The following is a 71,358-nucleotide window of genomic DNA, read 5'->3' as shown; positions in this document are numbered from 1 at the left end:
GTTCTTTGTGTTAAGACTATCCCAAGTGCAGGGAGCAGAGTTCCTCAAAATTCTGATCCCAGAGGCAACTCTGGATTTCTGCAAGGCTCTGTCAGAGCTGAGCTGATGTTTAGCTCTAAGCTGCGTCTCCAGCAGAAGCGATTCTTCTGCAGCTGGGGCTGATGGCGATGCACAGCCCGGCGGGTGGTTCTTGTTGCTTGCCATCCATCATCACCTACTCTGCAGCTCATGTTTAAAATTTAATTTTTCTTCCCCGGCAACAGGCTATTTGGCCGAGACAGAATGTCATTTTGAATGGTGTGGAGGGAATTCTGAAATGCCGCTGAGACCCTCTGAACCTCTCTGGGATTTGTGTTTTTCCCTCTGAAAAGTTGCACAGTGAGTTGTGTTGGACCCCTGCAGAGCTGGCCATTCTGAATGGAGAGGCATGGCGGGGCGGCGGGAGGGCACAGGGCTTTGTGCCGGGCTCAGCATTGTAAGAGCTCCAGGCAGGCAGGAGTGTGGGTTGGAAACCTGGGCTTTCGTCCTGTCCACAGCTTCCCTGGGTAGCAGGAGCATGGAAGCAGGTCTTTCCTGCAGCAGGAAGAGGCTCTACCTGCCTGCTTGCTTGGTTGACTGAAAGTGAGACCCTGCATTCAATGAGCCTGAGCTGCCAGCTCTTGCCTGGAGTGCCGTGCAGGAATGAGTCTGGGCTGGAAAGCATGACCCCAGGATTTCTGCTTCCTGGTGTACATACCCTGTGAAATCCCCTTTTGTTGTGTGTGGGAGGACTTATGAATAGGAGGAAATTGGACTCTTGTGATTAGGTTATGGCTTTTTTTTTCCCAAAGGAGGAATTTTTCAGATGTGATTAAAGTTGCTAATCAGTTGATTTTGAGTTAATCAAAATAGACATGACCCTGTGTGTTCTTGATCTAATCAGTGAGCTCCTTGGAAGTGTCCAGCTCACTCCTGGAACTGAGCCTCCAGGCTGGGGGCAAATGCAGGCCCCCAAAGAGGCTGCAGGTAGGTGTCCCAGCTACCAGCCCCAGTGATGGTTGTCACAAAGGGAAAATGAAGGTCTAGACCTTCTCCAAGGAAGAGATCAGAAGCCACGGTCTCTCCCCATTACTGGGTATGAAGAAGGAAGCTGCTGTAAGGAAGTGAATTCTGCCACCAGCGCAGCATCCGGGGAGGCTTGTCTATGGGTGCTTATAGCCGAGCCTTCAGATGAGAATGAGGCCAGACAGCACCTGGACTTCAGCCTCGTAAGACATGGAACAGAAGACTGGGTTAGCTGGGACAGGACTCAGACCTGACTGAAAATGTGTTGTGTTATACTGCTAAGTTTGTGATGACTTATATACAACACAGATCCCTAACATAGGCTCTGGGGCCATGTAGAAACACTGGAATACCTGACCTTGCCCCCAAGGGTGTGTAAAGATGCTGGAGTACCTGCTGGGCTTCAAGGTCCTGTGGAAATACTGAAGTACCTGACCTGGGCCCTGAGGTCCTGTGGAAGTGCTGGAGTACCTGACCCGGGCCCCGAGGTCCTGTGGAAATGCTGGAGTACCTGACCCGGGCCCCGAGGTCCTGTGGAAATGCTGGAGTACCTGACCCGGGCCCCGAGGTCCTGTGGAAATGCTGGAGTACCTGACCCGGGCCCCGAGGTCCTGTGGAAATGCTGGAGTACCTGACCCGGGCCCCGAGGTCCTGTGGAAATGCTGGAGTACCTGACCTGGGGCCCCGAGGTCCTGTGGAAATGCTGGAGTACCTGACCTAGGCCCTGAGGCCTTATAGAAACACTGGAGTACCTGACCTGGGCCTCAAGATCCTGTGGAAATGCTGGAGTACCTGACCCGGGCCCCGAGGTCCTGTGAAAATGCTGGAGTACCTGACCCGTGCCCCAAGGTCCTGTGGAAATGCTGGAGTACCTGACCCGGGCCCCGAGGCCTTATAGAAACACTGGAGTACCTGACCTGGGCCTCAAGATTCTGTGGAAATGCTGGAGTACCCAACCTGGACCCTGAGGGGGCCACTTCCACCTAGATTTCAGAGGATGCATGGAAACATCTGGATGTCTGGGCAGAAGTTGACTGCAGGGGTGGGGACTTCATGGAGAACCTCTGCTAGGGCAGTGTGGAAGGGAAATGTGGGCTTGGAGCCCCCACATAGAGTTCCCACTGGGGCACTGCCTAGTGGAGCTGTGAGAGGAGGACCACTGTCCTCAAGACCCCAGAATGGTAGATCTACTGACAGCTTGCACCGTGAACCTGACACTCAATGCTAGCCTCTGCAAGCAGCCAGGAGGGGGACTGCTGTAAAGCCACAGGGGCAGAGCTGTCCAAGGCTGTGGGAACCCACCTCTTGCATCAGCATGTCCTGGATGTGAGACATGGAGTTAAAGGAGATCATTTCGGAGTGTTACGATTTGACTGACGTGGGGCCTTTAGCCCCTTTGTTTTGCCCAATTTCTCCCATTTATCCAATGCCTGTACCCCATTGTATCTAGGAAGTAACTACCTTGCTTTTGATTTTACAGGCTCATAGGTCTCAGATGAGACTTTGGATTGTGGACTTTTGAGTTAATACTGAAACTTCAGGGGACTGTTGGAAAGGCATGATTGGTTTTGATATGTGAGGACATGAGATTTGGGAGGGACTGGGCTGACTGATATGGTTTGGCTGTGTCCCCACCCAAATCTCACCTTGAATGGTAATAATCCCCATGTGTCAAGGGTGGGGCCAGGTGGAGAGAATTGAATCATGGGGCAGTTTCTCCTGTGCTGTTCTCATGGTCGTGAATGAGCCTCATGAGATCAGATGGCTTTACCAAGGGCAGTTCCCTGCACACTCTCTTGCCTGCTGCCTTGAGATCAGATGGCTTTACAAAGGGCATTTCCCTGCACACACTCTCTTGCCTGCTGCCGTGGAAGACATGGCTTTACAAAGGGCAGTTCCCTGCACACACTCTTGCCTGCCACCATGGAAGACATGGCTTTGAAAAGGGCAGTTCCCTGCACACTCTCTTGCCTGCCTCCATGAGATCAGATGGCTTTACAAAGGGCAGTTCCCTGCACACATTCTCTTGCCTGCTGCCGTGGAAGACATGGCTTTACAAAGAGCAGTTCCCTGCACACACTCTTGCCTGCCACCATGGAAGACATGGCTTTACAAAGGGCAGTCCCCTGCACACACTCTCTTGCCTGCCGCCATGGAAGACATGGCTTTACAAAGGGCAGTCCCCTGCACACTTTCTTGCCTGCTGCCGTGGAAGACATGGCTTTACAAAGGGCAGTCCCCTGCACACACTCTCTTGCCTGCCACCATGGAAGACATGGCTTTGCTCTTCCTTTGCCTTCTGCCATGGTTGCAAGGCCTCCCTAGCCAGGTGGAACTCTTCCTTTATAAATGACCCAGTTAAACCTCTTTCCTTTATAAATGACCCAGTCTTGGGTAGATCTGTATTAGCAGCGTGAGAAATGACTAATACACAGATCTAGGCCCCAAGGCCCTGTGGAAATGCTGGAGTACCTGACCCAGGCCATGCTGAAGTACTTTTATGACACATGGATTACTCCATCTCCCACGACCACCACAAGCCCTGGGGGTGCCCATGGGGTCCTCCCTTCACTGCAGCCCTGCCACGTCCCTGATGACATAAACAGTGTGTTTTCTGTGCAGCAGCTGTGGGAGTGGGGGATGGTGCTGACTTCAGGGGGAGGAGGGGATGGGGGCCACACTGCAGCAGCACCAACCCCACAGGCATGATGGTTGCGGTGAGCATCGGGGGGCAACACATCATCCACTGGCGTTGTCTCCCACCCCCACTGGCACGTGGACCTCCCTGCACAGGCCCCTCATCTGCTCTGCTGGCAGCCACCTTCCCAGCTCTCAGTAGGAGCTCAAAACGCATTCGTTGAATGAGTGAATAATTAGGACCCAAATGGGAGCAAACACGCAGTGGCTTCACGTGTATCTATTTTCCTTTTCTCAGAAGTACCTCATAACGACCTGCTCACTTAAAATAAACTGAGTGAGATGAAGTGTGACTCATCTGAAGTGATATAATTTACTGCATTTACCCTTAACTGCAATCACGGATTTGCTCTGAGCCTTGGCGCCGGGAGTCTGCAGGTGGGGAGCCTGTTAGCTAATTAGGAAAATGGGCATTTTATTTCCTGCTGACAATGCCTTGTGCATGGATCCGGGAAAGGCTGAATTTGGCACCAGGCCTTCCTTAGGATCTCAGGCCAAAGGAAGAGTGAAGGTGAGGACAGGAGATGCCTGGGGAGGATTCTCTCTGCTTTCTGCAGTGAACTCTGCGGCTGGGAAGGATTGTCTCCGCTCTTTCTGCAGTGAACTCCAGCCGGGACCGCTCTGCTCTGGGCGGTGCTGCCGGGCTGGGCACCTGCCCCTGCAGAGGTTAGTGTCTCTCTGGAGTGAAACAGCCATAATATGGCCCCTGCAGTGCAGTGTGATGGATGCCATGATGGACACGGGATGGAGGCACTTGACCATCCTGGGGGTGGGGCCCAGTGCAGTCTCGAAGAGGTGACATCAGGGGAGACCACATGGACACAGAGGAGTCAGCCCTGGAGAGGGAAGGAGGGAAGGACACTCTGAGTAGGACAACAGCAGAGGCACTTTCTGAGGGAGGAGGGCATGTGCTGAGTACACGCCAGGGGCTCTGGAGCGGAGACGGCCGTGACCCAGTGTGCACGCCAGAAGGGCCCTTGGGATGCCGCGTGTGTTTGTGTGGGCACCCGCACATGTGCGTGCATGTGTGTGTGCATCCGTACATGTGTACAGGCATGTGTTTATGTACATGTATGTGGGTGTGTACATGTGTGTGCATGCGCGTGCACGTGTCTGTGTGTGCATATGTGTGTGTGCACATGCTCACAGGGGTGGGCCATGCTCCAGGCGAGGAGATGGGTCAGAACCTCACTGCTCCACAGGCATCTCTGGACCACTGCCACTGCCACACCAAGGGGGTTACACGTGCCAGACCCAGAAGTGCTGGGTCAGAACCCAGCTCAAGCTCCCTGTGGCTCAGAGCACGTGGCTGTTGCAGAAGCACAGGGTGGAGGCCATGCAGTGACTGAGATTAGGGGCGGTGCTGACTCACACCCAGGGGGAGCTCCAGCGAGGAAGAGAAGGCAACGACAGAGTGAGAAATGCAGTCAGGGCCCCGCAGGGCTCGGTGTCAGATGGAAGGAGAGAATAGTTTCCCTTTAGTTATGCACAGGAGTTGACGAGCTTGATCCTGGAACTGTTGGATCGACGTGCCTGTGGGGAATCCAGTCAGACAGGACTGGAACTACTCTGTATGGGGGTCAAGCGATCTGAGTGGGAGACTTTAAAGGTGCAGGGAGGAGGCTGAGGCTCAGTAGGAGGGGCCCGCCGGGAGGGGAGTGGAGGGCTGGGGCTCAGGTGCCTGAGGAGGACTGGTGGCCGTGGAGGCAGACACGGTGATGGACACGGAGGAGGTGAGGAGGGCGGGGCTGGGGTGAGGAGGGTGGAGCTTTTCCTGCCGGGCTCTCTTCTCTCCATGGAGTTGGGGGCCAGGTCACCTGCAGGGCTGAGGTCAGAGGTTGGGGCAGGAGGCCTGAAGCTGTGGGGCAGCAGGGAGGTGACTGGGCATGCAGGTGCCAGGAAGGCTCTGGACGAGGGAGACCCTGTCACACCTGAAGCCAAGACAGGAGGCCTCTGGGGATCTGAGAGGCGCCTCCAGCAGAAGTGTCAGCCCGGAGGGGGCCTTCTCCAGCCCGCGCCGGGAGGTGGCATTGCCGAGAGGTTGTCCAACACAGAGTTCATTGACTGGGTCTCGTTTGGTCTGCTCTCTGCTCCTGAGGCCAGAGACAATCTGTCTCCCTGTCCCCAGAGCATTTGTGCCTTGTCTGTGGCTTTTAGGTGACTCTGGGATGCAGCCACACCCCATTTCCAGCACCTGACAGGTTCCTAGAACATATTTTGGGGTGAACTCTGCTAAGCTCTTGCTGAATTTTTCAGCCGGAAGTTGGGAGCATGGGAAACAGTGCTACTTGGCGGTGCTTTCTTACCATACACTGGAGGGGTCCTTGCTGGTCCTGCTTCCAGAATCACGGGCAATTCTACCTGGACCTACTTAGGGTCCAAGCTGTCTAGAAAGTTCCACATTCCTGAGTAAGACTCCCAGTATAATTGGTGGGTGAGTTAAGGTGACTGGCAGGCCAGTCCATGGTGTGTGCCTTCCAAAAAGTTTCCCTGTTCCTTCCAGCAGTGAGCCCATGATAAGGCTTGCACACAAAAGCTCACAAAACCACACAAAACCCAGGGATCCTTCATGATGGAAGCTGCCGTGGAAGTCGGATGGACGTTCATTCCTCTGCTGTGAGCACAGTGCTCTGGGTGACAGAGGAGTAACAACCAGGCTTGCTGACGGGGAATACCCCTCCACGTAAGGGTAATGGCACATACACCACGCAGCGCAGGGCTGGCTCGGAGATGGGTTTCGCTTTCCCGCATGGCTTCGGCCTGGGCCCTGCCTTTTTGTACATTTGAATTAGTGGTGAACACCACAAACTAGAAGATTGCACATAAGAATCAGAATGTTTCGGCTTCTCTTGGGAATAGAAGCACTTGGTGTGCAGGGTTTACTTTTCCCTGATGATGGCAGCTGGCTGAACTCTGGCGGCCCCCACATCCGTCACGTGCTCTTCAGCATCCCTGTCACCATAGAAACCCCATCCTGCCGTTCACTTCTGCCTCCTCCCTGCGTTCCAGGTTCCAGGCATTGGAGCACAGATGTGTCGACTGCAACCTGCCTGGTCAGTACCTGTGCCTGCCAGTTCTCAGATATTTAGATCGTCACCGTCACTTATCGGTGTGTGAGTTTGTGCCTCCGTGTTAAAATAGCCAGGACTGTTTGAACTGCTTCTGAGACTGTGGGAGGTGGGCAAAGGGCAACTTCTCTCCTGTAACCAAAGGATGGAGAAAAGTCTGTCCTGTAACGTGACCTACATTAGGACTCACCAAGGTCAACCAGGACCCATCCTCTTCAGAAAGGGGAACTTACTTAAACGCCAGAAACACCAGTGTCCGTGGGCTCATTCCCACAGCACTCAGAATGGTGATCTTCATGATTCCCCAGGCACCTACTGGATATACTGGATATATGCACAGTTCATGTGGTCATCCAAGGTCTGAGAGTCTCTGCCAGTGGGACCCTGAGCACCTGTGACATGAGAGGGAAAGTGCCTCCTGCTTATGAGGACCCTGACATCAATCTCAGGCTGGGATCTGGGCAGGACCGGACCTAGCATTATGAGAACAGAGCTTTGGATGAGTTCAGCATCTGGGAGTGACCCTAAGTCTGGACGAGATCACCATGTACTTCACAGCTACCGCTGGCCAGTGAGGGGTGAAGGGCTGGGGCAGGTCTGGTGGCTACATTCCTGGGGGGCACTCTGGTATCTGTCCCCCTTTCCCAGCATTTCCCATCTCCCCACTTGCCTGTCACAGCCTCAGGACTGCAGGCAAGAGGTATGTTTGATACACTTCATTAAACAGTCCTTTTTCTGGAACACCTGTTCCCTGAGGGAGGAACTGACAACCTACCTGAGATGCACTAGGATGCATATCCTCCTGGGGTGGCGGGGTCTCAGGGTGCATGCCGCGGATGCTGGTGGAAGGCGCGTGGCGGATGCTTGTGGAGGGCGCGTGCAGATGCTGATGGAAGGTGCGTGGCGGATGCTGGTGGAAGGCGCGTGGCGGGTGCGGGTGGAAGGCGCGTGGCGGGTGCGGGTGGAAGGCGCGTGGCGGGTGCGGGTGGAAGGCGTGCGAGTGGAAGGCGCGCGACGGATGCGGGTGGAAGGCGCGTGGCGGGTGCGGGTGGAAGGCGCGTGACGGATGCGGGTGGAAGGCGTGTGGTGGATGTGGGTGGAAGGTGTGTGGTGGATGTGGGTGGAAGGCGCGTGGCGGGTGCGGGTGGAAGGCGCGTGACGGGTGCGGGTGGAAGGCGCGTGGCGGGTGCGGGTGGAAGGCGCGTGACGGGTGCGGGTGGAAGGCGCGTGGCGGATGCGGGTGGAAGGCGCGTGGCGGGTGCGGGTGGAAGGCGCGTGGCGGGTGCTGATGGAAGGCGCGTGACGGATGCTGGTGGAAGGCGTGCGGCGGATGCGGGTGGAAGGCGCGTGGCGGATGCAGGTGGAAGGCGCGCGGCGGATGCGGGTGGAAGGCGCGCGGCGGATGCGGGTGGAAGGCGCGCGGCGGATGCGGGTGGAAGGCGCGTGACGGATGCGGGTGGAAGGCGCGTGGTGGGTGCGGGTGGAAGGCGCGTGGCGGGTGCGGGTGGAAGGCGCGTGGCGGGTGCGGGTGGAAGGCGTGCGAGTGGAAGGCGCGCGACGGATGCGGGTGGAAGGCGCGTGGCGGGTGCGGGTGGAAGGCGCGTGACGGATGCGGGTGGAAGGCGTGTGGTGGATGTGGGTGGAAGGTGTGTGGTGGATGCGGGTGGAAGGCGCGTGGCGGGTGCGGGTGGAAGGCGCGTGGCGGGTGCGGGTGGAAGGCGCGTGGTGGATGTGGGTGGAAGGCGCGTGGTGGATGCGGGTGGAAGGCACGTGACGGATGCGGGTGGAAGGCGCGTGGCGGGTGCGGGTGGAAGGCGCGTGGCGGGTGCGGGTGGAAGGCGCGCGGCGGATGTGGGTGGAAGGCGTGTGGTGGATGTGGGTTGAAGGCGTGTGGTGGATGTGGGTTGAAGGCGCGTGGCAGGTGCTGGTGGAAGGCGTGTGGCGGGTGCTGGTGGAAGGCTCTTGGTTGCAAACATTCTAGGTTTATGACCTCATTTGATCAACAAAGGTTTACCTTGAGCCTCCTGAATTCTAGACTCTCTGATGGGTCCTTGGAGAACCCTCAGGATGCCTCTTCCTGTTCAGACCGATGGCTGTTCCTAGCAGTGGCCTTGGGCAGTGGCCCTGGGTTCAAATCCTCGTCCTGCCAGGAAGAGTGGCAGGACTTGGGAAGTCACTTGTCAGTTCTCCAGGTTTCAGTTGCCCCATTGCTAAGGAGGCTGTCCGACCCTGCATGGGGGCTACAAAAATACGGTGGGAAGATGCACATCAGGCCCCAGCAGAGCCTCAGGGCTCAGTGCATGTGTGGTTCTGTTAACTCAGTCTCTTTGCTCCAACAGTTCCATTTTAATTTTGCCGGCAATAAACACATTAAAAAAAAACCCTGATGCTGCTTATTAATTTCCACATGCACTAACCTGCTAAAGAGCCTGCTGTCCTGACGCCGAGAACAACGGGGATGTTCAGGCCAGGAGGTGAAGGAGGCCCGGGTTGGCCCTCGCTTGTGGGTAACACCGAGGAAGGAGAGCTAAGCAGGCTCCTGGTACAATCAGGGCCTGAAGAATATCAGTGTTACTACTCAGTCATTTCCTTTATAGAATCCTCTATATAATCACATATTAGTTTATAGAATTAGCGCCTGAAGAATATCTTACTACTCAGTCATTTCCTTTATAGAATCCTCTATATAATCATATATTAGTTTATAGAATTAGCGCCTGAAGAATATCTTACTACTCAGTCATTTCCTTTATAGAATCCTCTATATAATCAATATTAGTTTATAGAATTAGCGCCTGAAGAATATCTTACTACTCAGTCATTTCCTTTATATAATCCTCTATATAATCACATATTAGTTTATAGAATTAGCGCCTGAAGAATATCTTACTACTCAGTCATTTCCTTTATAGAATCCTCTATATAATCACATATTAGTTTATAGAATTAGCGCCTGAAGAATATCTTACTACTCAGTCATTTCCTTTATAGAATCCTCTATATAATCATATATTAGTTTATAGAATTAGCGCCTGAATATCTTACTACTCAGTCATTTCCTTTATAGAATCCTCTATATAATCATATATTAGTTTATAGAATTAGCGCCTGAAGAATATCTTACTACTCAGTCATTTCCTTTATAGAATCCTCTATATAATCATATATTAGTTTATAGAATTAGAGCCTGAAGAATATCTTACTACTCAGGTATTTCCTTTATAGAATCCTCTATATAATCACATATTAGTTTATAGAATTAGCGCCTGAAGAATGTCTTACTACTCAGTCATTTCCTTTATAGAATCCTCTATATAATCATATATTAGTTTATAGAATTAGCGCCTGAAGAATGTCTTACTACTCAGTCATTTCCTTTATAGAATCCTCTATATAATCACATGTTAGTTTCTAGAATTAGCACCTGAAGAATGTCTTACTACTCAGTCATTTCCTTTATAGAATCCTCTATATAATCATATATTAGTTTATAGAATTAGCACCTGAAGAATATCTTACTACTCAGTCATTTCCTTTATAGAATCCTCTATATAATCACATATTAGTTTATAGAATTAGCGCCTGAAGAATATCTTACTACTCAGTCATTTCCTTTATAGAATCCTCTATATAATCACATATTAGTTTATAGAATTAGCGCCTGAAGAATGTCTTACTACTCAGTCATTTCCTTTATAGAATCCTCTATATATAATCACATATTAGTTTATAGAATTAGTGCCTGAATATCTTACTACTCAGTCATTTCCTTTATATAATCCTCTATATAATCACATATTAGTTTATAGAATTAGCGCCTGAATATCTTACTACTCAGTCATTTCCTTTATATAATCCTCTATATAATCATATATTATTTTATAGAATTAGAGCCTGAAGAATATCTTACTACTCAGGTATTTCCTTTATAGAATCCTCTATATAATCATATATTAGTTTATAGAATTAGCGCCTGAAGAATATCTTACTACCCAGTCATTTCCTTTATATAATCCTCTATATATAATCACATATTAGTTTATAGAATTAGCGCCTGAAGAATGTCTTACTACTCAGTTATTTCTATATGTATATAATTATATCTGAGTTTATATTTGGAGGAATGTCTAGAGCAGACACGGTGCAGAGCATGAATTAGGGGAAAACAGTTATACCAGGACAGGAATCTATGGCCTAGGCAGTAGTGTCCCTGCCTGAAAGGGCATGCCTACATGGCAGGCTGGCCTAGGTGGCAGCGTTCAGTATTGTAAAGATACCCACTGCGTGGCAGGCTTGGAGCAAGAGGCGCTCCTCCTGTAAGGGAGCTGCAGTGTCTTGCGTCCCGTTCTTGTGGAAAGCTGGCCTCTGGCTGGCAATCCTGCCAGTGTCTGAGGGCTTAAGAGCCCTCTGGTATAATTGCTCCTTGGTGGCTGTATGACCTGTCAGTTCTCTAGCTACTGTGCTGGCTCAAAGCATCCTCCTACAGAATTCCCTAGAAGTAGCCTGCCCATAGATAAGAGATGTTGCACCTGGCACCCTCCTTACTGCACACCACCCACCTCCTCGGTGACCTAATGGGGGTGAGCTCTTTGCTTATCGCTCACTTGAATGTCTCACTGTCCTTAAGACGACCTCACTCACTACCCTGCCCCCTAACCTATACCCAATAAATACAGATGCTGCTGGACGTTCAGGGCCTTGCCTGTCTCTGCCTAAGTGGCACTGACCCCTGGAGCCCAGCTGCACTTTCTTTGTCCTTCCAAGTCCCGTCTCTATTTCTCAGATCCTGCGCCTCAGCACAGTGACAGGGGACACCCATGACCCTGTAGGGCTCGACCCTACATCGCTCGGGTCCTGACCGTGAGTCCCTCTCTTGACTGATTCACAACTCTTGATTTCTAGTGACAGAAAACCCATTTGAAAAACGACTTAGGTAAAAAAGGGGGAGGTTGCTTCTAGTCTGGCTTCAGCTGAGGGCTCAGATGACATGAGCAGGGAATTCTCCTCACTGTAAGCAGCACTGTGGGCTGGTGGGCTCTGTGAAGCTGAGATGCCTGCTGGCTGCACCTGGCTTCCATCCTCACCTCTCAGCAGCCTCAGCAGGACCTAGGGAGTTTCTCCAATCACGGCTAAGATGGGCTGGGCCTGAGCTTTACTGGCAAAAGTGGTCTGTTACCTGGTGTGATGCTGGTGTGATGTAGCTGAGTTTCTACCCTGTCTTAAATCTGCTTAGCTTTAAGAAACAGGACACCATCAATAAAAATTTCCCTCTGTATCCAGACCAGCTGAGACTGATTAGCACCAAGACAGGCCAGCCAAGCAGCTTCAAAAAGACCTCAGGCTTCAGCGTCATCTCATTCGACACTCCATGGCACTCCTGCCAGTACCATGACAGTTGACAATCGCTATGACAGTGACCAGAAGAAACCATAAAAGGACAAAAAGAAGGTGGCACTCTCATTCTGAGAAGTTCCCTGCCCATTTTTGGAAAAGACTTGACTATTCTTCCTCTCTCTCTCTCTTTTTTGAGACGAAGTCTCACTCTCTCACCCAGGCTGGAGCGCAATGGCGTGGTCTCAGCTCAGTGCAACCTCTGCCTCTCAGCTTCAAGTGCTTCTCCCACCTCAGCCTCCTGAGTGGCCAGGACTACAGGTGTGCCACCACACCTGGCTAATTTTTTTTTTTGTATTTTTACTAGAGACAGGGTTTCACTAAGTTGGCCAGGCTGGTCTTGAACGCCTGACCTCGTGATCCACCCACCTTGGCCTCCCAAAGTGCTGGGATTACAGGTGTAAACCACCATGCGCAGCCCACCTCTTGCTTTTAATGGCCCACCCCTTCATTAGAGAGACCCTATATTTTAAGTCCCTCACCCACCACTTGGGAAGAAGCTGACTTGAGTGATGCTCCCGCTTGTTGATTCCACAGCCATTGAGTAACACCTGCCCTACCTGACACTCACTATTGGCTTGGTGACACCCAACACCAAAAGGGAAAAACCCCATCTTTTGGGGGTCCAGAATTGTTCATAACTCTCCACATGTTTTCCATTGGGCCAATCACTGTGACTGGGGAGGAAGGGGTGAGACGAGATGCAGTTGGTGGTTGGTGTGAGCCTGGGTCAAAATCCATCCCTGACATGGCTCTGCGGTCAGGCTCATCCCAAAGATGTGGCGGAAAGGGGACTCCCCAGAGAGGGACCAGAGATACTGGTCTCAAGAGGGAGTGGCCGCTGGCAGGCAAAAGCAGCCTTCGACATGCTCATCTTCCAGCTTCTGCTGAGAAAAACGGGTTTCATTCCCTTTCACAGAGTGACGTATGACAAAATACGGTGTTGTTAAAAGGAAAATGGATATCAATCTGCTGTATTTTATTGCCTAGGATTTGGGGAGTTGTCACTTTGTGACCAAGACATCACTTGTATTTGTGTTACGGAAAGCCTCAAACAAACCCCTCCCTGATAGTTCACTGTTTTAGCAACACTGGGAAGAGGCGCCATTGCTTCTGCTTCTGTGGCGGCCGCAGCACACCCTTGTCATCAGGACTTCACGGCTCAAGGGCACAGCGCCTCAATCCCCTCTCCACAGTGCAGCATTTCAGGAAGCCTCTGCTACTGAATCGTGTGTGCCATTCAGTCCCTGCACTTGGTGAAGGTGACATTCAATTGTTGGGGGGACTCAGGAGAGTGCTCTGTTAACATTTAATCTCCCGGGGAGCATATTCCTGCATCTTTCCTAAACCAGTCTAGATGCATTCACATTGCAAATGTCATCTGGCCATGATGATGATCAAATGGGTCCCCAAGTGTAAAAGGCAAAGATGAGTGTCTGCCACGTAAGTGAGCATGTTTTAAGGGCATTCTCTTCTGTTTTCCTTGCTGAAGATGGATCCAAAGGAACACGTGACAAACCATGTTTTCAATAGGCCCCACGGTGGGAGGCCCCCATAACCCTACCTGCGTGAGGCAAGAGAAGCAAGTTAGAGGCTCAGATTTCATTCACTTATTAAGACATAGAACATGCTAGGTTCTGGGGGTTCAGGATCGCCAAGCACCATTTCATGTTTTCAAGAGGCTCAAGGGGCTGTCAGGGTTGAGGGCAAAGGCAGGCCACAGAGAAATGCTAAAAGAGCTGTGCATGGAGCTGCGGGAGCCCAGTGGTTCTGGAGTCAGAAAGCCTTGGGTTAAATTCCCAGCTCCATCACTACTTTACTCCATCACTCTATCATCACTCCATCATCACTCCATCACTCCATCATCACTCCATCATCACTCCATCACTCCATCACCACTCCATCATCACTCCATCACTCCATCATCACTCCATCACTCCATCATCACTCCATCATCACTCCATCACCACTCCATCATCACTCCATCATCACTCCATCACTCCATCATCACTCCATCATCACTCCATCACCACTCCATCATCACTCCATCATCACTCCATCACTCCATCATCACTCCATCACTCCATCATCAGTCCATCATCAGTCCATCATCACTCCATCACTCCATCATCACTCCATCATCACTCCATCACTCCATCATCACTCCATCACTCCATCATCACTCCATCACTCCATCACCACTCCATCATCACTCCATCACCACTCCATCATCACTCCATCACTCCATCATCACTCCATCACTCCATCATCACTCCATCACTCCATCACCACTCCATCATCACTCCATCATCACTCCATCACTCCATCACCACTCCATCATCACTCCATCACTCCATCATCACTCCATCACTCCATCATCACTCCATCACTCCATCATCACTCCACCACTCCATCATCACTCCATCACTCCATCATCACTCCATCATCACTCCATCACTCCATCATCACTCCATCACTCCATCATCACTCCATCATCACTCCATCACTCCATCATCACTCCATCACTCCATCATCACTCCATCATCACTCCATCACTCCATCATCACTCTATCATCACTCCATCATCACTCCATCATCACTCCATCACTCTGTCATCACTCCATCAGTCCATCATCACTCCATCATCACTCCATCAGTCCATCATCATTCCATCATCACTCCATCATCACTCCATCACTCCATCATCACTCCATCACTCCATCATCACTCCATCATCACTCCATCACTCCATCATCACTCTATCATCACTCCATCATCACTCCATCACTCTGTCATCACTCCATCAGTCCATCATCACTCCATCATCACTCCATCAGTCCATCATCATTCCATCATCACTCCATCATCACTCCATCATCACTCCATCAGTCCATCATCACTCCATCATCACTCCATCAGTCCATCATCATTCCATCACTCCATCACTCCCAGTGCTGTATCCTTGGGCAAGTTATTTATCTTTTCAAACCTCTTTACCACCTGTGACAAGGGAATCATTAGATCATAAGGTCATATGGTATTAGATGCTTTTGGCTGGAAGTAATAGTACAATATCCTTAAAATAGGATTAGTCCTTGAGGTCATTTGCTCCCTCTGCCTAACAAGAAGCCCAGAGGGAGGCCTGGATCCCAACCTTAGTGGAGCAGGGTCTCACTGGCTTACCAGGCTCTGTTGTGCCCACCGCCCACCTGCAGGTCTGAAATTATGGTTTTTGACCTGGAAGTACTAAAATGTCTGTCCCCAGAAAAGCCACACTGTTTCCACTCAGCTGCAGGCCGCCAGCACCTGCCTCAACGTCCAACAGCAAGCAGAAGAAAAACGGGTTGGCCCTGCCTTCTTCCTTATCAGGGGGAAATGTTCTCATGGTTCCCCTTGCAGATAGCCCCTCACATCTCATTGGGCATAGCTGAGTCATATGACCATCCCTGAACCAATCACTAACCAAGAGGTGTGGGACTGGCTGGATGGCTCAGCCAATCATAAAGGAGTGCCTCTTTCCTCCGAACACTTCCGGGCTCCAACCGGAAGGGAGGCGCAGTGTAGGCTGGGAAGGAGTCTTCCGGAAGTACTGTGCAAACCGCAGGCCCCTGAGCTGTGCGTGGTGGGAGATGGGTGTGGGCTGGAAAACCCCGGGGGTGAGGCAGGGATAGAGTCCCTGGGAGTCCGGAGGGGACAGTGCCGGGCAAGCGGGACTTGGGCCCAAGGCAGGACGGGCAAGTGCCGCAGCCACAGCCCAGGCCTGGGCCCCGTGTGGGTTTGGAGGTGTCTGGCCGGTGTGGTGTGTGTGCGGGAAGCGGGTGGAGACAGAATTCGTGCAAGGGATGTCCGCATGGAAGCGGAGGCGTCAGTGCAGAAAACGCTTCTCCCTGGTGTTGGCGGCTCCAGCCCCGGGCCGCTGCGGGAGCAATGAGACCGGCTCCTCAGCGGCACCGCGCAGTGGACACCGAGTCCCAGCGGGGTGTCCTGCAGTGACCCAGGGCCCTGGCTCTGTCTTTCCTCTGATGCTCCCTTCCCAACCCTTGGCTTCCAAGGTTGGACTGGAGCTGGGATCAGGTCTGATTGAACCCCTCGGTCCTCAGTGCCCAAGCAGAGATAGAAGCCGTGGTGACTGGGGCCAGTGCTCCCACGGGGCTGCGTGACCCCTCTGTGGCCACCTCCTGGCCTGAGAAAGTGGTGGAAACATCTCCGGCTCATCTGGTCGTTGGGCGCACAGAGCCTGACCCACCATAACCACCACATGCATAACAAACGTCGCCCGTTCTTTCTTTTTGTTCGCTTCAGTGGGATGCGGTCAAAACCTTTAACTTTGTTTTCAGGCATTGAATGCATCCAGCTGCTGTGATTCTGAAGCAGTGTGATTTGCAGTCTTTTGTGGTTGCTATTCAGGACAGTCCTGTTGTGCTGGGCTTGACTGAAGTAGCCAACACGGTCATGTGTGGTCTCCAGGCAGCAACCTGCAGTGAGCCCAAGAGCCTCGTCTGGGGCTTCTCCTCCTGGAGCAAGGAACTGTCCTCTGTGTCCTCTGATCCCCAAATGTGCAGGCTGCGGGGTCGTGTAGAGAGATGGGAGGAAGTTAACCGAGGAAAAGTGGCTCTTGGTCAGATTTCCCTACCCCAACCCTGACACAAGCTCCTCACACACCATTGGTGGGGATCAGTCTCTCCATTTTCATGATCGGGACTTCATGCAAAGCAATATTTGGAGAAAACGCATGGTTAGAATCACGGCGCAAATGTTTGGTCATGATGTGCACTCAAGATCCAGTAAGCGTTTCCCGGTGACTTGGGAGCCACGTTCATGTGGTGTGACTATCACGGTGGGAACTGAGAATCTCTGGAATCAGTGGGGCAGAATCGGGTTCCTAGTGTCATCTGGTATCAGCTTGGTCTAAATCTGCTTTTCCAAGTATGGTGGGACAGTCTGGTACTTCGCGGCCCCTCTCTTCTAAGTGTTTACATAGCAAGTGTCAGTGCCCACATCTGCAGGGGCCCACTGGGGAACAGAAGCTGGCTTGGTCCACCTGAGTCGGTTTTGGTGGCCGCTCATCTCCCCAGGAGAGGCCAGTCCTCCCTCTCTTATCCCCTCCCCAGGGTCCTCCCTGTGACCCACCCACTATGACACCTCAGCACTCACTTTCCGGCCCTCAGGAACCAGGTGACGCATGCAGATGTGACCACAGGTTGTCCTCCCTATTCCTGCAGGAGCGGCTCTGGGCTAGTGTTTCTCAAAGTATGTCCTCAGGATTCTGTCATCAGAGGCACCTGGGAAAACAGTTTAGAGTCCAGCCCCCCTCCAGACCTACAGAAGGTGAATGTGGGGGCCTGGGAATGTGCATTTTAAGCATGTGAATCTGTCCTGGGGGTGGCGGGTAACAACACCTTCCTGAATCCAGACGACTCATCAGCTTACTTTATGTTGGATTGGGTAACTCCAAAGGATGATTTGACAATATTGAATCATTAGGAATGTTTGCTAAACAGCCTGGCCATGGGCTGGATGAGGAAGCTGTCTGTTTAGGGGCTCTGGATTCTACTGCCCTGGAGGAGTCCAGTCCCCCAGTGAACCGGTGCCCAGGGGGCTCCAGTGTTCTCTGTGGGGTGTCCCCGCGTGCTTCCTGGAAGCCTGCTCCTTTGCTTGGGTTGTGTCCCATTGCTTTGACCCTTTCTGTTCCTTGACAGCTGCCTGTACCTTTCTGCTGGGCCTCAACTGGAGTGTCTGTTATTTGTGGTCAAGGATTCTATTTCAGCTCTCTTGGGATCCCCTACAGGTGCCATAATAGAGGCTTAAGTAGGGTAGGTATTTAATAACAGCGTGGAAAGTTTCACCCCAAAGAGAGCACTCTCTCAATAATTTGAACTTTAATATTAAATTCCAAACCCAGTTTCTAGCTGAGTGCCCTCCGTTGCCATCTTGTGATGATTTCCCTTTTATTTCCAAGGATTGCTGAGGCAGCGATTGGAGAGGCTATGTAGTACCTGCAACCAGTTACGGTATTTCCCTGGAGGAATCCCTGCCAACCAAGGCCCCAGAATGGAAGAGGTGCTTCCCTTATCACCAGCCATCTCACACACAAGGAGGTGAGTTTCTCTCTGAGCTGGTTTTCCAAGTGATCTTATAAAGAATCTTTGACGGTGGTGCTGCTGGCCTGACCTGGCATTTTTCTCCCCCAGAAGATCTTCCCTCTTTTTGATCTGTGGCACAGAAGCCCCGCTAATGGTGATAAGGGCTGTTCTCAGGGTACTGGCATTCAGTAAAAAGCATCTGAAGCCAGATTGAAGCTTTCATATGGTTTGTGCAACAACTGGGAATGTTTCTCGGAATAGAGAGTGTGTGTTTAGGGAGGGAGGCTTTTTTGGGAGGTGGACGTAAATAGTTGAATTCTCAGTTATATTGTGTAATCGCTGATGGTGAATGAAGCTCTGCCTTTTCCCTGGAGAAATGCATGTGAGAGCTTAGCTCTGCTGCATCATAACTCTAATTCTTCTCTACACTGAATGTTTATTTTTCAATGGATAAGAATGACTGAGTTACTGGTAATGTGGATATGCACAAATTACTCATTTTAGAAGAGTTTCCTTCTGTGCTGGATGGTGGCTCACACCTGTAATCCCAGCACTTTGGGCGGCTGAGGCAGGAGGATTGCTTGAGTCTGGGAGTTCAAAACCAGCCTGGGCAGCAAAGTGAGACCCCATCTTTACTAAAGGTAAAGTTAGCCAAGTGTGGTAGTGCTAATCTGCAGTCTAAGCTATTGGGACAGTGAGGCAGGAGGGTCACTTGAGCCCGGGATTTCGAGGCTGCAGTGAGCTATGATCACACCACTGCACGCCAGCCTGAATGACTAAAAAATAAATACAAATTATAAAGTTTCTTCCTGCTTGATTTAGTGAGTAATATAGAAATTGTTTCTGTGGTGATCGTTGCAGTTACTGAAAAAGCGAGTCATGGAGCCAGACGTATCCACGAGATGCTTGTTTCTAAGGTTGGGATCTTACCAAGATGGTTGTTAGGGAGGATCCCAATATATGCCATAGAGAGAAGTGATAGCGAAGAAGTATGCTTGCAAGCGTCATTTCCACTCCGTTCCGTTCCATCCCGTTCCGTTCCATCCCATTCTGTTCCATCCCATTCCGTTCCGTTCCATCCCATTCTGTTCCATCCTGTTCTGTTCCATCCCACTCCGTTCCGTTCCATCCCATTCTGTTCCATCCCGTTCTGTTCCGTTCCATCCCATTCTGTTCCATCCCATTCCGTTCCATTCCATCCCATTCTGTTCCATCCCGTTCTGTTCCGTTCCATTCCATTCTGTTCCATCCCGTTCTGTTCCATTCCATTCCATTCTGTTCTATTCCATCCCATTTCATTCCATTGTGTTTATTTTGTCAGTTCGGGCTACTGTAACAAAAATACCACAGACTGGATGACTTAAACACGAACACTTATTGTTCACAGTTCCGGGGCTGGAAAGTCCAAGATGAAGGCTGTGGCATCTGGTGGGGGCCCACCCTTCCTGTGTCATAGATGGTGCCATCTCGCTGTGTCCTCCCAAGGAGGAAGGGACGAGGAGCTCTCTGATGCTTCTTTCATGAGGTTGCCAGTCCCATCATGAGGGCTCTGTGCTCATGATCTCGTTGTTACAAGACCTCTGGGCGGTTGCTTTTCTGGCTGGAAACCTGTGGTTGGAGGTGCCTTTGTCAGAGCTGTTCTCACGCCCACTGGGCTTCTTCCACCCACTCAGCCTGGCAGACTGCCCCGGCTTATACCCCCGGCCTGGGTCCCATGCCTCCAAGGGAGACTGCAGGTCAGACGTGGAACAGTGAGGGGTGTGTGAGCGAGGATGGGGCCTGGCCACTGTGCAGTCAGACTGCAGGGTTGGCTCCTGCTGTGGGGTGGGCAGCTCCAGGTGCCAGCATGGGGGCTGGCTCTCTGTGAAGCTGTGGCTGGACCAGGGACACCACAAGCAGCTTCCCTGGCTGGCACTGGGGAATGTGGTGGTGCCTGGAAGCTTGGAGACGCCAAGAACCACAGGGCCCCAAAGAGGGAGTCACAGCCCTGGCTTGGGGAGCTCCCAGGTCTGGGGTCCTTGAGGACAGACAGCGTGGTAAGCAGGGGCGTGTTTTAGCCCTGTGTGTGTCACAGGTCTTTTAGCCTCACCTTTCAGCAGGTCTGCAGTTCTTGTTCTGTGACCAGGAAGAATGAAGGGTGCAGACAAGTGGAGGGTGAGCTACGTGAAGAGGAGCCTTACTGAGCAGTAGAACAGCTTAGAAGAGACCCACAGGGGCAGTTCCTTTCCACAGCCAGGATGTCCCACGAGTGTTCAGCTATCAGCAGAGAGGGTGGCTCCTCTGCAGCTGGTCATCCCTTTGTCTGCTCTGGCTGAAACTGGGCTTTTACGGGCCTCAGAGGGGAGGAAGTGTGTGCTGATTGGTCCATGGTCAGCCATGGGCAGACCCGGAAAAGGCATGGCAAGTTCCCACTCCAGTCTGTGGGACTGGCAGCCCCGCCCCCAGCCTGCAGGCCCTTCGCAGGGACCTGCCCCTTCCTCTCAGGAACCTTCTGCCTCCTGTCACTGTCCATGGTGCCCAGGCTGCCCACAGCAAGGGGTACGTGCTGGCCAGTGGAGCCACCCTCAGCCCCCAACTTGGTCTCCCTGCTATGCTTGTCGGCACCCAAAGTTTGGAGGGGCCTCAGGCGGCCGGGGCTGTGTCAGCACTGCCCCAAGCATATGCACATCCAGCTGGGCTGTGACAGTGCCTGGCTCAGCCCTGCCTTGCTCTGAGATTGGAGCAGGTGCTGGCGTGGGGAGAAACCAAGCAGCAGGAGCAGGCACCCTCCAGCCCACAGTGGGGCAGGGACCTACCCACCCCGGGAGTGCAGAAATGCCTGGGTCCATGGGGGTGGCAGGACAGCTGCAGCTGCACCTGGGAGCTCATCTGGGCTCCGCTGGCCCTGTGGAGCCTGCAGCCCCGATGTGCTCCCCGGAAGCCTGGGGTGGTGGCTCCAGGTTCTCTTTGGTCCCAGGCTGTGTCCAGGGCAGGAGGGATGAGCTATTCCTATGGCCCCAGTGCTCAGGGGTGGCTGGAAGCTCCTCCTTGCCTGACTGGCAGCTCTGCCCAGGAAGGGGCACCTCCAGGAGGGGATCATGGATCCCAGGCTCTGCCATCCAGAACATCAGGCTCGGCGGCCACCCTAATGTGGGTTGGACCCCTGGGAAACAGCCCTGGCCCGACCTCGCGGAACCTCCTCCTAAGGTGCAGGAACCTGGTGCCTTTGTGCAGGTGAGCACTGTGGCCATGCTGCTGGCTGGGTCCCCAAAGTGGGTGCCACCCCCACTTCACACTCTGGGCCCCCAAAGTGCAGCCCCAGTTCTGCGCCCCGGGCCAGCCCCAGCGAGCTTTGTGTGCAAGCGCAGCACCACTCCGAACCCAGCTCTGCCTTGGGGACGGACCCTTTTCTTCTCACCCCTTAGTGCCTGACTGCGCTGCTCTCCTGCAGAAGGGTGACTCTGCCTGGTCCCGTCACGGTGGTCCCCAGGGTAGCAGCCTCTGGGGGGCTCCTAGGGGCGGACTCTGGGGACTGTAGTCCCCTTCCCCATAGTCGGGTGGGTGAGAGTGGTCCCGTGGAGGCTCCGGGCCTGGGGGTGGGTCTTGCTGGTTCCTGAAAGGGTGGGAGTAGTGCAGTCAGCTGCTTCAGGGCTGCGGGACACAGGGGGCGCGGGGCACAGGGGGCCCGGGGTGCAGGGGGCCCGGGGCACAGGGCACAGGGGACACAGGGGATGCCGGGCACAGGGGGCATGGGGCACAGGGGACGTGGGGCGCAGGGGACGCAGGGCACGGGGGACAGGGGACACAGGGGATGCGGGGTGCAGGGGATGTGGGGCGCAGGGGACGCTGGGCACGGGGGGAGCGGGGCACGAGGGGTGTGGGGCGCGGGGGGTGTGGGGCGCAGGGCGAGAGGGGCACAGGGGGCACGTGGCACAGGGGTCCCATCTCTGCCACTGCTGGTCCCCCAGCCTCTCCTGCTGCTGCTCTCACCTCCCCGCTGCAGCTGGTGCAGTGGCAGCCGCTGCTCCGGACAGTCACTGCTGCCATCTTAATCACCTCCAAATGCCCCACCCACTGCTGCCACCATTATCACCTCCAACGGCCCCACCTCCTAAACCCATCACCTTGGAGGTCAGGGTTTCAACATAGGAATCCTGAGAGAACACAGTTGGTAACACCACTCCTTGGTCTTTTTCTGGATCAGCTGGTGTTATCATATCCTCATTCTTTAACTTACTAGTGTTGTGACCCAGAGGGCGGACCCGGAGAGAGGCCGACCCACACCGAAGAGAGGCCGACTCAGACCCGAAGAGAGGCCGACCCACACCGAAGAGAGGCCGACCCAGACCCAAAGAGAGGCCGACCCGGACCCGAAGAGAGGCCGACCCACACCGAAGAGAGGACGACCCAGACCCGAAGAGAGGCCGACCCACACCGAAGAGAGGCCGACCCAGACCCGAAGAGAGGCCGACCCAGACCCGAAGAGAGGCCGACCCACACCGAAGAGAGGACGACCCAGACCCGAAGAGAGGCCGACCCACACCGAAGAGAGGCCGACTCAGACCCGAAGAGAGGCCGACCCAGACCCGAAGAGAGGCCGACCCAGACCCGAAGCGAGGCCGACCCACACCGAAGAGAGGCCGACCCAGACCCGAAGCGAGGCCGACCCACACCGAAGAGAGGCCGACCCAGACCCGAAGAGAGGCCGACCCAGACCCGAAGCGAGGCCGACCCACACCGAAGAGAGGCCGACTCAGACCCGAAGAGAGGCCGACCCACACCGAAGAGAGGCCGACCCAGACCCAAAGAGAGGCCGACCCGGACCCGAAGAGAGGCCGACCCACACCGAAGAGAGGACGACCCAGACCCGAAGAGAGGCCGACCCACACCGAAGAGAGGCCGACCCAGACCCGAAGAGAGGCCGACCCAGACCCGAAGAGAGGCCGACCCACACCGAAGAGAGGACGACCCAGACCCGAAGAGAGGCCGACCCACACCGAAGAGAGGCCGACTCAGACCCGAAGAGAGGCCGACCCAGACCCGAAGAGAGGCCGACCCACACCGAAGAGAGGCCGACCCAGACCGAAGAGAGGCCGACCCAGACCCGAAGAGAGGCCGACCCACACCGAAGAGAGGCCGACCCAGACCCGAAGAGAGGCCGACCCACACCGAAGAGAGGCCGACCCAGACCCGAAGAGAGGCCGACCCACACCGAAGAGAGGCCGACCCAGACCCGAAGAGAGGCCGACCCAGACCCGAAGCGAGGCCGACCCACACCGAAGAGAGGCCGACCCAGACCCGAAGAGAGGCCGACCCAGACCCGAAGAGAGGCCGACTCAGACCCGAAGAGAGGCCGACCCAGACCCGAAGAGAGGCCGACTCAGACCCGAAGAGAGGCCGACCCACACCGAAGAGAGGCCGACCCACACCGAAGAGAGGCCGACCCACACCGAAGAGAGGCCGACCCACACCGAAGAGAGGCCGACCCAGACCCGAAGAGAGGCCGACCCACACCGAAGAGACCCATAGACAGGGCTCCTGGATCAGGAATTCCAGGCCAGTGGAAGAAGTGAAAGGAGCAGGCTCCTTAGAAACCCCTTCGTTATAGAGGAGGGCGCCCTCAGAGAGCAAGCGGAGGAACCCACCGTCTTTCTCCCGGCTGGAGGGCAGTGGCGGGATCTCGGCTCACTGCAGCCTCCACCTCCCGGGTCAAGCGATTCCCCGGCCTCAGCCTCCTGAATAGCTGGGATTACACGTGACGCCCAGCTAAGTTTATGTATTTTTATTAGAGACGGGGTTTCACCGTGTTGGCCGGGATGGTCTCGAACTGCTGACCTCGCAATCCGCCCACCTCGGCCCCCCAAAGTGCTGGGATTACGGGCGTGAGCCACCGCGTCCGGCCTTAAGTTTTTCTTATATGGGGTCTGGACTAGGCTGTGACCGCGTGACCGCGAGCAGAGGGCGTGACCAGATCTATCGTATTGATTTAAAGAGAACTGCCCTTGACATTGTAGCGTGAGTGCATCGGGCATAGCTGCTGCCTTGAAGGCGTCTGGACTCGCTGTTGCAGGCGCGTGTGCTCGCAGGTGTTTGTAGGGGTTCCCTTAACTGCAGGCAGCTGAGGAGCATGCGGCGTGGCCGGCAGGGAACCGCCTCGTTAGTCTCAGGGTGGAGCCGAACCTAAGATGGTGCCGCTGCCCCGGCCCCTGCCTCTCACAGTGCGACGGATTACACTGATGGCTTTTCAGACGCGCAGCCGCTCTTACGTCCCTGCAACACCCGCCTCCCCGGTCATGGTGCCCAGTTTCGCCCCCTGTGTGTGAACCGAGCAGCAGGCACAGAGAGCCGGGATGATGAGTTCTGTTTGCTCATACTTTGTCTGCGTATTCATGAACTTACTGGCCTTTGTTTTATTTTCTGTATGGTCTTTGGCTATTACTTGGTGTTGGGTAATGCTAGCGAGCCTCCTGAAATGATTTGGAAAGTGTTTCTTTACCTTTTCCTTTCTGGAAACATTGTTTTATTTATTTATTTATTTTATTTTTTGAGACGGAGCCTTGCTCTGTCGCCAGGTACCAGGCTAGAGTATAGTGGCGCAGTCTCAGCTCGCTGCAGTCTCTGCCTCCTGGGTTCAAGCAATTCTCCTGCTTCAGCCTCCCTAGTAGCTGGGACTACAGGTGCACGCCAGCACGCCCAGCTAATTTTTGTATTTTTAGTAACGATGGGGTTTCACCATGTTAACCAGGATGGTCTTGATCACTTGACCTCGTGATCAGTCCACCTCAGCCTCCCAAAGTGCTGGGATTACAGGTGTGAGCCACCACACCTGGCCTGGAAACATTGCTTTAAATTGATGTTAATTCCCGTTTAAACCTTTAGTACAAGACTGCAGTGGAAGAATCTTCCCTGTAAATTTCATTTTCACGAGTTTTTAGTACAAATTTAATTTCTTTAATAGGTATAGACATAATCAAATTATCTGGTTCATATTGGGTTGCATTGTGGTAATTTGTGCTTTTCAAGAAGCTGGTCCATTTCATGTAAGTTGTGAAATTTATGTAGAGTTGTTTATAAGCATATGGGTGTGATTATCCTTATGATGTGTGCAGGTCCATAGTGATAGTCCTGTTGTAGTCTTGATGGTGGCACATTTACTGCTTTTTTCAGTCTTCTAGAATTTGTCAGATTCATTGATCTTTTCAAAGAATCAACTTTTTTTCTCACACATTAAATACATTCATATCAAGTGATGTCAAAACATCGTGTTATGAACCATGAATATATACAAGTTTTATTTGTTAATTGTACTTCAGTAGAGCTGAGGAAAAGAACCAACTTTCTGTTTTATTGATTTTTCTCTTTTGTTTTTCTGTTTATAATTTCACTGGTTTTTTGCTCTTTATTTCTTCTTTCCTTTTGCCTTAGCCCTATTTTGATCTTTTTCTGCTTTGTTTGAGTAAAAGATAAGAAGGCAGCTGAAGTACGTGCTTTGCCTCGTGTGTGTGAACCAAGTAGCAGGCACAGAGAGCCTCCACTGATGGGCATCGGGAGAAGTGATGTGGGAAGAGCAGGGGGTCATCACCCGCCATGACTGCAGAGTTCTCTACGTAGTGATATGTGGGCTAAATCCAGCAGCACGCCCTGTATTCTGTGCTGTTAATCATGTTTAGTGTACTGTGGTAAATTAAGTTTCAGCCACATGGTTGGGGGACTAGCGTTAATTAACTCAGCCCTGGCAACTGACACTAGTGTATACCAGAATCATGCCAAATGCAGAGTGCCTGTTTCTAACATTTTACTGTAATGATTGTAGATATGCATGCTGCTGTCAGGCACAGTACAGAGACAGACACCGTACAGAGATGGACACAGTACAGAGACAGACTGACATAATACAGAGACCGACATGGTACAGAGATGGACACGGTACAGAGACGGACATGGTACAGAGACAGACACAGTACAGAGACACAGTACAGAGAAGACACGGTACAGAGACGGACACGGTACAGAGACGGACACGGTACAGAGACGGACATGGTACAGAGACGGACTGACATAATACAGAGACCGACACGGTACAGAGATGGACATGGTACAGAGATGGACACGGTACAGAGACACAGTACAGAGAAGACACGGTACAGAGACGGACACGGTACAGTGACGGACACGGTACAGAGACAGACACGGTACAGAGACTGACATGGTACAGCGACGGACACGGTACAGTGATGGACACGGTATAGGGAAGACACGGTACAGTGAAGACGGTATAGCGACTGATACGGTACAGAGACGGACACGGTACAGAGATGGACACGGTACAGCTACGGACACGGTACAGAGACGGACACGGTACAGGGAAGACACGGTACAGGGAAGACACGGTACAGGGAAGACACGGTACAGGGAAGACACAGTACAGGGAAGACACGGTACAGTGACTGACACTGTAGAGAGGCGGACACGGTACAGGGACGGACAAGGTACAGGGAAGACACGGTACAGAGATCGACACGGTACAGGGAAGACACGGTACAGCGACTGACACTGTAGAGAGGCAGACACGGTACAGGGATGGACACGGTACAGGGAAGACACGGTACAAAGAAGATGGTACAGCGACGGACATGGTACAGCGACTGACATGGCACAGAGACGGACACGGTACAGTGACGGACACGGTACAGGGAAGACACGGTACAGAGACAGACATGGTACAGGGAAGACACAGTACAGGGAAGACACAGTACAGCGACTGACAAGGTAGAGAGACTGAAACGGTACAGCGACTGAGATGGTACAAAGAAGACACAGTACAGCGACGGACACGGTACAGCGACTGACATGGTACAGGGAAGACACGGTACAGAGACGGACACGGTACAGTGACGGACACGGTACAGGGAAGACATGGTACAGAGACGGACACGGTACAGCGACTGACACGGTACAGGGAAGACATGGTACAGAGACGGACACGGTACAGTGACGGACACGGTACAGAGACGGACACGGTACAGTGACGGACACGGTACAGCGACTGACATGGTACAGGGAAGACATGGTACAGAGACGGACATGGTACAGTGACGGACACGGTACAGAGACGGACACGGTACAGGAAGACACAGTACAGCGACGGACACGGTACAGCGACTGACATGGTACAGGGAAGACACGGTACAGTGACGGACACGGTACAGGGAAGACACGGTACAGAGACGGACACGGTACAGGAAGACACGGTACAGAGACGGACACGGTACAGAGACGGACACGGTACAGGGAAGACACGGTACAGAGACGGACACGGTACAGAGACGGACACGGTACAGAGACGGACACGGTACAGAGACGGACACGGTACAGGGAAGACACGGTACAGAGACGGACACGGTACAGAGACGGACACGGTACAGAGACGGACACGGTACAGGAAGACACAGTACAGAGACGGACACGGTACAGGAAGACACGGTACAGAGACGGACACGGTACAGGAAGACACGGTACAGAGACGGACACGGTACAGAGACGGACACGGTACAGGGAAGACACGGTACAGAGACGGACACGGTACAGAGACGGACACGGTACAGAGACGGACACGGTACAGGAAGACACAGTACAGAGACGGACACGGTACAGAGACGGACACGGTACAGGGAAGACACGGTACAGAGACGGACACGGTACAGAGACGGACACGGTACAGAGACGGACACGGTACAGGAAGACACAGTACAGAGACGGACACGGTACAGAGACGGACACGGTACAGGAAGACACAGTACAGAGACGGACACGGTACAGAGACAGACACGGTACAGAGACGGACACGGTACAGGAAGACACGGTACAGAGACGGACACGGTACAGAGACGGACACGGTACAGGAAGACACGGTACAGAGACGGACACGGTACAGGAAGACACAGTACAGAGACGGACACGGTACAGAGACGGACACGGTACAGAGACGGACACGGTACAGAGACGGACACGGTACAGGAAGACACAGTACAGAGACGGACACGGTACAGAGACGGACACGGTACAGAGACAGACACGGTACAGGAAGACACGGTACAGCGACTGACACGGTACAGGAAGACACAGTACAGCGACGGACACGGTACAGGGAAGACACGGTACTACGACTGACACGGTACAGCGACTGACATGGTACAGGGAAGACACGGTACAGAGATGGACACGGTACAGGAAGACACGGTACAGAGACGGACACGGTACAGAGACGGACACGGTACAGAGACGGACACGGTACAGAGACGGACACGGTACAGGGAAGACACGGTACAGAGACGGACACGGTACAGAGACGGACACGGTACAGAGACGGACACGGTACAGGAAGACACAGTACAGAGACGGACACGGTACAGAGACGGACACGGTACAGGAAGACACGGTACAGAGACGGACACGGTACAGGAAGACACAGTACAGAGACGGACACGGTACAGAGACGGACACGGTACAGGGCAGACACGGTACAGAGACGGACACGGTACAGAGACGGACACGGTACAGAGACGGACACGGTACAGGAAGACACAGTACAGAGACGGACACGGTACAGAGACGGACACGGTACAGGGAAGACACGGTACAGAGACGGACACGGTACAGAGACGGACACGGTACAGAGACGGACACGGTACAGGAAGACACAGTACAGAGACGGACACGGTACAGAGACGGACACGGTACAGGAAGACACAGTACAGAGACGGACACGGTACAGAGACGGACACGGTACAGAGACGGACACGGTACAGGAAGACACAGTACAGAGACGGACACGGTACAGAGACGGACACGGTACAGGAAGACACGGTACAGAGACGGACACGGTACAGGAAGACACAGTACAGAGACGGACACGGTACAGAGACGGACACGGTACAGAGACGGACACGGTACAGAGACGGACACGGTACAGGAAGACACAGTACAGAGACGGACACGGTACAGAGATGGACACGGTACAGAGACGGACACGGTACAGGAAGACACGGTACAGCGACTGACATGGTACAGGAAGACACAGTACAGCGACGGACACGGTACAGGGAAGACACGGTACTACGACTGACACGGTACAGCGACTGACATGGTACAGGGAAGACACGGTACAGAGATGGACACGGTACAGGAAGACACGGTACAGAGACGGACACGGTACAGAGACGGACACGGTACAGAGACGGACACGGTACAGAGACGGACACGGTACAGAGACGGACACGGTACAGGAAGACACGGTACAGAGACGGACACGGTACAGAGACGGACACGGTACAGAGACGGACACGGTACAGAGACGGACACGGTACAGAGACGGACACGGTACAGAGACGGACACGGTACAGGAAGACACAGTACAGAGACGGACACGGTACAGAGACGGACACGGTACAGAGACGGACACGGTACAGGAAGACACGGTACAGCGACTGACATGGTACAGGAAGACACAGTACAGAGACGGACACGGTACAGAGACGGACACGGTACAGAGACGGACACGGTACAGGAGGACACGGTACAGCGACTGACATGGTACAGGAAGACACAGTACAGAGACGGACACGGTACAGAGACGGACACGGTACAGAGACGGACACGGTACAGAGACGGACACGGTACAGAGACGGACACGGTACAGGAAGACACAGTACAGAGACGGACACGGTACAGAGACGGACACGGTACAGGAAGACACAGTACAGCGACGGACACGGTACAGGGAAGACACGGTACTACGACTGACACGGTACAGCGACTGACACGGTACAGGGAAGACACGGTACAGAGACGGACACGGTACAGGAAGACACGGTACAGAGACGGACACAGTACAGAGACGGACACGGTACAGAGACGGACACGGTACAGAGACGGACACGGTACAGGAAGACACAGTACAGAGACGGACACGGTACAGAGACGGACACGGTACAGAGACGGACACGGTACAGGAAGACACGGTACAGAGACGGACACAGTACAGAGACGGACACGGTACAGAGACGGACACGGTACAGAGACGGACACGGTACAGGAAGACACAGTACAGAGATGGACACGGTACAGAGACGGACACGGTACAGAGACGGACACGGTACAGAGACGGACACGGTACAGGAAGACACGGTACAGCGACTGACATGGTACAGGAAGACACAGTACAGCGACGGACACGGTACAGGGAAGACACGGTACTACGACTGACACGGTACAGCGACTGACATGGTACAGGGAAGACACGGTACAGAGATGGACACGGTACAGGAAGACACGGTACAGAGACGGACACAGTACAGAGACGGACACGGTACAGAGACGGACACGGTACAGAGACGGACACGGTACAGGAAGACACAGTACAGAGACGGACACGGTACAGAGACGGACACGGTACAGAGACGGACACGGTACAGGAAGACACGGTACAGAGACGGACACGGTACAGAGACGGACACGGTACAGAGACGGACACGGTACAGGAAGACACGGTACAGCGACTGACATGGTACAGGAAGACACAGTACAGCGACGGACACGGTACAGGGAAGACACGGTACTACGACTGACACGGTACAGCGACTGACATGGTACAGGGAAGACACGGTACAGAGACGGACACGGTACAGGAAGACACGGTACAGAGACGGACACGGTAGAGAGACGGACACGGTACAGAGACGGACACGGTACAGGAAGACACGGTACAGAGACGGACACGGTACAGGAAGACACGGTACAGAGACGGACACGGTACAGGAAGACACGGTACAGAGACGGACACGGTACAGGAAGACACGGTACAGAGACGGACACGGTACAGGAAGACACGGTACAGAGACGGACACGGTACAGGAAGACACGGTACAGAGACGGACACGGTACAGAGACGGACACGGTACAGAGACGGACACGGTACAGTCAAGACACGGTACAGTGACTGACACGGTACAGGAAGACACGGTACAGAGACGGACACGGTACAGGAAGACACGGTACAGAGACGGACACGGTACAGTGACGGACACGGTACAGAGACGGACACGGTACAGGCAAGACACGGTACAGTGACTGACACGGTACAGAGACGGACACGGTACAGGAAGACACGGTACAGAGACGGACACGGTACAGTGACGGACACGGTACAGAGACGGACACGGTACAGTGACGGACACGGTACAGAGACGGACACGGTACAGGCAAGACACGGTACAGTGACTGACACGGTACAGAGACGGACACGGTACAGGAAGACACGGTACAGAGACGGACACGGTACAGTGACGGACACGGTACAGAGACGGACACGGTACAGGCAAGACACGGTACAGTGACTGACACGGTACAGGAAGACACGGTACAGAGACGGACACGGTACAGGAAGACACGGTACAGAGACGGACACGGTACAGTGACGGACACGGTACAGAGACGGACACGGTACAGTGACGGACACGGTACAGAGACGGACACGGTACAGGCAAGACACGGTACAGTGACTGACACGGTACAGGAAGACACGGTACAGAGACGGACACGGTACAGGAAGACACGGTACAGAGACGGACACGGTACAGTGACGGACACGGTACAGAGACGGACACGGTACAGTGACGGACACGGTACAGAGACGGACACGGTACAGGCAAGACACGGTACAGTGACTGACACGGTACAGAGACGGACACGGTACAGGAAGACACGGTACAGAGACGGACACGGTACAGTGACGGACACGGTACAGAGACGGACACGGTACAGGCAAGACACGGTACAGTGACTGACACGGTACAGGAAGACACGGTACAGAGACGGACACGGTACAGGAAGACACGGTACAGAGACGGACACGGTACAGTGACGGACACGGTACAGAGACGGACACGGTACAGTGACGGACACGGTACAGAGACGGACACGGTACAGGCAAGACACGGTACAGTGACTGACACGGTACAGGAAGACACGGTACAGAGACGGACACGGTACAGGAAGACACGGTACAGAGACGGACACGGTACAGTGACGGACACGGTACAGAGACGGACACGGTACAGTGATGGACACGGTACAGAGACGGACACGGTACAGGCAAGACACGGTACAGTGACTGACACGGTACAGAGACGGACACGGTACAGGAAGACACGGTACAGAGACGGACACGGTACAGTGACGGACACGGTACAGAGACGGACACGGTACAGGCAAGACACGGTACAGTGACTGACACGGTACAGGAAGACACGGTACAGAGACGGACACGGTACAGTGACTGACACGGTACAGAGACTGACACAGTTCAGGGAAGACAGGGTACAGAGACTGACACGGTACAGAGACTGAAACGGTACAGAGACTTACACGGTAAAGGGAAGACACGGTTCAGGGAAGACACGGTACAGAGACGGACACGGTACAGGAAGACACGGTACAGAGACGGACACGGTACAGTGACTGACACGGTACAGAGACTGACACAGTTCAGGGAAGACAGGGTACAGAGACTGACACGGTACAGAGACTGAAACGGTACAGAGACTTACACGGTAAAGGGAAGACACGGTTCAGGGAAGACACGGTACAGAGACGGACACGGTACAGGAAGACACGGTACAGAGACGGACACGGTACAGTGACTGACACGGTACAGAGACTGACACAGTTCAGGGAAGACAGGGTACAGAGACTGACACGGTACAGAGACTGAAACGGTACAGAGACTTACACGGTAAAGGGAAGACACGGTTCAGGGAAGACACGGTACAGAGACGGACACGGTACAGAGACTTACACGGTAAAGGGATGACACGGTACAGGGAAGACACGGTACAGGGACAGACACGGTACAGGGATGGACACGGTACAGTGACGGACACGGTACAGAGACGTACATGTTACAGAGACTGACACGGTACAGCGACTGACACGGTACAGCGACTGACACGGTACGGGACGGACACGGTACAGCGACGTCCACGGTACAGGGACGGCCACAGTACAGGGACGGACACGGTACAGAGACTTACACGGTAACGGGAAGACACGGTACAGGGAAGACACGGTAAAGAGACGGACACGGTACAGGGACGGACACGGTACAGGGAAGACACGGTACAGAGACGGACACGGTACAGAGACAGACACGGTACAGGGAAGACATGGTACAGGGAAGACACGTTACAGGGAAGACACGGTACAGCGACGGACACGGTACAGAGACGGACACGGTACAGAGACAGGCACGGTACAGGGAAGACACGGTACAGGGAAGACACGGTACAGAGACGGACATGGTACAGAGACGGACACGGTACAGCGACTGACATGGTTCAGAGAAGACATGGTACAGAGACGTACACGGTACAGAGACAGACAAGGTACAGAGACTGACACGGTACAGAGACGGACACGGTACAGGGAAGACACGGTACAGAGACTAACACGGTACAGAGATGAACACGGTACAGGGAAGACACGGTACAGAGACGGACACGGTACAGAGACGTACACGGTACAGAGACAGACAAGGTACAGAGACTGACACGGTACAGGGAGGACACGGTACAGAGACGGACACGGTACAGAGACGGACATGGTACAGGGAGGACACGGTACAGAGACGGACACGGTACAGGGAAGACACGGTACAGGGATGGACACGGTACAGAGATAGACACGGTACAGAGATAGACACGGTACAGAGACGGACACGGTACAGGGAAGACACGGTACAGGGATGGACACGGTACAGAGATAGACACGGTACAGAGATAGACACGGTACAGAGACGGACACGGTACAGGGAAGACACGGTACAGGGATGGACACGGTACGGAGACAGACACGGTACAGGGAGGACACGGTACAGAGAAGACACGGTACAGAGACGGACACGGTACAGGGAAGACACGGTACAGGGATGGACACGGTACAGAGATAGACACGGTACAGAGATAGACACGGTACAGAGACGGACACGGTACAGGGAAGACACGGTACAGGGATGGACACGGTACGGAGACAGACACGGTACAGGGAGGACACGGTACAGAGAAGACACGGTACAGAGACGGACATGGTACGGAGGCTGACACGGTACAAAGACAGTGCACGGACACTGTCCAGTTCCCCTCAGATAACGGTTTGCAGAACTTCAGTGGGTAAAGCTGCTGAGCACATTGCCTCTGTTTCTGTGTCAGTGTCTTCTTTGCTTCTGGGACAGACGCCTGAGAGTGCAGAGCTTCAGTGGGTAAAGCTGCTGAGCACATTGCCTCTGTTTCTGTGTCAGTGTCCTCTTTGCTTCTGGGACAGACGCCTGAGAGTGCAGAGCTTCAGTGGGTAAAGCTGCTGAGCACATTGCCTCTGTTTCTGTGTCAGTGTCCTCTTTGCTTCTGGGACAGACGCCTGAGAGTGCAGAACTTCAGTGGGTAAAGCTGCTGAGCACATTGCCTCTGTTTCTGTGTCAGTGTCCTCTTTGCTTCTGGGACAGATGCCTGAGAGTGCAGAACTTCAGTGGGTAAAGCTGCTGAGCACATTGCCTCTGTTTCTGTGTCAGTGTCCTCTTTGCTTCTGGGACAGACGCCTGAGAGTGCAGAACTTCAGTGGGTAAAGCTGCTGAGCACATTGCCTCTGTTTCTGTGTCAGTGTCCTCTTTGCTTCTGGGACAGACGCCTGAGAGTGCAGAACTTCAGTGGGTAAAGCTGCTGAGCACATTGCCTCTGTTTCTGTGTCAGTGTCCTCTTTGCTTCTGGGACAGACGCCTGAGAGTGCAGAACTTCAGTGGGTAAAGCTGCTGAGCACATTGCCTCTGTTTCTGTGTCAGTGTCCTCTTTGCTTCTGGGACAGATGCCTGAGAGTGCAGAACTTCAGTGGGTAAAGCTGCTGAGCACATTGCCTCTGTTTCTGTGTCAGTGTCCTCTTTGCTTCTGGGACAGACGCCTGAGAGTGCAGAACTTCAGTGGGTAAAGCTGCTGAGCACATTGCCTCTGTTTCTGTGTCAGTGTCCTCTTTGCTTCTGGGACAGACGCCTGAGAGTGCAGAACTTCAGTGGGTAAAGCTGCTGAGCACATTGCCTCTGTTTCTGTGTCAGTGTCCTCTTTGCTTCTGGGACAGATGCCTGAGAGTGCAGAACTTCAGTGGGTAAAGCTGCTGAGCACATTGCCTCTGTTTCTGTGTCAGTGTCCTCTTTGCTTCTGGGACAGACGCCTGAGAGTGCAGAACTTCAGTGGGTAAAGCTGCTGAGCACATTGCCTCTGTTTCTGTGTCAGTGTCCTCTTTGCTTCTGGGACAGACGCCTGAGAGTGCAGAACTTCAGTGGGTAAAGCTGCTGAGCACATTGCCTCTGTTTCTGTGTCAGTGTCCTTCTTTGCTTCTGGGACAGACGCCTGAGAGTGCAGAACTTCAGTGGGTAAAGCTGCTGAGCACATTGCCTCTGTTTCTGTGTCAGTGTCCTCTTTGCTTCTGGGACAGACGCCTGAGAGTGCAGAACTTCAGTGGGTAAAGCTGCTGAGCACATTGCCTCTGTTTCTGTGTCAGTGTCCTCTTTGCTTCTGGGACAGATGCCTGAGAGTGCAGAACTTCAGTGGGTAAAGCTGCTGAGCACATTGCCTCTGTTTCTGTGTCAGTGTCTTCTTTGCTTCTGGGACAGACGCCTGAGAGTGCAGAACTTCAGTGGGTAAAGCTGCTGAGCACATTGCCTCTGTTTCTGTGTCAGTGTCCTCTTTGCTTCTGGGACAGACGCCTGAGAGTGCAGAACTTCAGTGGGTAAAGCTGCTGAGCACATTGCCTCTGTTTCTGTGTCAGTGTCCTCTTTGCTTCTGGGACAGACGCCTGAGAGTGCAGAACTTCAGTGGGTAAAGCTGCTGAGCACATTGCCTCTGTTTCTGTGTCAGTGTCCTCTTTGCTTCTGGGACAGACGCCTGAGAGTGCAGAACTTCAGTGGGTAAAGCTGCTGAGCACATTGCCTCTGTTTCTGTGTCAGTGTCCTCTTTGCTTCTGGGACAGACGCCTGAGAGTGCAGAACTTCAGTGGGTAAAGCTGCTGAGCACATTGCCTCTGTTTCTGTGTCAGTGTCCTCTTTGCTTCTGGGACAGATGCCTGAGAGTGCAGAACTTCAGTGGGTAAAGCTGCTGAGCACATTGCCTCTGTTTCTGTGTCAGTGTCCTCTTTGCTTCTGGGACAGACGCCTGAGAGTGCAGAACTTCAGTGGGTAAAGCTGCTGAGCACATTGCCTCTGTTTCTGTGTCAGTGTCCTCTTTGCTTCTGGGACAGACGCCTGAGAGTGCAGAACTTCAGTGGGTAAAGCTGCTGAGCACATTGCCTCTGTTTCTGTGTCAGTGTCCTCTTTGCTTCTGGGACAGACGCCTGAGAGTGCAGAACTTCAGTGGGTAAAGCTGCTGAGCACATTGCCTCTGTTTCTGTGTCAGTGTCCTCTTTGCCTCTGGGACAGACGCCTGAGAGTGCAGAACTTCAGTGGGTAAAGCTGCTGAGCACATTGCCTCTGTTTCTGTGTCAGTGTCCTCTTTGCCTCTGGGACAGACGCCTGAGAGTGCAGAACTTCAGTGGGTAAAGCTGCTGAGCACATTGCCTCTGTTTCTGTGTCAGTGTCCTCTTTGCCTCTGGGACAGACGCCTGAGAGTGCAGAACTTCAGTGGGTAAAGCTGCTGAGCACATTGCCTCTGTTTCTGTGTCAGTGTCCTCTTTGCTTCTGGGACAGACGCCTGAGAGTGCAGAACTTCAGTGGGTAAAGCTGCTGAGCACATTGCCTCTGTTTCTGTGTCAGTGTCCTCTTTGCTTCTGGGACAGACGCCTGAGAGTGCAGAACTTCAGTGGGTAAAGCTGCTGAGCACATTGCCTCTGTTTCTGTGTCAGTGTCCTCTTTGCTTCTGGGACAGACGCCTGAGAGTGCAGAACTTCAGTGGGTAAAGCTGCTGAGCACATTGCCTCTGTTTCTGTGTCAGTGTCCTCTTTGCTTCTGGGACAGACGCCTGAGAGTGCAGAACTTCAGTGGGTAAAGCTGCTGAGCACATTGCCTCTGTTTCTGTGTCAGTGTCCTCTTTGCCTCTGGGACAGACGCCTGAGAGTGCAGAACTTCAGTGGGTAAAGCTGCTGAGCACATTGCCTCTGTTTCTGTGTCAGTGTCCTCTTTGCCTCTGGGACAGACGCCTGAGAGTGCAGAACTTCAGTGGGTAAAGCTGCTGAGCACATTGCCTCTGTTTCTGTGTCAGTGTCCTCTTTGCTTCTGGGACAGACGCCTGAGAGTGCAGAACTTCAGTGGGTAAAGCTGCTGAGCACATTGCCTCTGTTTCTGTGTCAGTGTCCTCTTTGCCTCTGGGACAGACGCCTGAGAGTGCAGAACTTCAGTGGGTAAAGCTGCTGAGCACATTGCCTCTGTTTCTGTGTCAGTGTCCTCTTTGCCTCTGGGACAGACGCCTGAGAGTGCAGAACTTCAGTGGGTAAAGCTGCTGAGCACATTGCCTCTGTTTCTGTGTCAGTGTCCTCTTTGCTTCTGGGACAGACGCCTGAGAGTGCAGAACTTCAGTGGGTAAAGCTGCTGAGCACATTGCCTCTGTTTCTGTGTCAGTGTCCTCTTTGCCTCTGGGACAGACGCCTGAGAGTGCAGAACTTCAGTGGGTAAAGCTGCTGAGCACATTGCCTCTGTTTCTGTGTCAGTGTCCTCTTTGCCTCTGGGACAGACGCCTGAGAGTGCAGAACTTCAGTGGGTAAAGCTGCTGAGCACATTGCCTCTGTTTCTGTGTCAGTGTCCTCTTTGCCTCTGGGACAGACGCCTGAGAGTGCAGAACTTCAGTGGGTAAAGCTGCTGAGCACATTGCCTCTGTTTCTGTGTCAGTGTCCTCTTTGCTTCTGGGACAGATGCCTGAGAGTGCAGAACTTCAGTGGGTAAAGCTGCTGAGCACATTGCCTCTGTTTCTGTGTCAGTGTCCTCTTTGCCTCTGGGACAGACGCCTGAGAGTGCAGAACTTCAGTGGGTAAAGCTGCTGAGCACATTGCCTCTGTTTCTGTGTCAGTGTCCTCTTTGCCTCTGGGACAGACGCCTGAGAGTGCAGAACTTCAGTGGGTAAAGCTGCTGAGCACATTGCCTCTGTTTCTGTGTCAGTGTCCTCTTTGCCTCTGGGACAGACGCCTGAGAGTGCAGAACTTCAGTGGGTAAAGCTGCTGAGCACATTGCCTCTGTTTCTGTGTCAGTGTCCTCTTTGCCTCTGGGACAGACGCCTGAGAGTGCAGAACTTCAGTGGGTAAAGCTGCTGAGCACATTGCCTCTGTTTCTGTGTCAGTGTCCTCTTTGCCTCTGGGACAGACGCCTGAGAGTGCAGAACTTCAGTGGGTAAAGCTGCTGAGCACATTGCCTCTGTTTCTGTGTCAGTGTCCTCTTTGCCTCTGGGACAGACGCCTGAGAGTGCAGAACTTCAGTGGGTAAAGCTGCTGAGCACATTGCCTCTGTTTCTGTGTCAGTGTCCTCTTTGCCTCTGGGACAGACGCCTGAGAGTGCAGAACTTCAGTGGGTAAAGCTGCTGAGCACATTGCCTCTGTTTCTGTGTCAGTGTCCTCTTTGCCTCTGGGACAGACGCCTGAGAGTGCAGAACTTCAGTGGGTAAAGCTGCTGAGCACATTGCCTCTGTTTCTGTGTCAGTGTCCTCTTTGCCTCTGGGACAGACGCCTGAGAGTGCAGAACTTCAGTGGGTAAAGCTGCTGAGCACATTGCCTCTGTTTCTGTGTCAGTGTCCTCTTTGCTCTGGGACAGACGCCTGAGAGTGCAGAACTTCAGTGGGTAAAGCTGCTGAGCACATTGCCTCTGTTTCTGTGTCAGTGTCCTCTTTGCCTCTGGGACAGACGCCTGAGAGTGCAGAACTTCAGTGGGTAAAGCTGCTGAGCACATTGCCTCTGTTTCTGTGTCAGTGTCCTCTTTGCCTCTGGGACAGACGCCTGAGAGTGCAGAACTTCAGTGGGTAAAGCTGCTGAGCACATTGCCTCTGTTTCTGTGTCAGTGTCCTCTTTGCCTCTGGGACAGACGCCTGAGAGTGCAGAACTTCAGTGGGTAAAGCTGCTGAGCACATTGCCTCTGTTTCTGTGTCAGTGTCCTCTTTGCCTCTGGGACAGACGCCTGAGAGTGCAGAACTTCAGTGGGTAAAGCTGCTGAGCACATTGCCTCTGTTTCTGTGTCAGTGTCCTCTTTGCCTCTGGGACAGACGCCTGAGAGTGCAGAACTTCAGTGGGTAAAGCTGCTGAGCACATTGCCTCTGTTTCTGTGTCAGTGTCCTCTTTGCCTCTGGGACAGACGCCTGAGAGTGCAGAACTTCAGTGGGTAAAGCTGCTGAGCACATTGCCTCTGTTTCTGTGTCAGTGTCCTCTTTGCCTCTGGGACAGACGCCTGAGAGTGCAGAACTTCAGTGGGTAAAGCTGCTGAGCACATTGCCTCTGTTTCTGTGTCAGTGTCCTCTTTGCCTCTGGGACAGACGCCTGAGAGTGCAGAACTTCAGTGGGTAAAGCTGCTGAGCACATTGCCTCTGTTTCTGTGTCAGTGTCCTCTTTGCCTCTGGGACAGACGCCTGAGAGTGCAGAACTTCAGTGGGTAAAGCTGCTGAGCACATTGCCTCTGTTTCTGTGTCAGTGTCCTCTTTGCCTCTGGGACAGACGCCTGAGAGTGCAGAACTTCAGTGGGTAAAGCTGCTGAGCACATTGCCTCTGTTTCTGTGTCAGTGTCCTCTTTGCCTCTGGGACAGACGCCTGAGAGTGCAGAACTTCAGTGGGTAAAGCTGCTGAGCACATTGCCTCTGTTTCTGTGTCAGTGTCCTCTTTGCCTCTGGGACAGACGCCTGAGAGTGCAGAACTTCAGTGGGTAAAGCTGCTGAGCACATTGCCTCTGTTTCTGTGTCAGTGTCCTCTTTGCCTCTGGGACAGACGCCTGAGAGTGCAGAACTTCAGTGGGTAAAGCTGCTGAGCACATTGCCTCTGTTTCTGTGTCAGTGTCCTCTTTGCCTCTGGGACAGACGCCTGAGAGTGCAGAACTTCAGTGGGTAAAGCTGCTGAGCACATTGCCTCTGTTTCTGTGTCAGTGTCCTCTTTGCCTCTGGGACAGACGCCTGAGAGTGCAGAACTTCAGTGGGTAAAGCTGCTGAGCACATTGCCTCTGTTTCTGTGTCAGTGTCCTCTTTGCCTCTGGGAAGACGCCTGAGAGTGCAGAACTTCAGTGGGTAAAGCTGCTGAGCACATTGCCTCTGTTTCTGTGTCAGTGTCCTCTTTGCCTCTGGGACAGACGCCTGAGAGTGCAGAACTTCAGTGGGTAAAGCTGCTGAGCACATTGCCTCTGTTTCTGTGTCAGTGTCCTCTTTGCCTCTGGGACAGACGCCTGAGAGTGCAGAACTTCAGTGGGTAAAGCTGCTGAGCACATTGCCTCTGTTTCTGTGTCAGTGTCCTCTTTGCCTCTGGGACAGACGCCTGAGAGTGCAGAACTTCAGTGGGTAAAGCTGCTGAGCACATTGCCTCTGTTTCTGTGTCAGTGTCCTCTTTGCCTTCTGGGACAGACGCCTGAGAGTGCAGAACTTCAGTGGGTAAAGCTGCTGAGCACATTGCCTCTGTTTCTGTGTCAGTGTCCTCTTTGCCTCTGGGACAGACGCCTGAGAGTGCAGAACTTCAGTGGGTAAAGCTGCTGAGCACATTGCCTCTGTTTCTGTGTCAGTGTCCTCTTTGCTTCTGGGACAGACGCCTGAGAGTGCAGAACTTCAGTGGGTAAAGCTGCTGAGCACATTGCCTCTGTTTCTGTGTCAGTGTCCTCTTTGCCTCTGGGACAGACGCCTGAGAGTGCAGAACTTCAGTGGGTAAAGCTGCTGAGCACATTGCCTCTGTTTCTGTGTCAGTGTCCTCTTTGCCTCTGGGACAGACGCCTGAGAGTGCAGAACTTCAGTGGGTAAAGCTGCTGAGCACATTGCCTCTGTTTCTGTGTCAGTGTCCTCTTTGCCTCTGGGACAGACGCCTGAGAGTGCAGAACTTCAGTGGGTAAAGCTGCTGAGCACATTGCCTCTGTTTCTGTGTCAGTGTCCTCTTTGCCTCTGGGACAGACGCCTGAGAGTGCAGAACTTCAGTGGGTAAAGCTGCTGAGCACATTGCCTCTGTTTCTGTGTCAGTGTCCTCTTTGCCTCTGGGACAGACGCCTGAGAGTGCAGAACTTCAGTGGGTAAAGCTGCTGAGCACATTGCCTCTGTTTCTGTGTCAGTGTCCTCTTTGCCTCTGGGACAGACGCCTGAGAGTGCAGAACTTCAGTGGGTAAAGCTGCTGAGCACATTGCCTCTGTTTCTGTGTCAGTGTCCTCTTTGCCTCTGGGACAGACGCCTGAGAGTGCAGAACTTCAGTGGGTAAAGCTGCTGAGCACATTGCCTCTGTTTCTGTGTCAGTGTCCTCTTTGCCTCTGGGACAGACGCCTGAGAGTGCAGAACTTCAGTGGGTAAAGCTGCTGAGCACATTGCCTCTGTTTCTGTGTCAGTGTCCTCTTTGCCTCTGGGACAGACGCCTGAGAGTGCAGAACTTCAGTGGGTAAAGCTGCTGAGCACATTGCCTCTGTTTCTGTGTCAGTGTCCTCTTTGCCTCTGGGACAGACGCCTGAGAGTGCAGAACTTCAGTGGGTAAAGCTGCTGAGCACATTGCCTCTGTTTCTGTGTCAGTGTCCTCTTTGCCTCTGGGACAGACGCCTGAGAGTGCAGAACTTCAGTGGGTAAAGCTGCTGAGCACATTGCCTCTGTTTCTGTGTCAGTGTCCTCTTTGCCTCTGGGACAGACGCCTGAGAGTGCAGAACTTCAGTGGGTAAAGCTGCTGAGCACATTGCCTCTGTTTCTGTGTCAGTGTCCTCTTTGCCTCTGGGACAGACGCCTGAGAGTGCAGAACTTCAGTGGGTAAAGCTGCTGAGCACATTGCCTCTGTTTCTGTGTCAGTGTCCTCTTTGCCTCTGGGACAGACGCCTGAGAGTGCAGAACTTCAGTGGGTAAAGCTGCTGAGCACATTGCCTCTGTTTCTGTGTCAGTGTCCTCTTTGCCTCTGGGACAGACGCCTGAGAGTGCAGAACTTCAGTGGGTAAAGCTGCTGAGCACATTGCCTCTGTTTCTGTGTCAGTGTCCTCTTTGCCTCTGGGACAGACGCCTGAGAGTGCAGAACTTCAGTGGGTAAAGCTGCTGAGCACATTGCCTCTGTTTCTGTGTCAGTGTCCTCTTTGCCTCTGGGACAGACGCCTGAGAGTGCAGAACTTCAGTGGGTAAAGCTGCTGAGCACATTGCCTCTGTTTCTGTGTCAGTGTCCTCTTTGCCTCTGGGACCGACGCCTGAGAGTGCAGAACTTCAGTGGGTGCAGCTGCTGAGCACATTGCCTCTGTTTCTGTGTCAGTGTCCTCTTTGCTTCTGGGACAGACGCCTGAGAGTGCAGAACTTCAGTGGGTAAAGCTGCTGAGCACATTGCCTCTGTTTCTGTGTCAGTGTCCTCTTTGCCTCTGGGACAGACGCCTGAGAGTGCAGAACTTCAGTGGGTAAAGCTGCTGAGCACATTGCCTCTGTTTCTGTGTCAGTGTCCTCTTTGCCTCTGGGACAGACGCCTGAGAGTGCAGAACTTCAGTGGGTAAAGCTGCTGAGCACATTGCCTCTGTTTCTGTGTCAGTGTCCTCTTTGCCTCTGGGACAGACGCCTGAGAGTGCAGAACTTCAGTGGGTAAAGCTGCTGAGCACATTGCCTCTGTTTCTGTGTCAGTGTCCTCTTTGCCTCTGGGACAGACGCCTGAGAGTGCAGAACTTCAGTGGGTAAAGCTGCTGAGCACATTGCCTCTGTTTCTGTGTCAGTGTCCTCTTTGCCTCTGGGACCGACGCCTGAGAGTGCAGAACTTCAGTGGGTGCAGCTGCTGAGCACATTGCCTCTGTTTCTGTGTCAGTGTCCTCTTTGCTTCTGGGACAGACGCCTGAGAGTGCAGAACTTCAGTGGGTAAAGGTGCTGAGCACATTGCCTCTGTTTCTGTGTCAGTGTCCTCTTTGCCTCTGGGACAGACTCCTGAGAGTGCAGAACTTCAGTGGGTAAAGCTGCTGAGCACATTGCCTCTGTTTCTGTGTCAGTGTCCTCTTTGCCTCTGGGACCGACGCCTGAGAGTGCAGAACTTCAGTGGGTGCAGCTGCTGAGCACATTGCCTCTGTTTCTGTGTCAGTGTCCTCTTTGCTTCTGGGACAGACGCCTGAGAGTGCAGAACTTCAGTGGGTAAAGCTGCTGAGCACATTGCCTCTGTTTCTGTGTCAGTGTCCTCTTTGCCTCTGGGACAGACGCCTGAGAGTGCAGAACTTCAGTGGGTAAAGCTGCTGAGCACATTGCCTCTGTTTCTGTGTCAGTGTCCTCTTTGCCTCTGGGACAGACGCCTGAGAGTGCAGAACTTCAGTGGGTGCAGCTGCTGAGCACATTGCCTCTGTTTCTGTGTCAGTGTCCTCTTTGCCTCTGGGACAGACGCCTGAGAGTGCAGAACTTCAGTGGGTAAAGCTGCTGAGCACATTGCCTCTGTTTCTGTGTCAGTGTCCTCTTTGCCTCTGGGACAGACGCCTGAGAGTGCAGAACTTCAGTGGGTAAAGCTGCTGAGCACATTGCCTCTGTTTCTGTGTCAGTGTCCTCTTTGCCTCTGGGACCGACGCCTGAGAGTGCAGAACTTCAGTGGGTGCAGCTGCTGAGCACATTGCCTCTGTTTCTGTGTCAGTGTCCTCTTTGCTTCTGGGACAGACGCCTGAGAGTGCAGAACTTCAGTGGGTAAAGCTGCTGAGCACATTGCCTCTGTTTCTGTGTCAGTGTCCTCTTTGCCTCTGGGACAGACGCCTGAGAGTGCAGAACTTCAGTGGGTAAAGCTGCTGAGCACATTGCCTCTGTTTCTGTGTCAGTGTCCTCTTTGCCTCTGGGACAGACGCCTGAGAGTGCAGAACTTCAGTGGGTAAAGCTGCTGAGCACATTGCCTCTGTTTCTGTGTCAGTGTCCTCTTTGCCTCTGGGACAGACGCCTGAGAGTGCAGAACTTCAGTGGGTAAAGCTGCTGAGCACATTGCCTCTGTTTCTGTGTCAGTGTCCTCTTTGCCTCTGGGACAGACGCCTGAGAGTGCAGAACTTCAGTGGGTAAAGCTGCTGAGCACATTGCCTCTGTTTCTGTGTCAGTGTCCTCTTTGCCTCTGGGACCGACGCCTGAGAGTGCAGAACTTCAGTGGGTGCAGCTGCTGAGCACATTGCCTCTGTTTCTGTGTCAGTGTCCTCTTTGCTTCTGGGACAGACGCCTGAGAGTGCAGAACTTCAGTGGGTAAAGCTGCTGAGCACATTGCCTCTGTTTCTGTGTCTGTGTCCTCTTTGCCTCTGGGACCGACGCCTGAGAGTGCAGAACTTCAGTGGGTGCAGCTGCTGAGCACATTGCCTCTGTTTCTGTGTCAGTGTCCTCTTTGCTTCTGGGACAGACGCCTGAGAGTGCAGAACTTCAGTGGGTAAAGCTGCTGAGCACATTGCCTCTGTTTCTGTGTCTGTGTCCTCTTTGCCTCTGGGACCGACGCCTGAGAGTGCAGAACTTCAGTGGGTGCAGCTGCTGAGCACATTGCCTCTGTTTCTGTGTCAGTGTCCTCTTTGCTTCTGGGACAGACGCCTGAGAGTGCAGAACTTCAGTGGGTAAAGCTGCTGAGCACATTGCCTCTGTTTCTGTGTCTGTGTCCTCTTTGCCTCTGGGACCGACGCCTGAGAGTGCAGAACTTCAGTGGGTAAAGCTGCTGAGCACATTGCCTCTGTTTCTGTGTCAGTGTCCTCTTTGCCTCTGGGACAGACGCCTGAGAGTGCAGAACTTCAGTGGGTAAAGCTGCTGAGCACATTGCCTCTGTTTCTGTGTCTGTGTCCTCTTTGCCTCTGGGACCGACGCCTGAGAGTGCAGAACTTCAGTGGGTAAAGCTGCTGAGCACATTGCCTCTGTTTCTGTGTCAGTGTCCTCTTTGCCTCTGGGACCGACGCCTGAGAGTGCAGAACTTCAGTGGGTAAAGCTGCTGAGCACATTGCCTCTGTTTCTGTGTCAGTGTCCTCTTTGCCTCTGGGACAGACGCCTGAGAGTGCAGAACTTGAGTGGGTAAAGCTGCTGAGCACATTGCCTCTGTTTCTGTGTCAGTGTCCTCTTTGCCTCTGGGACAGACGCCTGAGAGTGCAGAACTTCAGTGGGTAAAGCTGCTGAGCACATTGCCTCTGTTTCTGTGTCAGTGTCCTCTTTGCCTCTGGGACAGACGCCTGAGAGTGCAGAACTTCAGTGGGTAAAGCTGCTGAGCACATTGCCTCTGTTTCTGTGTCAGTGTCCTCTTTGCCTCTGGGACAGACGCCTGAGAGTGCAGAACTTCAGTGGGTAAAGCTGCTGAGCACATTGCCTCTGTTTCTGTGTCAGTGTCCTCTTTGCTTCTGGGACAGATGCCTGAGAGTGCAGAACTTCAGTGGGTAAAGCTGCTGAGCACATTGCCTCTGTTTCTGTGTCAGTGTCCTCTTTGCCTCTGGGACAGACGCCTGAGAGTGCAGAACTTCAGTGGGTAAAGCTGCTGAGCACATTGCCTCTGTTTCTGTGTCAGTGTCCTCTTTGCCTCTGGGACAGACGCCTGAGAGTGCAGAACTTCAGTGGGTAAAGCTGCTGAGCACATTGCCTCTGTTTCTGTGTCAGTGTCCTCTTTGCCTCTGGGACAGACGCCTGAGAGTGCAGAACTTCAGTGGGTAAAGCTGCTGAGCACATTGCCTCTGTTTCTGTGTCAGTGTCCTCTTTGCCTCTGGGACAGACGCCTGAGAGTGCAGAACTTCAGTGGGTAAAGCTGCTGAGCACATTGCCTCTGTTTCTGTGTCAGTGTCCTCTTTGCCTCTGGGACAGACGCCTGAGAGTGCAGAACTTCAGTGGGTAAAGCTGCTGAGCACATTGCCTCTGTTTCTGTGTCAGTGTCCTCTTTGCCTCTGGGACAGACGCCTGAGAGTGCAGAACTTCAGTGGGTAAAGCTGCTGAGCACATTGCCTCTGTTTCTGTGTCAGTGTCCTCTTTGCCTCTGGGACAGACGCCTGAGAGTGCAGAACTTCAGTGGGTAAAGCTGCTGAGCACATTGCCTCTGTTTCTGTGTCAGTGTCCTCTTTGCCTCTGGGACAGACGCCTGAGAGTGCAGAACTTCAGTGGGTAAAGCTGCTGAGCACATTGCCTCTGTTTCTGTGTCAGTGTCCTCTTTGCCTCTGGGACAGACGCCTGAGAGTGCAGAACTTCAGTGGGTAAAGCTGCTGAGCACATTGCCTCTGTTTCTGTGTCAGTGTCCTCTTTGCCTCTGGGACAGACGCCTGAGAGTGCAGAACTTCAGTGGGTAAAGCTGCTGAGCACATTGCCTCTGTTTCTGTGTCAGTGTCCTCTTTGCCTCTGGGACAGACGCCTGAGAGTGCAGAACTTCAGTGGGTAAAGCTGCTGAGCACATTGCCTCTGTTTCTGTGTCAGTGTCCTCTTTGCCTCTGGGACAGATGCCTGAGAGTGCAGAACTTCAGTGGGTAAAGCTGCTGAGCACATTGCCTCTGTTTCTGTGTCAGTGTCCTCTTTGCTTCTGGGACAGACGCCTGAGAGTGCAGAACTTCAGTGGGTAAAGCTGCTGAGCACATTGCCTCTGTTTCTGTGTCAGTGTCCTCTTTGCCTCTGGGACAGACGCCTGAGAGTGCAGAACTTCAGTGGGTAAAGCTGCTGAGCACATTGCCTCTGTTTCTGTGTCAGTGTCCTCTTTGCTTCTGGGACAGACGCCTGAGAGTGCAGAACTTCAGTGGGTAAAGCTGCTGAGCAGATTGCCTCTGTTTCTGTGTCAGTGTCCTCTTTGCCTCTGGGACAGACGCCTGAGAGTGCAGAACTTCAGTGGGTAAAGCTGCTGAGCACATTGCCTCTGTTTCTGTGTCAGTGTCCTCTTTGCCTCTGGGACAGACGCCTGAGAGTGCAGAACTTCAGTGGGTAAAGCTGCTGAGCACATTGCCTCTGTTTCTGTGTCAGTGTCCTCTTTGCCTCTGGGACAGACGCCTGAGAGTGCAGAACTTCAGTGGGTAAAGCTGCTGAGCACATTGCCTCTGTTTCTGTGTCAGTGTCCTCTTTGCCTCTGGGACAGACGCCTGAGAGTGCAGAACTTCAGTGGGTAAAGCTGCTGAGCACATTGCCTCTGTTTCTGTGTCAGTGTCCTCTTTGCCTCTGGGACAGACGCCTGAGAGTGCAGAACTTCAGTGGGTAAAGCTGCTGAGCACATTGCCTCTGTTTCTGTGTCAGTGTCCTCTTTGCTTCTGGGACAGACGCCTGAGAGTGCAGAACTTCAGTGGGTAAAGCTGCTGAGCACATTGCCTCTGTTTCTGTGTCAGTGTCCTCTTTGCCTCTGGGACAGACGCCTGAGAGTGCAGAACTTCAGTGGGTAAAGCTGCTGAGCACATTGCCTCTGTTTCTGTGTCAGTGTCCTCTTTGCTTCTGGGACAGACGCCTGAGAGTGCAGAACTTCAGTGGGTAAAGCTGCTGAGCACATTGCCTCTGTTTCTGTGTCAGTGTCCTCTTTGCCTCTGGGACAGACGCCTGAGAGTGCAGAACTTCAGTGGGTAAAGCTGCTGAGCACATTGCCTCTGTTTCTGTGTCAGTGTCCTCTTTGCTTCTGGGACAGATGCCTGAGAGTGCAGAACTTCAGTGGGTAAAGCTGCTGAGCACATTGCCTCTGTTTCTGTGTCAGTGTCCTCTTTGCCTCTGGGACAGACGCCTGAGAGTGCAGAACTTCAGTGGGTAAAGCTGCTGAGCACATTGCCTCTGTTTCTGTGTCAGTGTCCTCTTTGCCTCTGGGACAGACGCCTGAGAGTGCAGAACTTCAGTGGGTAAAGCTGCTGAGCACATTGCCTCTGTTTCTGTGTCAGTGTCCTCTTTGCCTCTGGGACAGACGCCTGAGAGTGCAGAACTTCAGTGGGTAAAGCTGCTGAGCACATTGCCTCTGTTTCTGTGTCAGTGTCCTCTTTGCCTCTGGGACAGACGCCTGAGAGTGCAGAACTTCAGTGGGTAAAGCTGCTGAGCACATTGCCTCTGTTTCTGTGTCAGTGTCCTCTTTGCCTCTGGGACAGACGCCTGAGAGTGCAGAACTTCAGTGGGTAAAGCTGCTGAGCACATTGCCTCTGTTTCTGTGTCAGTGTCCTCTTTGCCTCTGGGACAGACGCCTGAGAGTGCAGAACTTCAGTGGGTAAAGCTGCTGAGCACATTGCCTCTGTTTCTGTGTCAGTGTCCTCTTTGCCTCTGGGACAGACGCCTGAGAGTGCAGAACTTCAGTGGGTAAAGCTGCTGAGCACATTGCCTCTGTTTCTGTGTCAGTGTCCTCTTTGCCTCTGGGACAGACGCCTGAGAGTGCAGAACTTCAGTGGGTAAAGCTGCTGAGCACATTGCCTCTGTTTCTGTGTCAGTGTCCTCTTTGCCTCTGGGACAGACGCCTGAGAGTGCAGAACTTCAGTGGGTAAAGCTGCTGAGCACATTGCCTCTGTTTCTGTGTCAGTGTCCTCTTTGCCTCTGGGACAGACGCCTGAGAGTGCAGAACTTCAGTGGGTAAAGCTGCTGAGCACATTGCCTCTGTTTCTGTGTCAGTGTCCTCTTTGCCTCTGGGACAGACGCCTGAGAGTGCAGAACTTCAGTGGGTAAAGCTGCTGAGCACATTGCCTCTGTTTCTGTGTCAGTGTCCTCTTTGCCTCTGGGACAGACGCCTGAGAGTGCAGAACTTCAGTGGGTAAAGCTGCTGAGCACATTGCCTCTGTTTCTGTGTCAGTGTCCTCTTTGCCTCTGGGACAGACGCCTGAGAGTGCAGAACTTCAGTGGGTAAAGCTGCTGAGCACATTGCCTCTGTTTCTGTGTCAGTGTCCTCTTTGCCTCTGGGACAGACGCCGGAGAGTGCAGAACTTCAGTGGGTAAAGCTGCTGAGCACATTGCCTCTGTTTCTGTGTCAGTGTCCTCTTTGCCTCTGGGACAGACGCCTGAGAGTGCAGAACTTCAGTGGGTAAAGCTGCTGAGCACATTGCCTCTGTTTCTGTGTCAGTGTCCTCTTTGCCTCTGGGACAGACGCCTGAGAGTGCAGAACTTCAGTGGGTAAAGCTGCTGAGCACATTGCCTCTGTTTCTGTGTCAGTGTCCTCTTTGCCTCTGGGACCGACGCCTGAGAGTGCAGAACTTCAGTGGGTGCAGCTGCTGAGCACATTGCCTCTGTTTCTGTGTCAGTGTCCTCTTTGCTTCTGGGACAGACGCCTGAGAGTGCAGAACTTCAGTGGGTAAAGCTGCTGAGCACATTGCCTCTGTTTCTGTGTCAGTGTCCTCTTTGCCTCTGGGACAGACGCCTGAGAGTGCAGAACTTCAGTGGGTAAAGCTGCTGAGCACATTGCCTCTGTTTCTGTGTCAGTGTCCTCTTTGCCTCTGGGACAGACGCCTGAGAGTGCAGAACTTCAGTGGGTAAAGCTGCTGAGCACATTGCCTCTGTTTCTGTGTCAGTGTCCTCTTTGCCTCTGGGACAGACGCCTGAGAGTGCAGAACTTCAGTGGGTAAAGCTGCTGAGCACATTGCCTCTGTTTCTGTGTCAGTGTCCTCTTTGCCTCTGGGACAGACGCCTGAGAGTGCAGAACTTCAGTGGGTAAAGCTGCTGAGCACATTGCCTCTGTTTCTGTGTCAGTGTCCTCTTTGCCTCTGGGACCGACGCCTGAGAGTGCAGAACTTCAGTGGGTGCAGCTGCTGAGCACATTGCCTCTGTTTCTGTGTCAGTGTCCTCTTTGCTTCTGGGACAGACGCCTGAGAGTGCAGAACTTCAGTGGGTAAAGGTGCTGAGCACATTGCCTCTGTTTCTGTGTCAGTGTCCTCTTTGCCTCTGGGACAGACGCCTGAGAGTGCAGAACTTCAGTGGGTAAAGCTGCTGAGCACATTGCCTCTGTTTCTGTGTCAGTGTCCTCTTTGCCTCTGGGACCGACGCCTGAGAGTGCAGAACTTCAGTGGGTGCAGCTGCTGAGCACATTGCCTCTGTTTCTGTGTCAGTGTCCTCTTTGCTTCTGGGACAGACGCCTGAGAGTGCAGAACTTCAGTGGGTAAAGCTGCTGAGCACATTGCCTCTGTTTCTGTGTCAGTGTCCTCTTTGCCTCTGGGACAGACGCCTGAGAGTGCAGAACTTCAGTGGGTAAAGCTGCTGAGCACATTGCCTCTGTTTCTGTGTCAGTGTCCTCTTTGCCTCTGGGACAGACGCCTGAGAGTGCAGAACTTCAGTGGGTAAAGCTGCTGAGCACATTGCCTCTGTTTCTGTGTCAGTGTCCTCTTTGCCTCTGGGACAGACGCCTGAGAGTGCAGAACTTCAGTGGGTAAAGCTGCTGAGCACATTGCCTCTGTTTCTGTGTCAGTGTCCTCTTTGCCTCTGGGACAGACGCCTGAGAGTGCAGAACTTCAGTGGGTAAAGCTGCTGAGCACATTGCCTCTGTTTCTGTGTCAGTGTCCTCTTTGCCTCTGGGACCGACGCCTGAGAGTGCAGAACTTCAGTGGGTGCAGCTGCTGAGCACATTGCCTCTGTTTCTGTGTCAGTGTCCTCTTTGCTTCTGGGACAGACGCCTGAGAGTGCAGAACTTCAGTGGGTAAAGCTGCTGAGCACATTGCCTCTGTTTCTGTGTCAGTGTCCTCTTTGCCTCTGGGACAGACGCCTGAGAGTGCAGAACTTCAGTGGGTAAAGCTGCTGAGCACATTGCCTCTGTTTCTGTGTCAGTGTCCTCTTTGCCTCTGGGACAGACGCCTGAGAGTGCAGAACTTCAGTGGGTAAAGCTGCTGAGCACATTGCCTCTGTTTCTGTGTCAGTGTCCTCTTTGCCTCTGGGACAGACGCCTGAGAGTGCAGAACTTCAGTGGGTAAAGCTGCTGAGCACATTGCCTCTGTTTCTGTGTCAGTGTCCTCTTTGCCTCTGGGACAGACGCCTGAGAGTGCAGAACTTCAGTGGGTAAAGCTGCTGAGCACATTGCCTCTGTTTCTGTGTCAGTGTCCTCTTTGCCTCTGGGACCGACGCCTGAGAGTGCAGAACTTCAGTGGGTGCAGCTGCTGAGCACATTGCCTCTGTTTCTGTGTCAGTGTCCTCTTTGCTTCTGGGACAGACGCCTGAGAGTGCAGAACTTCAGTGGGTAAAGCTGCTGAGCACATTGCCTCTGTTTCTGTGTCAGTGTCCTCTTTGCCTCTGGGACCGACGCCTGAGAGTGCAGAACTTCAGTGGGTAAAGCTGCTGAGCACATTGCCTCTGTTTCTGTGTCAGTGTCCTCTTTGCCTCTGGGACAGACGCCTGAGAGTGCAGAACTTCAGTGGGTAAAGCTGCTGAGCACATTGCCTCTGTTTCTGTGTCAGTGTCCTCTTTGCCTCTGGGACAGACGCCTGAGAGTGCAGAACTTCAGTGGGTAAAGCTGCTGAGCACATTGCCTCTGTTTCTGTGTCTGTGTCCTCTTTGCCTCTGGGACCGACGCCTGAGAGTGCAGAACTTCAGTGGGTAAAGCTGCTGAGCACATTGCCTCTGTTTCTGTGTCAGTGTCCTCTTTGCCTCTGGGACCGACGCCTGAGAGTGCAGCTGCTGAGCACACGATTATCTTGTTTACTTTAATAAGAAACCACCAGCCTGTGTTCCAGGGTGGCGGCAGCGTGTCACCTCTCCATCCACAGCATGAGTGGTCCGGCTCCTTTGTGTTCTCACCAGCACTGGGTCTTGTTGCTGTTCGTTATTTTAGCCTTTGTGATGGGTGCAGGGCGGTGCCTCATGGTGGCTTTAATCCGCATGTTCCTGATGGCTGCTGATGCTGAGTGCCCTTCGACAGCTTCTTTGCCATCTGCTCGTGGTCTCCAGTGAGCTGTCTGTTCATATCCGTTTTCTAATTGGATTGTTTGTACTTTTAACAATTGAGATTTGAGAGATTGCAGTAGATATGATGGAAAGCAGTCCTATGTTACAAACGTGGTTTGTAAGTTTTATTCCAGTCTGTGGAATTGGTTTGTCATTTCCCCCTCTCCACGTGGGTTTTTGCAGAGCAAAAGTGTTTCATTTTGTTGATGTCCCTCATAACTGCTCATTAACCTTTGATTTTTCCTCCAGAATTTCCCAGGAATCTACCCACCTTCCCCATCTCCACAGATGCACCTTCCACATGTGAGCACTGCTCACATGCTAGCAGCTGGCACCCCTTCCCCTCTCCCAGGGGTGTTGGTGGAACTCACGAGAAGGTGTCTCCAGAGAGGGCCTCCTCAGCAGCCCAGGCCTCCCGTGCTGGCTCCTCACCCTCTCTGCAATCCCCATGGGGATGAGGTCTCCTGTGGATTTGGAATGAGACATGGAGATCTTCTGTTGGTCAGCGTCACATGGGCTGTAGAATGTGGGGGCTATCGAGTCTCGTGCTCATTTGGAATTTTCAGTTTATTATCCTCAGTTGTATTTGAGGGACGGCAGAACAGTGCGTATCACTTCTGAGGAGCTTGTTCTCTCTTCGCTTTGAGTGAGGTACAAGTTCTTAGGTATTAGGAAGGATAATTGTTACTGTTTTTAGCAGTAGTGGCAGTAGTGCATTTAGGTCACAAGCCGTGGCTTGTTGGCTCTCTCTTCTAGCTCATCCTCACCCTCCTGGAGCAGGGAACTTCGTGAGAGAAGTAGTGAGACTTTTTCCGTTTCAAAAGCTTAGGTCAGTGCCAGACCCATCAGCATGCTTTGTCGGCATCAGAAACAGGCCCAGCTGATTGGAGTCAGTGATTAGAAGCTCATGGAATTGAAGGAAAAAAGGCGTGGAAAACCAAATAACCTGGAGTCTTCGTTTCAGCTGAAGCAGGGCCAGGGACAAGGCGGTGACGCAGACACCCTGGGGACCCAGAGGCCAGGCTCAAAGGATGGAGGCTTGCTAAAAACCATGGAGAGTGTATCTTTCTCGCTGTTTTCATCAAAGCAGAGAAATCCATGCACCGGTGTCGCAGACGTACCAACACCCACAGAGGCCTCAGACGTGCGTGCAGAGGGAGGCCATGCCGTGCACGCCGGTGGCCACGGCTGGAGAGTGAGGCCAAAGGAGCCAAAGTTGCATCTTTCTTCGTTTTCATTTCAGACCATCTGAGCAGCAGGTCAGCGAGCGCAGATCCACTTGCACCTGCCCCAGAGGCACAGCACATTTACGCCTCAGCGCCCGACCACCGTGTTCGCACAGCACACGAGGCTGAGTCCATGAACAGACGGGACTTGCTCTGCAGCATTGAAGCAAGCGCTGTGCTCGAACTTGTGCCCTCACGGAGGAGAGCAACCGCTAACGCACGTGTCTGATAGCTCTTGGTTCACTTCTGATCTCTAATCATTTTGTCCTCCAGTTTTCCAGGAGGCCATTAGTGTCAAGAAGGAAACATTCCCTGTGGTAGGAAATCGGTGTGCCCCGGTGGGCAGCTTGGAGGTGGAGGCCGCTGGGTTTTCTGCCAGGCAGGCTCCCTGAGGCCCAGAGGCAGAAGCGCTGGTGCCCGGCCCAGCTGGTGCAGGCGAGTGGTGAGTCAGCTTACCACTAGCGAGGGCTCTTTGTCTTAAGAAGACAGTTAATAATTATTTTCAGTGATTCAGAAAAACAGTCTTCAGTGCTCTCGGGGAAGACACTTGCAGGAGAGGGACGGGAATGTGGAGGGCCTGGTGGCCCCGCAGCTGACCGCACCTGATCCTGTGGCAGCTGAGTGGGAGCCCACGGTGACTAGGCATGCATCTCGTGCCTTGTGGCACCGTCTCATTCCGTCCACCCAGAATTTATTATCCTCAGTATCTCGTGTCCACCCGGCTCTTCCTCCTTAGAGCCCTCGTGGGTGTATCCTAGTGACCTGCGTTAGTGGTGCCTGTACAGGAACTTGTGATGTGAAGGCCTTTCTAGCAGGCGGGCTTTTCTAGTCATCAAACGGAAGTGCAAGAGTCTTCGTTCTTTTTGAAAAACCAACGGATTTGTCAGCACTGGACTCGTGTGCACGGGAAGACCAGGCTGCAGTGGAGGGCACTCCTGGCACCGCAGGCCTCTGTAGGTCCCCTGTTGCCGGAGTTGGAATCTGCATCCCTGGCAGCAGTTCCCCTCCCTTTCTAGCACATTCTGCAGCAGCAGACCTTCCCATCTCTCAGCTTCTCCCCGTGACTGTCCACTTCTTTCCTTGCACAGCTGTCTGCCTGCACAGCAGAGGCTGTCTGTGTTTCTGTCTGTTTTCTCACCGCCTCCTCCCGGTCAACTGCTCTATCCTAGGGCTCCCAGTCCTCAGCCCAGCCAGCCCTCAGCCCGTGAGCGGCCCCCTCCCACATGCTCGGCCCACGTGCTCTTCTCACTCAGCCGCCAGTGACCTGCGCATCTCCAGGTCCTCCTCCGGCGCGTGCCGCCGCCTCTCAGCAGCATCAGATGCCCGTGGGGACCTCCTCTCCTCTGGCTTCCGGGGTGGCGCACTCCCTGGCTGTCTCCTCTGTCTCGGCTGTTCCCTCTTGGTTTTCTTTCCAGATGATGCCTCCCCTGCCTGGGTGTGGGGTGTGCCAAAAGGTTCGTCCTGGGCCCACCTTCTCGTGCCACCATATTTACTTTCCTCATCTACCTCCCCCATTCCCTGGGCCTTCAGTGCTGTCCGTATGTTGGTGAACCCCAGATGGCGTCTCTAGAATATTCCCCTCTAATTTCACTCTAGACTCTGAATCCAGTGGGCTCTTGAAGCCTCCTCAGATGGCTCTTGGGCAGCATGAGTTCAGCAAGGCCACCAGTGAGCAGTGGGCCTCTGTCTACACCTTCCCGTGTCCTCCCTAATGAGGGGCCCACAGTCCCCCGACTTGTGTGGATCCAGAGGCTCCATCCTTCAGGCCCCTTTCCTTTACTGCCTTCAAATTCCAGGCATCAGCATCCTGGCCCCCACCTGCTCCCTGTCCACAGCCCCACCGTGCTGGACACAGGCATTCATCAAACAGCTGCTTGCGTTCCTGCTCTGAGTTACTGGAGATGGACTCCCTGCAGAGGCCACTGACGGCCACTGATCGTCACTGAGAGGCGGTTGTACGAGGGCAGTGTCGTTCACAGGAGAAGCAAGGAGGAGCACTGAACTTTCTGGGCACTGGACCGTTCAGTTGTTACAAGCCTGTGTACGTTTCATGAAACAGTGATCGTATTGCGGATACGGTTTTCGTCCTCAGTTATTTTTGTGTAATTATGAAATGCAGGGTGATTGCTGAGATTCAGCCGTGCTACAGTCACTGCCAATATCACCAAGAAGGCTCCCCACCTCCTCATTTGTTTTCCTTATTAGGAAAAGCATGTTTGTGATTTAAAACCGTGTCAGCTGACATGGTGTGATGTGAGCCAGGCCCATCCTGGCCCCTTTGCGTTTGCTCCTGGAGAGGTGCGGGGCAGCCGGGCTCGCCCCATGGCCTCACACAGGGCACGGGGCCTCACTCACCGAATTGGGTCTTACTCACTGAGCAGGGCTCAGGGCATTGGGTCTTAGTCACTGCCCCTTGGTGACCCGCTGCTACATGACCAAAGTCCCCAACTTAAACAGGAACAGCGTGGCTGTGCTCAGGGCCACGCCCAACGAGGCCAGGCTGTGCTGGGGCTTCTGGGCAGCGTCTGCCTCTGTGCTCCGGCCTCACCCCCCACGCCTTGTTTGCCGGCAACTCCAGACCCGCAGACTTCACTTCATTTTTCTCTTAAATTATTCACTTTGGAATATAATTTGGGCATTTATATTTAAGCAGCGCTGCCATTGAAAATCGTCTGTGTACGCAAATTAGGCAGTGTTGGTAACAGCTGTGGGGTTCAGATTTCCTGGCGTTATCTGAGCATTTCTCAGCCAGTAGGTGAGTTTTGGAGGAGGAATGGGCAGTCTCTTTTTGGGGACAATGGATTGAGGCTCAGATTTACAAGGACCCAAACTTGTTTTAAGACAGGATCGTTCTAAGCTCTCACATTCCTGTCAGTTTTCAGATGAAATGGTTTCTGTTGAGATCTCCTCCTCAGGCTTCAGAAATCACGCCTTTCCTGACCCTGCAGGGCGAGCTCTGATCCGAGGACTTCCAGCTCCTGCGGGGCTCTGCACAGGACACTCCTTAATCAGATCAGGAAAGACACAAGGGGCTGGCAGCAGCAGAGCTGAGGGGGTGTCGCTGGTGCACCGCAAACTGGGAAAGGGCCCAGGACTCTGAGCTGCCCCCAGGGCAGGGGCTGACTTTCTGCCTCTAACAGCACCAGCCTTCTTTATGGCTGCTGGCTCACCGTCCAGGTGGGCTCTGATGTCTGAGGGGTGGAGCAGGGCAGCCGCAGCAGGGAGGTGCTGTGAACCCCTGCACCAAATCCCGCCCTGATCAGAGCCCTGTCCCACTGGTGGCGTGGGTGGGCAGCTGCCGGCTTCTTGCCGTTTCACCCTGACCTTGTGCCGACGTCGCCATTGCTTCTCTTGTCTTCTCATCTGTCCCTGATTTGGTCCCCCAAGTGAGCTCTCCTTCTGCATCTGGCACAGCTTCCAGCTGGGGCGAGAGCTCTGTTCTCCCTGCAGGCTCTTGCTTCACGTTCACTGAGGAATTGAAAGGCAGCTTGCAGGGCTCTCCTGGAGGTCTGTGACCAGGCTCCTGCCTCTGCCAGCTGGCATGGGCTTCCCTTCCTTGGGATCCTGGTGAGGGGGTCCAGTCCCCATTTCCTCTCCGCTTTCTCCTCTTTTTATGTGCATCGGTCAGGACAGTGTTGACCACAGGTAGCAGCAAATCTGACCCAAACTTCAGGATACACAAAGGCGATTCGTGCATTCTCTAACCTGGCAGGTACGGGCTGGTCAGGGCTGATGGGGTGCGTCCGGAAGCACCTCTCAGCTCTGGCCCACGGCCTGCGCCACTATCAGAACAAGGTGGCCCCATGGCCCCCAGCCACCCCTTCCTCATCCCGAGCAGGTGGTGTAAGATTCTCTTGTCCTTCCCCAGCCTGAGCCTCGCTGCTTCTCACCTCCCTGGATGGTTCCACTGCCTGACCCTCACCGAGGCTGGAGAGGAGAAGCCCGGCTGGGTCAGACCCAGTGATGGGAACCTGCTCAGTGGGGAGCCCAGGGGAGTGGGAGAGGAATCTCCCGGTAGAGAGATGCTGAGCAGCGGGACAGTGGCCGTCCCCCACGAAGCTCCTTCCGTGCTTTATGGGTGTGGATGATGAGATGCTTGTGGTCTCCGGAGCTCTTTTGGGGCCACAGGCAGCTCTGAAGGTGGAGCCTCTGGGAGGGAGTAGGGAGAATTGCCTTCCCCAGCAGACCTTTACAACTGGCCACATTTCCTTCAGATATAATTTTAACAGCATTCTTGAGGTAGAGTTGATATACACAAACCCGCATGTTTTTAATGTCTACGGTTTGATGTGTTCAGACATTTGCAAACACTGATGAAGCCATCAGCGTGGCCAGGGTGATAGCATCAGAAATGTGTTCCGATGAGATGCAGCACCCGGGTAGAGCCGCAGCCTTCTCTGCTTCTGCTGCAGTTTCCCCAACCCTGTGTAGCTCCCACCTCGGATCTGGTGTCTGTCTCCTTTGCAAGCTCTTACGCTTCTGCTCTGTACGGGGGTGTCGATAAACGATGTCGAGAACTGCTTCATACGCTCACATGGGTAAGTCTCAAAAACAGATTTCCCCAAAGGGGCAGTATTAAGTTATATGTTTTTTCTGTATTAATTTAGTCGTTTTCTTCCTGGTGGGTCTTTAGCTAGTTTCAAACATTTCATTTTTATTATTGGTACTATAAACAAAGCTGCCATAATCCCACTGGTGTGTCTCTGCCTGCCTGGGCACATGGCCGGGGACAGGACCATGCACCAGGATGGCTGGGGTCTGCCTATCACTCTCCAGAGCGGCCACATCAGCTTATGATCCCACCAGCAGCACCAGCAGTCAGAGCTGCTCTGCATCAAGCACCACCTCAGACTTTAAATTTCTGTGTGTCATAGTGTTCCATGAAGGTTTACTTAGCATTTTCGTGGCTGTAGGTGGCGTTGAGGGTCTTCCGTGTTCACAGCTCGCCCCAGGCTGGAGATGCTCCTGTAGCCCATGGGGACCGACTTCCAAAGGTGCCCACAGGTCTCAGGAACCTCAGGGACCAACTCCCAAAGGTGCCCACAGCCTGTCTGGACCAGAGTCCCGGCCATGCGGCTTCACCCTGGCTCTCCATTCTGGGTCCTGGAAATGTTTGTCTGATCAGGGTTATTGGTTTGGGGTTACATTTAAAACGTCCCCCTTAAAAAAGAAAGGGGAAATGGAGGGGAAGGTGTTTGTGTGCTCAGTGGGTGGAAGAAAAGCATCTTCCTGAGATCAGGGCCTGGGGAGGTTTGGGCTCCACGATTCCATGTATGAACTTCTCAAATGGAGTCTCGAAGGGGAAGATGTGGAACAAAGGAGGCCAGGAATGGGATGCGCTGACCCTCACCTCCCGGGCAGCTCTGGGTGTGAGCAGGCAGCTCCTAGAACCCTCACCTCCTGGGCAGCTCTGGGCATGAGCAGGCAGCTCCTAGAACCGTCACCTCCCAGGCAGCTCTGGGTGTGAGCAGGCAGCTCCTAGAACCCTCACCTCCTGGGCAGCTCTGGGCATGACCGGGCAGCTCCTAGAACCGTCACCTCCCGGGCAGCTCTGGGTGTGAGAAAGCAGCTCCTAGAACCCTCACCTCCCAGGCAGCTCTGGGCATGAGCAGGCAGCTCCTAGAACCCTCACCTCCCGGGCAGCTCTGGGCATGAGCAGGCAGCTCCTAGAACCCTCACCTCCCGGGCAGCTCTGGGCATGAGCAGGCAGCTCCTAGAACCCTCACCTCCCGGGCAGCTCTGGGCATGAGCAGGCAGCTCCTAGAACCCTCACCTCCCGGGCAGCTCTGGGCATGAGCAGGCAGCTCCTAGAACCCTCACCTCCCGGGCAGCTCTGGGCATGAGCGGGCAGCTCCTAGAACCATCACCTCCCGGGCAGCTCTGGGCATGAGCGGGCAGCTCCTAGAACCCTCACCTCCCGGGGCAGCTCTGGGCATGACCGGGCAGCTCCTAGAACCCTTACCTCCCGGGGCAGCTCTGAGCATGAGCGGGCAGCTCCTAGAACCCTGCTGCCCACCCTGGCGGAACTGGCTCTCTTCCATGGGGAATGAGCTCTGGGAAGTGTGAGAGACCCACACGTGGATCCTACCCGGGCAGCTCTAGAGCAGGCTGTGATGTGGATCAGCCTTCTGATAGGAATGGAAACTACAGAAGGAAGAGTGTGATGGACCTGGGAGGTGCTGAGGTCGTCCCCGCGGGGGCCGTGCCTCTAGTTGAGAGTGTGATTACCTGCGAATCCTCCCTCCAAGATGCATTATGGAGGCCTGTTGTGGAGTTTGCCTTATTAAAACAATATTTTCCCCATTTGAAAGCCATTTGGGAGAAAGAAAAAGACTGGGAGAGAGAAAGAGAGAGAGAGAGGCATATTCATCATTTACCGGTATTGATCATAAACTGTTTCGGTCATAGGTGAGTCTATAAAGCAGCTTAGTAAACTAGAAAGAAGGTTTTTTCTGGCTGCAGAAAGCTGCAGCTCCTGAGAAGTGGCCCTGGGAATGAGTACCAATTAGGACGGTTGGTCCCGGGCCACTGCCCACCCCTTCACTGCTGTACGAACGTCCCCATCAAGGCTGGTGCCCAGAGCCAGCCCGCAAGAGTCCTGGTGCGGTGGGGCGGGGTCCGCACTGGAGGGTCTTTCTGGAGCTCCGGCACTCAGCTCGTTTCTTCTGTCGTGGAGTGTGAATAGCAGTGAATATGCAGTCTGTGAAGACCTTGGAGGAATTCAGACCGAATGATTTATAACCCACCTGTTCCGGGAGAGGAGTCCAGAGGAGGTCTGAATGGGTGGAGGCGGGACTCTGACCCAGGGCTGTGGAGGCCCCTGCGATGCTGGCTGGAGTGACTGCCTCCTGGGCTCCCACTCAGACTGCACCTGGGATACCTCTTTCTTAATAAAATCAAAGCTCGCACCTCAGGAAGCAAGTGGGGCGTGGATGCAACTGTGGCCCCAGGAGGAGGGGGGCCCAGGGGGCCTGAAGACCCCAACCCAACTGTTCTGGGTGGGAACCAGTCGCAGCTCAGCTCTCTGGGTTCCTGTGCGTGGACAGTCACTGCACGGCGAGGCTTGCAGAGGATTGGGACACCAGGGAAGAACACTGATGGACGTTGGATTGCTCACGCTGTCTGAGGCATGGGATGAAATGAGGGGAGATGGGCCTTGGGCAGCAAGGTGTGAGTGACTCCGAGTTGAGGAGCTGACCCTGGACTGGAGCTGGCCACGCTTGACCCAGGACAGCCTGAGTCTGCAGATCTGCCCCGCGCCTGTGTCTCAGCCACTAAACGGTGTGAAGACTTCCTTCTCAGGCTTGTACAGGTGGATGGGATGCATCTGAGCAATCTAGTGGACTGAGAAATGCTTTTGGATCACAGTACTCTTGGAAGGGGACTGACCTCCAAGCTGGACAGGATGGAGGGGAGGGCTCAGATGGCCACTGAGTCCAGATGGACATGGCGCCATAATCGAATATTAGAACAAGGGTGCATCCCTTTCTCCCACCCCTCCACCGGCTCTGGGGTCAGACCCCACCCCTGCCTGGAGAACGGCAGCTGTCTTTGGTGGCCCCTTTTCCACCTCACCCATCTGTCTCTCAGGAGGTAGACACACCAAGGAGGGGGAAGATGGGCTCTGCAGTCCTCACACCTGTCCACCGTGGGCACCTCCCAGGCAGAAGGGATGTGAACCACGCTCCCCAGACAGCTGAGCGCAGTGTGCTTGCCAGTGAGGTCCATGCTGGACATGCCGCTTGTCAGTCAGAGCTCATGGGGGCCCGCAGTTCCCACCAGCACTAGGGCAGAAATCCTGGAGTTTGGTTCTCATTCCATGGCGAGCCGCATCACGCTCTGGCAAGGACCTGAGGTCCTCCTGTCTGGGACTGCTCCCTCTTCCTGCGAAGTGATTTTGTAAAGAGCCCCTGCTGCTTTCTTTGGTGGAAAACTTCGGGGTGTGGGATGTAAGATCACTCACCATCTTGCTGCTGCTCCTGCTCCGGATGCTCAGGGCCCATCTCAGCCGTTCTTCTGCTGGACCCTTGGGTTGAGTTCATGGGATGAGTCTTCTGGGCTCTTGGAGACTCAGTCCATCCATCCATCCATTTTACATGGATAGAGTGACGGAGTCTCGAAGTCCCCTCCTCCTAGGGCGCCTTTTATGGAACACTTCCATCCTCTAATGGAACATTTGCTGTTGAGACCTGGTCACCCCCGTGAGACTCAACCTCATGACAGAGCTCAGAGCTGTCCATGCTGTGATGTTCTCCCTCCCCCATGCCAACTATTGCAGGTCTCAGACCAAATTCTGCATGTCGGTGGCGTAATTATAAAGAGACTCGAAATGCCAGGACCCGTTGTCAGGAGCCCCAGCCTCTCAGGGCATTGCCCACGGCCCCCACGGCCCCTGGGAGTGCTTCCTCCAGTGACCTGGGCTGGGACTATGTCCTGAGGAGGGGAAGGAGGCCCATGCCACATCCAGCCTGGCTCTTGAGAACTTCAGACATGGATCCTCTTGGAAGCAATAGCAATCTGTTATCTGCTTACCTGATGGTCATCTCTATGTCCACAAACAGAATCCAGCTCCACGGAATAACAAAGTCCTAGGGTAATGGCAGAGGTGGGACACGGCCAGCTGCGTGTCCTCTAGCTGTAATACTGAACTTAGGTGGGAGAGTGCTTGAGGAGGAAGGACTCAGCCCTGGGCAGGCCAGGGCAGGATGTGGAGTTAATATGCGAGGGGGCACCATTCACTCCACAGTCAGGTGAGATAATTTTATGTTAACATAACCCTACAAAGTGTGTCCTGTTGTTTCCACCGCAGGAAATCAAGTTCAGAGACGAGCTTCGTGCCCAAGATCACAGAGCTGGCACGCTGCTGAGCTGGAATCTGCCTCCTCCATCTGTCTGGCCTCAGTCCTCTTCACAAGGCCTCAGGGCCTCCTTGCTGGGAGAAGACTTTCTGTAGCGGGGTGGATGTCTCTCTCTCGTTCCTGGTTTGGAATGCTGCTGGGACACAGCAGGGGCCCAGTAACCCGTTTTAACATGGTAAAATAAACAAGAGTAAAAATGGTACACTAAAAAAAAAATACCCATTTAATACAAAAGAAGGTAGTGACAGAGAAAGAGAGGAACAAAAACGAGAATTGCTTCTAAGTGAAATGTTTAGAAAAGAAGAGAAGGCAGACACGAAGTGTATAAAACGTACATCGCGGTGTCTTTATTTGTGTAAGATAGTAATGTGGTTTTCAACAAGTGTTCACTGGTCGTCTACATTTTGTTTATTCTTTATTTACACATCTTGCTCAGTATTGACGGAAGGCCTGCTCTCCATCAGACGCCCTCCTAGCGGGTGGGGCTACAGGCCTCATTTTCAGGGGAGTCCCCACTGAGAGAGCCCGTGGGAGGGCAGGGGAAGCGCACACAGCAAGCAGCCATCCCGCCCACGGCTCAGGGCTCCTTCGTCAGTAGCTCCTCTGAGGCCCCTGGGGCAGGTGAGCCTGGGGCTTCCTGTTCAGGACCCCCTCTCCCCATGCAAAGAGCAGCAACTTGTGATCACGTCCAGCAGTTTGACCCTTTAATTAGAGAGCCAGGAACAGCAGTCAGCTGGGGTCAGGCCAGCGGCATGGAAAACAGCCAGCAGGGATGCCTGGGGCCCCACCTCCCCAAACCCCTCGCAGATGCTCATGGACACTCCCTGGGTGTCGTGATCTTGGAGTCCCCAGCACCCCTTTGCTGCTCCCAGGGTTCCTCCTCTCTCAGCCTATTATGGCTGAGGAGCAAGCCCATTTTCCCAGCTGTTTGTATCATGTCTAAAGGTCAGTAACCCCATTTGCCAAGTCTTCCACGTGGCAAAGATCTCCAGACCGTAGCCACAGCTCGGGCATCTCAGTACACTCAGTGCCGAGCTGCTTCTGCAACTCCCACTGGTGAGGATGACCTGGGGAGCCAGTGACTGCACAGGGACCTGGGGCGGCTTTCAGATTCCCACGGAGATGGAGCCCTGGACAGGTGCTGGGGCCAAATGGGACTGAGTGACTGCATACCTCAGCCTGCTCTGTTCTGGAAAACCGTGTTGCTGGGTTTGGTGACGGCATGCTTGTGTCTCATGGGTGGGGCTTGAACTGTCAACTCCGGGCATTTGTTTTTTTTTTCTGCCTCTGGCCCAACATTAGACAGACCAGAATCTCAGATATTCTACTAGGAATGAAAGAATGTTCATCTTACCCACCAGACAGTGGGTGGGGAGGGAAGGCTTACAGTAGGATGGGCTTGGCCACTTTAGGGCGGGGCTTACAGTAGGATGGGCTTGGCCACTTTAGGGCGGGGCTTACAGTAGGATGGGCTTGGCCACTTTAGGGCGGGGCTTACAGTAGATGGCCTTGGCCACTCTAGGATGGGGCTTACAGTAGGATGGGCTCGGTCACTCTACGTGTTGGTGCTGTGACTTTTCCTATGTGAAGATGGACCATGCGGCTGAGGCTGCTGGGTAAATATTTAGGTCTGAAAAGATTTGTTATCTGATTGCTATTGACGGACATTTCTGTAGCACACGTGTCTCTGGAGACTGCCTTTTGCTGACATTGCTTAGAGAAAGCCAGCCATTAGCTGCTTATACCTTTACTCCTTAAAACCAGCCTCCGGCTGGAAGCCACAGGGGACTCTGCTTCTCTTTCTGCATAGAGACGTTCTTGCATTAGCCCTGGCTGCTTTCCCATCTTGTTAATTTCTTTGTATATCTTGTAAACGTAAATTGAGTAGAGGTCAGTTTTGACTGAATGAAGGAAATACATCCTGATGGATTGGGTCCTATGGACTTAACGCTTTGGCTAATTTAATGACAAAAAGAACAAAGGGAAAAAGCCCTCAAGCTCCGTATGCTAGATGAAATTTCAAACAGCAGTGGCCCAGGAGCCAAGCTGAAAAGCTCCACCATGTTCGTAGGTGTTTTCAGATACTGATTTCATGGCCCGGCTTCAGCTCTGAGGTTAGGGGAGCTTGCTCTTCAGGTGAAAGCTTGTTCATTCTGGGCGCAGCAGCTGTATGGAGTTTCTGTTCTGCCTCTTTTTTTTTTTATGTCTGAAAAATGCCATTAGATGGAATTTGGATGCCCTAAGGCCATGGCCTTTCATATTCTGGGGGGCACGTGGATTCCTGTGGGTCATTCCCCTACCCTGAGGAGTGGGTCGGGGGGTAGAGCCGACAGAGTGGGTGGGGTGTGGAGGAGGCAGCAGGCCCATCCCCTATCTCTGATGTCATGAGCATCTGAGGGCAGAGGCATTAACTACAAGTCCGTGATGTACCAGGCCGGGGAGCCAGCGGCCATTCTAGGAAAATTCCATCCCCAGGGCATGAAAAGACAGCTAAAGGTCCGGTGTAACTCACCTGTGTTGAGTAACATGGGGGGTCAGGGTGGGGCTCTGGCACCAGGATGTCATGACCTGAGTCCTGAATTGGCCCCTTGCCAGCTCTGTCACTTGGCCTGAGTCCAACCACGGTGTGGCCTCGTGGCTTCGTCTGTCAAGTGGGGCAGGAGTGTGTGCAGCTGGCAAGGGCTGAGCAACGGAATGGCTCCACTCACGCAAAACAGAACAGGCTGGGCACAGGGCAGGTGCTTGGAAAAGGTTAACTGTTGCCGTCATTAGGAGCCACCAAGGGTCTCACACGCGTGATCTCAGCAGAGGCTTCTAGGAGCCTGTGAGGGGATGCCAGGACGTCTGGATGTGGCAGTGGATGCTGACTCTGGTTCTCCTGAGCAGAAAGGCAGTTTACTGGAAGGACAAGGGGAGCACAGTGTATCAGAGTGAAGGCATGAAAATTAGACAAAGAAACAAGATATTAGGAATTACATTATGTATTGGTGTGATATATTGTGTGTGTGTTGAGACTTATTTTAAGATAATTAAATATTCACACACACGCACAGTTGTCAGAAATAATACAGAGAAAATCCCAATCCGTGTCACCCAGCTTCCTCCAAAGGGTGACGTCATACATGGCCGTAGTACGTCTCAGCCAGGAAGTCTACACCTACGGAGTCCACCCGCTTTATACGCACTCATTTCTGCGCATTTAAATCACATGTGCAGATTCATGTGACCACCAGGATCACAATCCAGAAAAGTTACATCACAAGGATTCCTCCTGTGTTTCTTCTATGCTTTTACAGTTCTAGCTGTTACATTCAGGGCCAATGAATGCTGAGCTACGTTGTTGTACATAGAATGGGAGGTAGGGATCCAAATTCATTTTTCTGCATGTGGATGTCTAGTTGTTTCAATATGACTTTTTGAACAGACATTTCTTTCTCCATTTAATTGTTTTGGCACTCTTGTTGAAAACCAGCTGGCCACAAACCCTGGGGTTTATTTGTAGACTCTCAAGTCTGCAGATCTGTATGTCCTTCCTGATGACAGTACCACACGGTTTTGTTCCTACAGCTCTGTAGTTAGTTTCCACATAGGGAGGAGCGAATCTTCCACTGTGTTCATGTTTATCAAGATTTGTTGAGAGGCAAGTCTTCTCTTTTCCTTTCCTCAGCCAGTCTAGACAAAACATATTCCTCAATCTGGCTGCTCCGTTCTTTTGTTCTCTCTGGTTCACTTCATTTACTTCTGTGGATTATGTTACCGTTTGTTGTCCTTTCCTTAATCCAGTTCTGCTTCGCTCCCGTCTGCCTCTTTTGTGATGATGTTACGTTTAAATATGTCATAGGCCCCAAAATACAATCACATACAAGTTTATGCAGTTGCTTACTAAATGAGCTAATAGAAGGAAGGAGAAGAGCCACGCATTGAACCCTTCGGTGGCAACGTGTTAGCTGGTTTTTGTTTGTCTGTCCTTTGTTTTTAAAGATAGTTTTACAGGATGCATACGTCTTGGTCGACCGTTTTCACGTCCAGCATTTAGAGCACGTTTTCCATTCCTTTGGCCTCCATGGTGTCTGATGGTAAATTGCCTCTTAGTCTCATTGAGGATCTTTTACATGACGAGTCACTCTCATCTTCCTGCTTTAAAGATTCCTTCTTCGTCTTCTGCCAGCTTGACTATGATATGTGCAGGCACGAATACTTTATTCTAGTCCTAGCTTCCTGAGATTTGTAGATGTGCAGTTTGATGTTTTTCATCAAATTTGGGGTTTTATTTATTATTTCTTCCAACATTCTTTTGCTCCTTTCTCCCCTCTCTGGCCGGCGCCGCCGTTTTGTGCATTTGATGTGCTTGACGGTGACCCGCAAGTTTCTGAGGCCATGCTTATCTGTTTTCTTTCTTATTTTTTTTGCCAACCCATCCTCAAGTCTACATAATTTTTCTTCCGCCAGTTCAAGTTTGCCATTGAGCCCCTCCAGTGAATTTTTTAACTCCATAATTTCTATTTTGATCTGGAAAAAATAATTTATGTTTATGGATATATTTGGTGAGACATTGGACTCATACTTTTAATTCTGTAGACATGGTGTCTTTTAGCTTTTGTGACATATTTATAACATCTGACTTAAAATTGTCTAGAAACTTCATCTGAGCTTCCCTAGGGACAATTTCTATTGACCACTTCGTGTGTGTGTGTGTGTGTGTGTGTGTGCATGAAGGTGTGTGTGTGTGCGTGAAGGTGTGTGTACATGCCATATTTCCTTTGCATGTCTCATGTCTTTCCCCCTCAAAATTGAACATTAAAAAAAATTTTTTTTTTGAACATTTAAAATTATATAAACTACAAGGCTGGGCACGATGGTCCACACCTCTAGTCCCAACACTTTGGAAGGCTGAGGCGGGCAGATCACTTTAGGTCAGGAGTTCAAGAGCAGCCTGGCCAACATGGTGAAAGTTTATCTCTACTAAAAATACAAAAAGTATCCTGGCGTGGTGGCGCACGCCTGTAATCCCAGCTACTGAGGAGGCTGGGGGAGGAGAATCACTTGAACCTGGGAGGTAGAGGTTGCAGTGAGCTGAGATCATGATACTGCACTCCAGCCTGGGAGACAGAGTGAGAGAAACTTTGTCTCAAACAATAAATTATATAAATTAAATATGTAATTAATAGATTGAAGTCAGAAGGACTCTTTTTCTGGACATCGGCTCCCACCCCTTCAGCGTCTGCTGCTTGGGCTGTCTATTGCTGCCATTGTTTTCCTGTCTTCCCTGGACTCATTCTGTGAGGTCTGCTTTCTTTTTTGTGTGAAGACTATGAAATGTGCTTGGTTAGCTTAGTGGTCAGATAATGACTGAGCAGAGATTTCCTCAAATTCTTTGAAATGAGAATTTTCGCTGACTTTGCTGTCGGCTGTGTGGGTGTGTGTTGGGGAAAGCCTTCACCATCCTGGCCGACAGCTCACAGCTCCACCTTAGCTCTCGCTCACCCTGGCGGGGAGCGGCACAGTCAGCCCTGGTGAGCAGGGGCCCTCTTAGTTCTTTCCCAGCAGACACACAGCCCTGCAGGTGCGCGTGGCCTTCTAAGTTCCCAGGAAGGCATCGGAGCTTCTCAAAGCTTTCTGAGGACATGTCATTCCACGAAACCTCCTTTCAGTTTTGTACCAGCCTCCCTCCAGCTTCAACTTGCATTGCTGCTTCAGGCAACTACAGCAATAAAAAATTCCCGGCCGGGCGCGGTGGCTCACGCCCATAATCCCAGCACTTTGGGAGGCCGAGGTGGGTGGATCACAACGTTAAGCGATTGAGACCATCCTGGCCAACATGGTGAAACCCTGTCTCTACTAAAAAATACAAAAATTAGCTGGGTGTGGTGGCGCGCGCCTGTAGTCCCAGCTACCCAGGAGACTGAGGCAGGAGAATTGCTTGAATCCAGGAGGTGGAGATTGCAGTGAGCCGAGGTTGCACCACTGCACTCCAGCCTGGTGCCTGGCAACAGAACAACACTCTGTCTCACCAAAATAAAATGAAAAAAGAAAAAAAATTCCCACTGTTTTTTGAGGTTCAATATCTTAAGATAGGGCTGGTGCACAGAGCGAACTCTGATGAGGCCAAGTAGAGAGGAGAAGGCAGTTCTTCAGTGAGAAAGCAGCTCTCCAGGGAGCGCTCAGGATGGTCAGAGAGCAGCGATTCTCTGGGAAGGGGCCTCACGGAGAGCTCCAATTCACTGTGTTCCTCCAAGGGCCACCAGGCTGCTGTCGTGTTTTTACAACCACTCCTTGTTTTTTAAGACTACTGTGGCTTGAGAGAAGAGGACTGAAACTGAGCAAATTAAAATGCCAAACAGTTTGCTTTTCTTGCCAAGATTCAGCCATTGTTATTATTTTGAGAAACAGTTTCACCCTGTTGCCCAGGCTGGAGTGCAGTGGCACAATCACAGCTCACTGCAGCCTTGACCTCCGGGGCTCAAGCCGTCCTCCTACCGCAGCCCCCAAGCAGGCAGGACCACAGGTGTGCGCCACCATGCCTGGCTAATTAAAACTTTTTTTTTTTTTTTTTTTCCCCCGAGATGGAGTCTTGCTGTGTTCCTGGACTCAAGCGATCCTCTCCCCTTGGCCTCCCAAAGTGCTGGGATTACAGGCGGGAGCCGCCGTGCCCGGGCGCTACCAGTATTTTGAATAAGTGCTCTTTAGATGATTGCCAGCCTTTAGCTAGTTTCGGAGCTCTGAAACAGTCCTCTGACATTGATTCCGGTATTCGCGTTGCTTTTATGGAGGGAGAGAATTTTGGAAGTCTTTACTCTTATCCCAGAAGTGCTTCTAGTGTCACAGTTTGTACTCAGCATTATGCCCTGCAAAGGCAATAATGTGAAAATATTTTAAGTGGGCTGACAGTTGCCAAATACTTTCTAAACTGTTACTGTGAATTTTTACCACACATATTATTGCATGGAGGTTGCCTTTGCTGTTTAATTGCTGGAATTCTTACGCAGGGCAATCAGGAACCTCCTGCTGTGTACAGATTTGCAGACAATCAGAGTGTCACTCATCCATGATGTCCGATGTGGAGGTTTCTATTCCCACAGAGATGAAGCCACAGGCAAGGGCCTGTCCTCGTGCAGGTCTGTCCTGAGCATGAACATCCCGTCCCAGAGAGAAAATGGTCCGTCTGGGAAGAGCCTCCCTGGGAACACTCTGGGTCCTTGGAGCCCCCTGGGCCACATCTCTGCTTAGCATCAGGGGACCTGTCACAGCCAAGTGGGGCGACCACACGCTCTTGACCTGTAGGAGGCGAGACTCTAGCATTCTAGGGGGTGACAGCAAAACCAGGCCCTCAGCAGAGACCGCCTCCTTCCAGGGCCTTCTGTGGCCGGGCGGGAGTCTCCAGGCAGCTCCCCAGCCCCCAAGAATACCCCCTAGTGCTGAGTCTGCTTACACAGACAGCAGCGAAGGGCAGTGACACTGTTTTTCTTTTCTGAAGTGGGAGGGTCGTGTGTCCACAGCTCAGGAGGAAGAGGGGGCGCAGGCTTTGCAGGTGGGTAGGAGTTTGGGTTATACTAGGAGGCTGGGACCCCTGCGGCTTCTAGAGGGAGAGTCAGTCTGAGCCACGCTTTTGAAGCTGACCTGCTGCTGTGGGGACTCTGTGGGAGGGACAGGGGTGAAAGGTGCTGCCTCATCCAGGTGAGAGGAGAGCCAGGTGCACAGGGAGCCCAGGTGGGAGGAGGGTTGGTTGCCAGGGAGATGGGGGCGTGTCCATCAGCAAGGCTCCACCCATAGCAGTCAGAACCTTCCTGGTACCACCCACAGCCTTAGCTGATTGGAGTGTTCAGCCCATGTGACCACAGGCAGTGTCCTTATAGGTTGGCTGGCCTCTCGTGCCCTGCACATGTGGCCATGGAGCCTCTGCAGGAGAGTCACGGGTGAGTTGGCCATCCAGGATGGTAGAGAACAGTCCTGGGGTCAGAGTGGGTCTGAGGAGGGGCTGTGGGTCTCACCATGAGGGGCAGGACCATGTAAGAGGGTGTTGAGCCACTTGAGAGGGGCGGGTCGTGTGAGTGGGGTGGGGTCATGTGACTCGGATTTGAAGAGGGCCATGTGAGTGGGGCGGGGCCATGTGAGTGGGGCCGTGTGAATAAAGAGGAGCCATGTGACTGGGGTGGGGCCATGTGACTCGGATTTGAAGAGGGCCATGTGACTGGGGTGGAGTTATGATAATGGGGCGGGGCCTCTGTGGTTATTTCTCCTGTTTGTCTCTGGAAAGTCCTCCTTGCAGCTCCCAGGATGCTCAGGGCTTCTTTCCTGTGGACAGAACCTCTCCACAAGTCCCGTGGCTTCAGTACCAGTGACCTGAGCGCTGCTGGTTCATAGAGGGCAATTTTGCGTGCACTGGCGGGTCCTGCCTGTCCAGGAGGCCTGAGGAATGAGAGGGTGGAGGCCTGGATGCTGGGTTCAAGGCTCACTGTGGATTCGGGCACAAGGATGCTCCCTCCCCAGCCTCTGGCTGACAGCACTAAACTCAGTCGCCTGGCCCCTCTTCTGCTGGCTTCTGGTTCAGGCTCTGCCTTCGTCTGTGGGCTCCATCTCTGCAGGGTTCTCGGAGATATTGCAGCTGCTAACTGCCAACTGCAGAGCCCCTGCTGTGGGTCCCAGCCTGGCTTCGTGTGCCACGCTTTCCACTGAGAGCCATGTAACTGGGTGACTCAGCGCTACCGTGAAAACACTTTCTGTCCAAGGTGCCCCAACTCCAGATCCCACGCAGTTTCAGAGTTCTTTCTTTTGTGTTCCTCTCTGCGCCTCTGCGGCTTGCAGAGCGTGAGAATCAGGTGTCTGCACGCCCCTTTCTTCTCAAGTGGGACTCCGGAGTTTCTCAGAGCAGACAGGGATGGGGACCTCAGAGGGAGAGACACGGTTGAGAGTTCAGTTCACACTGGAGGGCAGGTCTGAACCAGACCAGCGTCCCACATTGCCGATGAACCAACCGAAGAAACCTGAGTTTCTGGGAGGCTCACAGCGACCATGACCCCGGTGCCTCCAGGGTGACTGCGTTGTGCCTGCACAGGCTTCCAGGACAGTCGGGGCTAGAGTAGGTCAGG

The 71,358-nt window shown here is 53.2% G+C and overlaps 2 long non-coding RNA genes across 2 annotated transcripts in view; both read left to right on the top strand.

The window, feature by feature from the left end:
• Window positions 1-15,755: 15,755 nt before the first annotated feature.
• Window positions 15,756-62,671, top strand: LOC128928656 (uncharacterized). Its single transcript, XR_008474077.2, has 5 exons — window positions 15,756-15,815; window positions 17,423-17,528; window positions 17,900-18,013; window positions 18,160-18,298; window positions 62,224-62,671. It is a non-coding gene; the product is annotated as an uncharacterized LOC128928656 (long non-coding RNA).
• Window positions 62,672-70,121: 7,450 nt separating this feature from the next.
• The window catches only part of LOC128928700 (uncharacterized), a 60,009-nt gene continuing 58,772 nt past the window's right edge, over window positions 70,122-71,358 (top strand). The window contains exon 1 of the long non-coding RNA XR_008474128.2: window positions 70,122-70,185. This is a non-coding gene — a long non-coding RNA (uncharacterized LOC128928700). The remainder of the gene's footprint in view (window positions 70,186-71,358) is intronic.

This window comes from Callithrix jacchus, chromosome 9 (genome assembly GCF_049354715.1).
Source record: "Callithrix jacchus isolate 240 chromosome 9, calJac240_pri, whole genome shotgun sequence".
Lineage (NCBI taxonomy): Eukaryota > Metazoa > Chordata > Mammalia > Primates > Cebidae > Callithrix > Callithrix jacchus.
Note: the sequence above shows the minus strand (reverse complement) of the source record. Positions and strands in the feature narration are given on the sequence as shown.